General features: G+C 31.8%; 6 protein-coding genes across 9 annotated transcripts; 2 read left to right on the forward strand and 4 right to left on the reverse strand.

The window, feature by feature from the left end:
* Window positions 1-380: 380 nt before the first annotated feature.
* Window positions 381-2,309, reverse strand: LOC124846136 (large ribosomal subunit protein uL1). Its single transcript, XM_047323351.2, has 6 exons — window positions 2,260-2,309; window positions 2,107-2,166; window positions 1,672-1,891; window positions 1,093-1,258; window positions 694-899; window positions 381-576 (listed from the first exon to the last, which is right to left on the reverse strand). Exons 2-6 carry the CDS (start codon window positions 2,109-2,111, stop codon window positions 523-525), a joined length of 651 nt encoding a protein of 216 aa, XP_047179307.1. The 5' UTR covers window positions 2,112-2,166; window positions 2,260-2,309; the 3' UTR covers window positions 381-522.
* A 2,741-nt stretch (window positions 2,310-5,050) lies between these two features.
* Window positions 5,051-5,659, reverse strand: LOC124846138 (protein BIC1-like). The gene has a single exon (XM_047323353.2). The coding sequence runs from the start codon at window positions 5,569-5,571 to the stop codon at window positions 5,200-5,202; it is 372 nt and encodes a 123-aa protein (XP_047179309.1). The 5' UTR covers window positions 5,572-5,659; the 3' UTR covers window positions 5,051-5,199.
* A 4,362-nt stretch (window positions 5,660-10,021) lies between these two features.
* On the reverse strand, window positions 10,022-12,328 carry LOC124846133 (myb-related protein 2-like). The gene is made up of 7 exons (XM_047323348.2): window positions 12,183-12,328; window positions 11,886-12,101; window positions 11,720-11,796; window positions 11,585-11,642; window positions 11,419-11,503; window positions 11,266-11,335; window positions 10,022-11,074 (listed from the first exon to the last, which is right to left on the reverse strand). The coding sequence occupies exons 2-7, from the start codon at window positions 12,094-12,096 to the stop codon at window positions 10,313-10,315; spliced, it is 1,263 nt and encodes a 420-aa protein (XP_047179304.1). The 5' UTR covers window positions 12,097-12,101; window positions 12,183-12,328; the 3' UTR covers window positions 10,022-10,312.
* An 8,379-nt stretch (window positions 12,329-20,707) lies between these two features.
* Window positions 20,708-24,228, forward strand: LOC124846132 (uncharacterized). Its single transcript, XM_088092317.1, has 6 exons — window positions 20,708-20,970; window positions 21,045-21,095; window positions 21,189-21,240; window positions 22,117-22,175; window positions 23,414-23,459; window positions 23,864-24,228. Exons 1-6 carry the CDS (start codon window positions 20,872-20,874, stop codon window positions 23,977-23,979), a joined length of 423 nt encoding a protein of 140 aa, XP_087948443.1. The 5' UTR covers window positions 20,708-20,871; the 3' UTR covers window positions 23,980-24,228.
* An 11,019-nt stretch (window positions 24,229-35,247) lies between these two features.
* Window positions 35,248-42,476, forward strand: LOC124832376 (transcription factor TGA9). 2 transcript variants are annotated; one of them, XM_047306567.2, is made up of 13 exons: window positions 35,248-35,626; window positions 35,728-35,878; window positions 36,038-36,126; window positions 36,512-36,588; window positions 36,806-37,033; window positions 38,039-38,083; window positions 38,182-38,241; window positions 38,369-38,446; window positions 38,531-38,576; window positions 39,257-39,531; window positions 40,018-40,239; window positions 41,711-41,853; window positions 42,059-42,476. In XM_047306567.2, exons 2-13 carry the CDS (start codon window positions 35,766-35,768, stop codon window positions 42,144-42,146), a joined length of 1,464 nt encoding a protein of 487 aa, XP_047162523.1. In that variant the 5' UTR covers window positions 35,248-35,626; window positions 35,728-35,765; the 3' UTR covers window positions 42,147-42,476. The 2 variants fall into 2 exon arrangements, with proteins under 2 accessions (XP_047162523.1, XP_087948772.1); XM_088092646.1 differs by having other exon boundaries at window positions 35,734-35,878.
* Window positions 42,477-48,606: 6,130 nt separating this feature from the next.
* DPBF2 (Basic-leucine zipper (bZIP) transcription factor family protein) lies at window positions 48,607-50,972 on the reverse strand. 3 transcript variants are annotated; one of them, XM_047306570.2, is made up of 5 exons: window positions 50,832-50,972; window positions 49,616-50,439; window positions 49,319-49,390; window positions 49,177-49,225; window positions 48,607-48,948 (listed from the first exon to the last, which is right to left on the reverse strand). In XM_047306570.2, exons 2-5 carry the CDS (start codon window positions 50,420-50,422, stop codon window positions 48,905-48,907), a joined length of 972 nt encoding a protein of 323 aa, XP_047162526.1. In that variant the 5' UTR covers window positions 50,423-50,439; window positions 50,832-50,972; the 3' UTR covers window positions 48,607-48,904. The 3 variants fall into 3 exon arrangements, with proteins under 3 accessions (XP_047162526.1, XP_087948553.1, XP_087948554.1); XM_088092427.1 differs by having other exon boundaries at window positions 49,196-49,225; window positions 50,832-50,971; XM_088092428.1 differs by having other exon boundaries at window positions 49,196-49,225; window positions 49,616-50,403; window positions 50,832-50,961.
* Window positions 50,973-59,113: the final 8,141 nt, after the last annotated feature.

The following is a 59,113-nucleotide window of genomic DNA, read 5'->3' on the forward strand; positions in this document are numbered from 1 at the left end:
AGCTAAATCAGGCATCAAATCAGAAATTACTGCTAAAGCATTTAAAACTCGTTTAGGTACACTAAGAGGACCAACTTCACCCACAACGACATCCTGATGTAAAAACCCAAATTAAGATCGTAACAAAATAGATCCATTACTAAATCTATGTAGATACATAGATATCCAAAATAGCATTCAATTGGGTTTAAAACTTATTCTTACCTTCAAAACTATATCTAAAAGCTGATTCAAACCTTAACCAGGCAGCTGCTGCCAGTTATATATAATCATAGGATATGTGCATCAACGGGCCATTCCACATGTTGTATAAATAAAAAACGGGTACCTTAAAATTAGCACCCCGCTTAAATTATCCGATGTTGCAAAGCACAAAGCACTGGAAACACACGTCAATAACACAAAATACTAACCAAAAAATACTCATCCAACAAAACTGTAGAACAATGAAAAATTCTGTCCAACCTATCACGACAATATATTAAGTGCGATCAGAAATTCACTGAATTTAAGAAAAAAAACTTAAAACACACGGTATGATTTCCCCATGGTACTCTTCAGGTACAAGCACCTAACCTGAAATCAAGAACAGATAACATTCAGACGATTGAAAGGTGAGACCAAGTATGCTAGAAAGTAAGATAAAAGTCAACAATGAATCAGTTTTACTCCATTTAAGAGTGCACTACTTACATTCTGCCAGTTCTTTTTCAACAATGACACGAGGAAGTTGACGCTCAGTTGTACATTTTGGAAGATTTGTTTTTCCTCCATGCTAACATTCCCCACGGCTACTCCCATGCAGAGCACCTTCTTAAGCTGGAATTTGACCATAGCCTTAGTCTCATTAACCTTTGACTCGAGAGATTCTTGGTGAGTCACAAGTGTGGGGAACTTCCCTGCAAAGCCGGGCAAAAAATCGTAATCAGCTAAAGCAAGTAAATGAAAATATAACAATAAGCTAAAAAGCAAACCAACATAGAGCAAAGCACAATGTGACCAGAGATTAACAAATAAGAAGCAATTTCTAAAATAAAATGGTTACTAACATAAGCAAATCAACAAGGACTCTAACAAAAGAACAAAACTTGCCAGCCTTGTTGAGACCAGGTCCCAAGAGACGAGGAATCTGCTTGATAACGGCTTCAGAGGCCAAAAACGCATGATACTTTTTAGCTAGCTTTTTTACTAATTTCTTGTTTTTGTTGAGCTTCTTCAAGGCTTCAACATCCATGTAGTCCAACCCTATCTTCTCTGCCTGAATATTTCAATAATAGACATTAACAAAACAGACCACGGGGCAGAAAAATTGAATTACAACTATTGCAAAAAGCACCATAAGAGCAAATATAACAAAATTCCCTCTTCAATTTCGGCGACTAAGTTGCAAAATAGGTATCGTTTAAAGGTAATTCAAGAAGAGCGGTCAATACGGAGAATAATTCTAAAAACTAGAGCCCAAATAATAGAAAGGAAACAACGGTTTGCAAAGCAATAAAATAAGCAGCACAATCAATGTTTAAATAAACATACAGCAAAGGTACAACTAATGTAAAATATGTAATTTTACAATGAAGACAGGATTGAATCTCCGAACTTGCCACAGTATAAAGTATTGCATCTAATTGAAAATCTCACAAAAAGTGTTTCTAGATTACAACAACTAGTTACCTCCTCAACGTGTTGGGCATCTCCAAGCATGCAAATCTTCATCTTGGGGCGAGGAATATGAGGCAATTTAACAGAGCCACTGAAACGCTTGTCCTTCTGGGGATCATAGTTTTTCAGTCCAATTTGGAGTTCAATAGTCTCCACAAAATTCCGGTTCTTCTCTTTGGAATCACCCATGATTCCAGTGATAGCTTCCCTTAGAGCATCACTCTGAAGCTTACTGCACAGCCAACATCCAAAACAAATTAGAGACCACAAAGCACAGGTTATTCAAACGCCCGAAATTCACCAAACGATACCAATTAACAGTATCACCGCACACAGTACGCATAAGTTATCGATGAAAAACGACCAGAGACATTACATTACAAATAACACGGGTGAACGACCAAAGAATTATGAACATTGACAATTAGAAGACACGAGAATGAATACCTCATTGTGAAACTTGGTCTTTTTTCCAACTCAACGGCTAGGCTGCTACAGATGTCAGAGCTGCGAAAAAATTGCAGAGATGAAGAAAGTGAGAATTGGAATCAGTGAAGAAAGCAGAAGAAAATGTAATAGTCTTCTGAATAGAGAAAGTACCGGAGGCGAAACCCTAGCTAGGGTTTGGAGCGTTCAGAGAAATAAGTATATAGCAGCAGCCATTGACGGATATGGATTGGGCTAGGCCTAATCTATAAAACATTGAAATGGGCTTTGCATTTCCACTATTGTATTTTGGTGGTTTCTTTCTCCACCTAATTGTTTTCTTACTGCACTCCCACTTTTGATGCAGTTCCCATTTTACCCTTACAAAATATATATTAAATAAATAAATAATTATTATATGTGTGATATGGGGTGTATGAAATTGGGGACACACTAGATTCTGAAATACAGGACTCCATCAGATTACGAAATTGGGTAATAAATACAAAGAATTGATATAATCAAATTTCAAAAAAATTTGATAAAAAAATTAATACTTAATCAAATTTTTTAAATTAAGTAAAAATAAAATTATACTTAATCATATTTTAAAATTTGGTGAAAAAAAAATTAAACACTTAACCAGATTTCAAATGAAAAAAATTCACATATAACCATATTTTGAAATTATGTAAACAAAAAAATTAAAAATAAGATAATGTTACGTTAATAACTAAAAGTTTTTAATAATAACTGCATGTCAAAATTTATTGGTTCATTTTAAATATTTTTTAAAAAATATTTTAAATCCACCAATGAAAAGCTGTCACTTAGACAATTATCAAAATGTTGTAATGGAAAGTTGTTAAAAAAAGTTTTCCAAAAAAATATAATTGTATTTCAAAATTGAGCAATAATATTTCTATTTTAAAATTAAAAACAACACAATCTTATGTTTTTTCTGAAAACTCAACGTCTTTCCTTCTTTATGTCATTAATATTTATCTATATATTTATTTACACTGTCAATACATGTATAAATTTTGTTCGTTTTGTTTTGAAATATGACTCTCTTCTTCATCATACCACAACTAGGGATGAGTCGTCCACATGCACGGTGAGATGGAGATGTGAAGGAAGAAAAGAAAAGAACTTGGAGAGAGAAAATGTAACCACTATGGTGATCCTTGTTGCATGCATGAAGCTGGTTGAATATGCACGCATGGTATTTTTCTTCTTAAAATGGATTTCAAAATTGGAAAAACAAATATCATTCGATTACTATATTTGAATGCATGTTTTTCTTTAACTCAACCACCCGCTCTTTAGGTTTAGTAAGGAAGGAGGGAAGGAGGAAGTTTATTGAAAAATACAAAAATAAAACGTAAGCTTAATTATAAGAAATTGACAACACTCTTAACCAAAAATTTTAAAACAATGACTTAATGAATCTTCATATTTATATGATGTTTTCTTATTTCTACTCAATATGGAGACTTAGACTCATCCTTAAATTTCCAACACATCCCGCCCCAAACCTCTATAAAACATACACCCAAAAATGATATATAATCAATTATTTAATATACACCTAAAAAAAGGGGTAGCCTTTATGCCTCGGTTCTGAACCGAGGTAGTATGTGGGGGTCTTTTGCCTCGGTTGGTTTCGAACCGAGGTGGTGGATGGTTATTTTTTTCAGAAAATGCGGACGTTTGCCTTTCAAAATAATTTTTTTCTTTTTTATCTGCGACAACAGAGGCAGCGACAAAACAGCGTGACGAACGATCGAAGGCGGCGATGAACGGCCGAAGGTGGCAATGAACGATCAAAGGCGGCGACAAACGGTCGAAGACGGTGATGAACAGTCAGTGGCTACGACGAATGGCCAATGGCGACAACAAACAATGTAGTTCGCGCGAGAGAAGTAGTAGCAGCAACTTGGAACAATATGTTAAAAAATCTTATCATGGCGGCCAGTGGTAGAGGTAGGCGGCGACAAATGGTGGAGGTAGCGACGACACGACGGTAAGCTATTCGCACGAGATGAGAAGCACCAATTGGCATGTGAGTCTGAGGTTGAGTTTGACTGGTGCAAGTTGAGGATGATGGTGGTGAGAAGCTTGTGAAAGGGGAAAATGAAACGGGAGAGTGAAAGGGGAGAATGAAAGGTCTAAATTTTAAAAATCGAAGAAGTTATTACCTCGGTTAAGTAGATAACCGAGGCAATAAAACTCTACTACCTCGGTTCTAAAGACAACCGAGGCGTAAACCTTTCAGAAAAATTCAAAATAAAATTATAAATGGAAAAATTTAAAGATATTTCTAACTATAGACATCGGTTCGCGGTTAAACTGAGATATAAAGGCCTTATGACATCGATTCAAATGGATCCGAGGCAGTAGAGGTTGACAAAATGGATTTGAAACGTTTAAATACATAGGTTATCAGTTTTTGGCACGACATACTGTCTCGGTTCTGCACAGAACCGAGACAGTAGACCTATTTTGAAAAAGTTGACAGGTGAAAAGTCTAATTTATAAAGGGAAAGCAGGATTTTTTTGCCTCGGTTGATAAAAGAACCGAGATAGTATAGCCTTTAGGCATCGGTTCCAATTGAACTTTATATTTAGATTTTCTGTATGTTGTTCTCTATTTATAAACTTGTTTTCTATGTACAGTTGATTAAATCTCTTTCGTAGTCTTTATTAATCATGGAATTATTTTTTTATGAACGATTTAAGGTTTTTATCTTTGCTTTTGAGAAAATTTTCATGTTAAAATATTACTGCTTTGTTTATAATATTTGTTTATAATATTGGTGATTTATTATTGTTGTTCTATAAGATAATTACTCATAGATTATTATTAAGTTAAAGAAAATTATATTTGTTGCATAAACATGCATATAAAGAAAAACTAAAATACAGATTTGGTAGTATTTGTGATGGTTAAGAGATTATAATGTGAAGAAAATCGTTGAACTAACGAGATGAAGAAAGAATATCATAATGAGATCCAAGCATATGTGAATCTCAAAAACATATAATTCTAGTCATAACACGGAATATTAAGAACAACTAGTAGCCAGTGAAAAGGAAACATCAGAAACTACTTCAGGTCCTTAATCTTGGCGACTTTGCTTTGCATGCATTAGCAATAAGGGCATCACGAGCAGACACAATCAAGCTATGAGGAGCAAGGAACGCATTAAACATAGTATAGTCGACCCAGTCGTTCAGCTTTTGCTCTTGGCCCCAATCTTCTGGTATATTAACTTTCTCCATCATCATCACCTCTTCCCGGAGTCTCTTCAGCTTCTCACGCCCCGTTTCTTCTACATCAACCCTATGCCCTTCCTCTTGCTCCTTCACCTTATCATCTTCAGTGCTGTTCTTGATCATCTCATTTGGTTCAAGGGAAGATGAAGTAGATCTTTGAAAAGTGTCGAGTGCAGGCATGTTGTGGGACAAATCGTTTCCTTCCATTGACGAAGAGTGGTTGCAGCTGTTGAGAAACTAAGAGGGTTTATGAAATAAGTGAAAAGAGAGAGAAAGGAAGGGTATAGTGAGCAATGAATGGCATTGAGTGGGGGTTTTATAGTACACGTCACGTAGAGGTTTTTGTATGGCGTGTGATGGTTGTGTTAGTAGTTTCTGATTGTGTGGTTTTGTCATAATGTACGTAGCTAAGAAATGAAAGAAAGAATTGCAGATTTTTAGGCTTGGTGGAGAGTGGTTTATTGCAAAGAGTTATTGTGAGGTGGGCATGCATCGTGAAAAGTATGGAGATTGGGGTGCTTTAATTTGCGTTGTCGTAGTTTTTATTGGAATTGATTTGTTGAAAGAGAGATGTGGACATGGATGAGAAGATGCCAACCACCCAGATATTTTTGGGTTCTTTCACGGGGTTGGCATTAAGTCCTCCTCAAAATTAATATTAGACCATTTACCATGTACGTATCTTGCGTGGATTTCGAGTCTAACTTGTCTCCATGCTGCTGTTCTTTATGCTATGGAAGATGCACCACGTTTTTCAATCTCCATTTCCACATTTGTCACCTTTATATGACTTGGCCCATCCACTTCCAAACTTCTTCATTCTTCCTTTCATATTTGTCTTCTTCACAGCAAAATTATTTATATATCAATTACATCTATGAGAGATTGATAATAAATCAAAATTCTATTCTTGTCTAATTAAAAAAAAAACAATGACTAGAAATAAATTAATTTAGAATATATACAAGTGTAACAAGTTTTATAAAATCGAGTTATACTTAAAATTTATTGGATCATTTAATATCTAGTCTCAAACATAAGATGCATATACCTCTGAGCGAGGGAGTAGACTAATTTTAAGTATATATATAATGCAAATCTCATCTTAAAATTTGGTTTTGTAAAATTGAATTAGACTTAAAATTCATTTTTTAATACAAAAATAATACTTTGATACACATGTTTATATTTTACATTCAGATGACACGGTGGGTTTCACTTTTTTAATATTTATTAAAGATAAAAGGGTAATTTTAGAAAAAAATAGCATGTCAATTAAATGTTTTCGTCACGTCACGTGTCAATGTATATCAGTGTCCTTCTTAATATTGTTTACAACTTTTGTTATGTATAAGTTAGAGATCATGTGTTTTTGTGTTTGTCTTTTTAAATTGTATACATGGGTGAAAAATATATTAACTAGAATTAGACTTAATTAAACTTAGTTAATATGAATTAGTAGCATATATAAAACTTTTCTTAATAACTTGTATCCAAAAAAGAATTTATTAAAACAGATGAAACCTGACCTAGATGTATACAATGAAAATACATACAAAAGAGACCGACAGATGGAAGGCAACCATAGAACAAACTAAACTCTATTGTTGTCTGTAGGTGAAAGAAATTAAGTTCATCCATGACTTTAAGACATTTTTAACACATAGTACTTTTGACATCCACAAAATACACCTATTTGTTTGATATTTATTATTTTATCTTTCATTTTTTTTTCTTTAGTAAATAATAAAGTTCACTTCTTTTAATAGCTATTTACATAATATTTACATAATAATAATAAAAAATTGCTTTTCTTCGTAGAAACTACTTTTACTGTTTCATTTTTGTCTGCCAGATTTCTCTTTTACAAAACAATGATGCATCACACTTTCATCTTGATAAAAAAAATACACCCACAGTGTCGGTCAACACACTTGTTCATATATTTAACAATAGTTAAACCAGACTTTGTTAAATGCAAATTATAATATAAAAAATATGTAGTTAAAAAAATGCTGACCATGTGTTTCAAGTGTTAAATACGCAAAAAAATGGAAATAATAAAGTATTGAACTGCATTTCTTTAATATAATTTTTTAGGTTAAAATTTCCTGTTTTTTATTGTTCAAAAGGTAATTTGTCATATAAACTAAAAATACAAATGTCATTCATTCTAAAAATTTGATATCAATTTGGTTATTCGGTCACAAAAATAGAGGTATTAAATTAATGATAGACTCAAGACAAATTTAATTTTTGATAAAATATTTTTGATCAAGTTTTACTTACCTCCTTAGCAAGTTGTTCATAGAATAAAAGATAAATAATTCATGAATTAGAACAATATTTAGCTGTCCATATTACAAAAGAAAAGTCTATACTATCAAATAGTAGATTAATCAATTTCAAATTAATCAATAGTATTATGATTGAAGTTTGAGTCACAGTTCTCCAACATGAATAATTGAGCAAATACTACTCTCTAGGAATATATATATATATATATATATATATAATGGAAGGACGAAATTGTTGCCAAAATTGCTAACAGCTAATTAACGTGTCAATATTTTATATTGTATATATCCTCAATTAAATGTAATCGAGTTTCGTGTGTATGGAATTCTTTTTTTCAATAATAGCATTCATTGCAAACAAATACTTCCAGGAAGTTTCTTCCACCTTATTAAATTTTTTTCTCCCACCTCATCAAAAACTTTCAGAAAATGCTTTCCATAAAAGAAAAGGATGTTTGACTTCCAAAAGAAATCGAAATAGTTTATTGTGTTTTGAAAAATAAATTTCAGATATGATGGGGTGTAAGAAGAAAATAGTGGGTGGAAGAAGTAATTGACTTAATTATTTAAGCTCTTTTCTACACTTTTCACTGCCGACAGCTTCTTCCTGCATTTTTATAATTTCATTTGTATTATCATAAATTTTTGTATTTGTAATTCAAAATATATATTTTTTACTTAAAATTTTATATTTCAAAATATAAAATAAAAAATACATTTTTTATTATATAATTTAAAATAGAAGTATATTCTAAAATATATAATTCATATACAATTCATAATATAATTTTTATATTTTAAATTGTGTATTTTAAAATACAAAAATTTGTATTTTAAATTATATATTTCAAAATATAAAATGAAAAATACGTTCCAGATGATACCATCTAAAATATAAAATTTACATACCAATTCATAATACAATAATTTATGAGACAGGCTGAACTTATGGAGCTACACGAAGAAGTTGTCTCCACTACATTCGCGTATTCTCTTCCATTTTTGCCCTCAGCTCACTAAATGGGCTTCAACAAAAACAAATAAATTGTAATAAAAAATATTACTATGGGAAGTTTTGAGATACCAGGAGTAATTAAAAATTAATTTTGGATCATGTGAATTACCATTCTAAAATTATTTTGAATAATTCAGAAGCTTTTAAATATATTTGGGAAAATGTAAGAATTTTAAAAGTTTATTTTTGTGTTATATTGTGTTAATCTTTTGGCAAGTATTTGCAAATAAGAGTAAGTTTAGAATATAAAAGTTCAGAGTATCGCAAGGGAATTAAGTTCGTTATCTACTTGAAATTCTTTACCAAAATCAATTTATAAATGATAATGATTGAATTCATAATTACTGAAATAAATTGTAACAAGAAGAACTTGAAACTTGAAATATTATGGCTAAAAATTCAAAAGAATCTTTGTTGGAATAGGGTTTAATAAATCATATGAAGATAAAACTTTATTCAATATTTCATTATTTCATTCAAACATTCAGATCAAGACATATTAGTCCTAATCCCTTAGCAACTAGTTCTAAATTAATATATCAAATTTGTTAATCCCTTAGTCAATTTAACATACAATCTGCATTAAGTGTGATGCTAAGAATGACAATTTTTTTTGTTTATCCCTAGATTCGAAACCATTTAGGTGTTCTATCTATGTCCACGTTAAAAGTTACTTTCTAGTAAGTGGAGATATTCAAATAACATTATATTTTCATACAATGATAGTAAATTCAAGAAAGAGCATATAAAGTAAAATTACATCACAATGAGTTCATTACATCTAATTCCAACAAAAGAAAAACCTAGCTACTCTTAGTCATCTTGAAAGTACGCATTTGAAGCAATCCATTGCCACAATTGTTGGAAGTCTCACATCGACTAGAAATAAGATCAAATTATAATATATATAAGTGATATGCAAACCTCACCTTACAAGCCGATTTTGTATGGTTGAGTTAGGCTTAAAAACCACTCTCTAATATGATATCAGAGTCATGGTTAGAGCTTATCCTAACATATTTCTTTTCTTGGGCATTTCTATTCTCGTATAATTTATTACACAACTTTTCTACTTCTAATTATAACTTTTTCTATGAGGAAAAATATTATTTCATCAATAAATACGAATTTGAGCTGATTAATAAGTCTGAAAAACAGAGAACATGTATTTTTTCATCCTTATCACACTGCAACAACAGAGAGGTTTCTCGAAATATTAAGGCGGCTCAGTGTTAGACTTGATTGTTTCTTGTATGAACAATTCAGAATCTTAAATATGCATATGTGATTATTAGAGTAAAAATTTGATTTTTAATTCGAAAAGAAGTTGGTCTCGAGAATAATGCATGTTACAAACTTCTTTGAATGATGTTGAATTTTGAATAAAGTAGAACAAAACCGAATGTTGCTGGAACTATCTCCTTCCTAATGATTGTTTACAAATTTGATCACTGGTCTTCTTGTGGCAACTTATTTCAATTGGCTAAAAATTACTTATCTATGGTATTGTAGGGTAGGATTGAACGGAAGAACAGCTGATATTGAATTGCAGTAACAACTAGCAACACACTGTTCCTACTATTTTCCTTTTATGCTGATCAAATTTTGAAGAATCATAACTGTTTTTTCTATCTTCTCAGCTCCAACTGAATCTATTCAAGTCCAGTTGTTTACAAGTGGTTGCAGCTTCATTGTCTCCATGGTTGTTTAAGTCCAATCTTGCTGCTACAAAGTAAGAAGCTGGCATCCTATAATCTTGAGAAACTTTTTCATCCACTGGTTTCATTGTTTCTGTCTTGATTCTGTTCCGGTGCTGGAACTCACCTTCCGATTGGTTTTCTGTGATTAGCCTTTCAGGATACATGCTGCTTCTGTTTTCTGTTTCTCTTTCAAGTCCAATGGACATGGATAAGTTGCCAGGACCGGTTTCAGCGGCATAGTTTCTTCTTTCTTCATTCCTGCTCAATGGGGCAAGGAAGGTGTTCTTTTTTCCATCATCACACCACTTGAGTTCACAGTTCCTAAGGTTGTTGGGAGCTTCTGTGGCTTCCTTTTGTTCCATGAACATATGGCTGTTGAAGTGTCTAAAGCCATTTTGAATCTCTTGCTCCTTCTGTGATCTGTCACAGGATGTGAGGCAACTGTCCACTGAGCAATCGTTTGGCTGGTTGGTGTGTGTTTGCTGAGGGCAAAATCCTTGCAATTCCTTCAGCTCTGAGAATGCTGAGTTAAGGCACTGAGATGAGACTTTTGACACCAGCTCTGACAGTTGAACTTTGGCAGTTTCAAGTCCAACTATTCCCAAATTTTGTCTGCCAAGAGTCTCCTGAGCTTTCTCCAACACAGACTGAAGGTATTTTCCTTGGGCCTCAATCCTAAGCTGCAAGTGTCTTTGTACCTGAAATGGTTCAGGATACTTTGATAAGATTTTTAAGGTAGTTATTGTAAAAGTTAATAAATTTAAGATATACAACAGTTTGCATTTGGATGACAAATTAAAACACATCATACATTAGTGCATAGACTGATTTGTTTGTATAATTATGGAATGGAAAATGCATGCTTAGTAAGTTGCCACTTAGATTTCACCTCAAGTTGTTCATTGAGCCTTCTCTGCACCTCAATCTGCATCTGCAGCGCCTCGCTTATATGCAAATCTCTGCATAAAGAGCATAGAAAATTACCATCACTTCCACAAACAAGATTACATGAAGCATGTGAAAAATGTTCAGTTTTTCTTACTTGTTAGCCTGCGGTCCAAGGCTTAATTTGTTCATGTGAGTTCCACTGGTTTCAGAAAGTCTCTCCCCAGTTGCTGCACTTGTTGCTGATAAGGTAGTTTTAACCATCAATAACAGCTCTATGGCTCGTTAATAGATCAGAAAAATGGAAGAGATTAGTATCTTACTCATTTTGTGTGTCACGGTGTTGCTTTGTCCATGCAGATTCTTGCTCAATCTATACTTCTGATGACAAAAGGAAAACAATATCAGTAATTGCACCAGTGTATAATTGATATAAAGTAATTTTGGTCAGCACGTACCTGAAGATGGCTCTTCAAATGATATAAGGTAAGCCCTGGAATCCCCATGAGTTTCATTACTGTTTTTGGAGTTGCTTCTGCAATAGACATATTGTAATTGCATTAGTGAACTTAAATTCTATGATCCTCAAGATTTGATGATCCACAAGGTGACGTGTGTACTCACTGTCAGCTCCACCTAACTGATTGACTGCTTCTATAAATCTGGCATGAAGATCTGCTGTCCATTTTAATCTTGGCTTAGCATCAGTTGAAAGCACAAGTCCAGAATCTCCAGAACCATTTCCTGTTTGAAGGAACATGTGCCTCTCAGAAGGGATTGGCATTCTGGAAGAAGAATGAATGTTTTTTCCTTGGTGTTGGTGATGATGGTACATTCCACCTGCAAAAGCCACTTATAAGCACCCTATAACATATAAAAACTAACTTAATTTCTAAAGCTGAACACAAGTTATGTAGTTACCTTGATGACTTGTTTATTCTCTTGATCACTTTCAAGATTAATTGTTACAAGCCCTGGAACTAACAAATAAGATAATTTCTGAATGCTTGTTGTGCTTGTCTTGTTTCTCCTATACACACTTCTCTTCAGTGGAAATCATGCTGAAACTGGTATTTATATGAGAGCTGGAGGGGAGCTGGTAATCCAATGGAATCTTGGATAGAACCAATAGAAAACCCAACTTAATCCTTGTGCGGTGACCTGAAAATTAGATATTATTCTTTCTTACTTTTGTTCACCAGTGGACCCCATTTTCTAGTTCCATTTTACATTCTCAGATAGTACTTTCCATTTGAGTTCCACAGCAGTAATAAAACTTCGGAAATAGTCTACTTTTATTTCCATGCACAACCTTTTTTCCACACACATCATGGGTTTCCTGTGCAGGAATTGCATATAGATCAAAACATTTTTAACATTTAGATATGTAAAAAAAGTTATGTGCAAATATCAATTTCTAAACTGCATTAGGTTCCAGAATTGATCCTTCAAATTTTAACCCAATATGCATTTTTATTCGTTTGCCAGGTAAAAGTGGGAATCATATGCTCACATTTGAAGGAGTATTTCCTTTTTTTTCTGACTTGGTTCTGGAGAATCTGATATCCCTCTCGACTTGGAACAGCCATTATTTTTGTTTTAGAGGAAGATTCTTAGAACTTAGAAGCCTAAATTTGTTGTTTCAAACCTTGATCTTGCTGCCATTTTACAAGTCCTTTCTTAATGTACATACATAGTTCTTTATTAGCATGATATATGAGGTTGGGCAAGGTTTATCTTTGGCAAAGTTTTGAGAGAGAGGTTATATATGAAGAACTGCAGCTGAAGGATTCCATTGACTAGAGCACCATGGCATGCAAAGGAAGGTTAAAAAAAATTGTGGAAGATGCTTCTCATGGAACTGTTTGGAGGTAAGGAATAGAATAAGAATACGTTCTGTTTTGTCTCCTTCAATAAGTTTGGTACTTATTCAGCCTGCACCGTTTAAAATATAAGGAAGATGGACCCTGAACTTTTCATTCTTTCTTTGGCACAAAACCTCTGGCCCCATCCTCTGGAATCCTAAGTAGGCGGGACCTAATAAAAAGGGAAAGATAGAAGAATTGTACTTGCTTTTATACTTGCATTTGGTTAAACACAGTACTACTGCATAGGACCACTTCCCTTGCCCTTGACTTGTACCATGGTTAATGTAGCTGATTCTTGTGTAAGTATAGGTACATTTGTCATTCCTTATGTTACCACACTCACTTTTTACTTTTTTCCTCTATAAACTTGTTCTTATCCATGGCCAACTTTCCTTTCATTAAATGGCATATACCATGTTAACCCACTACCAAAATAATTACAAAATGTATTAGAATCCGATTCAGTTTTAATTAAAGCCACGCTTTCCTCAGGCAATGCATGTGTCAAGTGCATGCAAATCTCCATTATTCAATTGGAAAAGAAACAAGTTAGCTTAGTGTTGCACACTGTGCTGTAAGGGTAAGTGGTGTAGTACTCTCATTAAAATTCCACGAATAACGATTATATTATTAACAGCTAATACAGAATAAATTACACTCTAATATATATATATATATATATATATATATATATATGTGTGTGTGTGTGTGAAACTCACTTGTATATTTTTAAAGTCTAACACAACCTTATAAAACTGACTTGCAATATGAGGTTTGGATCCACTTATACAATATGAAATCTTCTTATCTCTAGTCAAGATGTAATCTTCAACTTATGTCTTCAAAATGTAGAATCTCCAACACACCTCTTACAAAAACATATATATTTAGTATGAGACTAGAGATTAATAAGAGGTTCGATAGCTGGTGACACAATAGTTAGTGGTGGTTCAACAAATAATAAATTTTACTTAGAATAGGTTCTAACTCATTATTATAATATTATATTAAAAAATAAACTTGGAGTATAACTCAATCTTACAAAACTGGTTTATAAAGTGAAGTTTGCACTCACTTATATACTATGAAATCGTCTCATTTCAAGTCGACGTGAGATCTTCAAGAATACGTGTGTGTATATATATGTATGTATGTATATATATGTATGTATATGTATATGTATATATATGTATGTATATGTATATATATGTAAATACGAAAACCAGACAGCTGGTGATCACACAAATGTGAGAGTAGAGGGTCATTTGCAAAGTATCTGATTTGGTGATATCCAGTTATCAGGTGTTGCATGTAAGATGAACATTTTATGGAGAACTTATAGAAACAATGAAATAAATAGGCTAAACCGCAAAGATTCCTTGAACAGTATCTTGATATCACTTCTCCTTGTTCTTGTTCTTGATTCTGATTTTTGAGAATATTTAATGCTGCCAGGAGAATCCCGAGAGACTTTGGACAAAGTTAAAGCTGAGTTCCTAAGTAGTTTTCTTGCATGTGGATTGGAATAATATGAGAAGAGGATTGATTTGGTACCTTTTCCTTCTTGATATCGAATTTGCTCCTTAGATGGACTTCCTATAACCACTTGGCAAGAGCATTATTTATTTGAAGTTGTTCTTGAGCACCACAACAACACTTAAAAACTCATCAGAAATAAACAAAAAACACACTCATATTTAACAACTCTTCACGGTCTACTTTTTCTTAGTATAGAATGTATCCCATCGCCAAAATACGGGAGATGTTTAATATTATACTCTCAGGTGACAGTGAAAAGAACATAAGCATAGAAAAAATCAAAATGAAGATGTTATTGGCAGAGAATAAAGGAAACTAACCTTTACGTTCACCTTTTTTAGTGTTGCTTATATCTACCAATTCGTATATAGTTCTTCATAGCTTGATTAATTTTATATCATTGTTGACCATGCAATTGGAAGTTCTGTACGTAGGAGTCAATGATGACTGGTTTTTCTTTATGCAATGAGAGTTAACCATGTATAATTTGTTGGTACAACTCTCTTTGACTGTTTGAGTTTGTGTTTATATAATCACAGAAAGCAGCAAAGCCTTCAAAACCAAATCCATTTATGGCATAACTTTGTTTTTGCAGCTTTGATATCATGCTCATTCTTGTGTGGAACTGTTTTTCCGCTAATGATATTCATCTTTACTTGATGCTGCCAAACTGTCCTTGCTACTTTCAAGTCTTTCGAATCTTTAAAGAGTATGTGCTTGTACAGAACCGAGGAGTACTTATCTCTTTCTATTAGTATCCCATTGGCTTTATCTTGCAATATGGAGATGCCCCAACTGTGACATGGGACAATAACTTTTATTCTTGGTTCATATATCCATGATGTTTTTATACGTTACATTATGTCGAAAGTCTAACGTTTACTAAATATAAATCAATTTACAGTATATACGTGAGTCTATTCTTTCATCTGTTATCAAACCATAAAAGATCACTTATTAATTTAATCTAACGCTTCATATGTATATATTTTGATTTTGTTAAAAATTTCACTTTAACTAAAAATAAGATGAATTTACAACATTAAGCATAACATTCAAGCATAGGAAAGACAGAAGTTGTGGACTAATAAATAGTCAATATCATGAGCAAAACCAAAACCATTTATTAGAGAGTGGTTTGGTTGAGCACACATGATGGCATTGGTTGAATGAAAAGCGAGAAATGACCACGGAATGCTATTCCCAGCGGGGAAAAGGGAGAGAAAAAAAAAATAAAGAAGGGAAAAGGAAAGTTCAAAGATACTTCAGAATGAGAATATGAGAATCTTAATTTAGATTAAAGCCCTTATATTATATTCTCAAGTAAAGAATTATGTTATTCTTCTTCTCCAGAAGCCACAAAAAATGGATTCTCACATCCCTACCTATCTTTTTACTAATTGTAATCAGATGCTTTTCAGCAGCATACATTGTGACAACCAACACCTTAATGTTCATATCAATTATGGGAATTGCTATGTTTAGATGTTTTTTCAAAATTTGAGGTTGCCTTTCACTTTTCTTCTAAGAAATGACCTTGTTGGTTGACATTGGGCTGTTTCCCTGCTAATTAATTGGTGTTCCCCACTTGGATAATTCTAGAACCTTTTCCACTTTTTTTTTTTCACTTTATAACGTGATGGGATTGTCCTGGTTTCAATTCAGATCATCAGCTTTATAATCAGATGATACTTGGTTTGATCATGTAAATAGCTATCTGTGATTATTGTAATATATGATTAAATTAGATTTGACATGACAACAAATTTAACAGAGGAGATTGAATGTCATGTTAGGAAGATTTATACCAGTGAGAGTGAATATGATTCTGCATAAAAGGATATGTTAAAGAATGACAACCATTGCCAGCCCTAGACTAACTGAATTAAATAGCAAAATGATAAACAAAGAAAATAAGATGAAGGTAATGTAATGCATTGTGTCATGAAAATAAAATATAAAACAAATATATTTGAATTATAAACATTATGTTGGGAATTAGTGGGTCGTTTTTAGTTAATTTTTTTTACCTTATTAGACGAAAGTAAATATTTATCTTCCACCAAAAAAAAATTTATTAGTCAACAGAAAAATGTTCAAATGTTTTATATGTATGTTTTTTAAATAAAGGTCAGTCACAAATAATTCTTTAACATAATCTGATGATGTAATCATTTTTCAGCATAATTGAAGATTCCATTTCGTTTATCCCTTCACGAGCTTGATCGAGACGGGGAACCTCAAATTTGTTTAGCAAACTCAACAAATATCGAAAATTGATTATGAAGTATTGATTTATCTTTTAAGGGAAACAGCCTCGATTACGAGTAACATCCTATAAGAAAATTACTCCGAATATGTAAAATCTCGGAGACACTTCATCATGAATAAAAATGAAAGAAAGTTAATTAACGAGTAATACGATAGGTCCAACTAAGCTCACTAAAATTAATAAGTTGTTATATTATTTTATGAAATTTGATTTCAAATTTAATTCAATTTTATTGGTAAGATATTGTTTGTTTTGGATCAAACCTTCATGGATTAAAATGTCTCTTATCAATGGAGGTATCTTATGTGTATATAAACTCATGTCCATCTTTTATTTTATTTGCTTTGGGTTAACGATTTAAAATGACATTTGCAAAAAGAATTAAATTGAATACAAATTACGATCTTTATGACAAAAAGAGATCATTTTAAATAAAGTTGATAAAAATTGGAACCAATCATATATATATATAACAATGAGGTATAAATGTGGTTATGACAACTAGTTTATTGTTTGTTATAAAAATAATAATAATTGATTGAAGCAAATAATATTAGGAATATAGTATAATTACTAAATACAAATAAAATTATGATTATTCAATTATATATATATTTTGTATGTACCGATTGTTATAACATAGTCAATTATCCAAACATGGAGGAAATCAATTGATAATAATCAAGACAAATAACCACCATTATAGAGTCCTCTTTGTCTAAGATATTATAATGAGGCCCAATGACATACAGGCCCACTTTCCTAAGGCCCGTGAGGGATAAAAATCTCGAGAGAAAGACTTATTCCAGAAGTTTGTCTTGGCTAGCAAGAGAGAGAGAGAAAAATCACGTGGTCCACTGCAAGCTCATATAACTCTAGAAGAAGGAGAAGAAGAGAGATGACAGATCTGCACACATACTTCATCAAAGGTAAGAAAAAATTTAAACTCGTATCATTTTCAGTACTAGTGACAGTGTCTTCATTGTGATCAGATCTTTGCTATGTATCTTCATTTTCCAAAAAAATTCGAGCTTCATCACAATTTTAAAAATCATTAGGCAAAACACTTTCAATCTCTTTCTCAGTATGGCTGGTCTCATTTCTCTGTGCTTAAAAATATTTTCCTAGTACTAATATCAAGTATAATATATCCTTTAACACCATTTTTACAACCTAAGAAAACACATTTTCTAGTTCTAGAATCAAGTTCATGTCTGTTGTGCTCTAAAGTTGAAGCAAAACATAGACAACCTAAGAAATTAAGTTTTTTCTTACCTTTGATGAAGTATGTGTGCATATCTGTCATCTCTCTTCTTCTCCTTCTTCTAGATCCATAGTTGGATGTCGCTCCTGAAGCCACACTTTCTTTCTTCTCTGAGCTTGTAGTGGACCACGTGATTTCTCTCTCTCTCTCTGGCCAAGACAGACTTTTGGAAGAAGTCTTTCTCTCGAGATTTTTAGGACCTTAGGAAAGTGGGCCTCTACGTTATTGGACCTCATTATAATATAAGAATGGGTGTTGCTCCCTCCATCACCACACCTTTCTCCCTCCACCTCCCCAATTTTTTTTAATTCCAATTATATCCTCAAATTAAATTATTTTACTTATACTATTTTAATTTATTTCAAACCTAGTTCTCCTACTTTACTCCCTGCACTCAATCTTTCCATCTCTCAATTCCGTTTAACAATTTGTCTTCAATTTTACTCTACAACTCCATTTGTTTTCTTCGTTTCACTTCTCCTCATATGATTCTTTCTTCTTCATTTTCCTTACATTATTAAAATACATTAAAAATATATTCAAAAATAATAAATCAAAAGATTTAAATTAAATTATTAAAATATTTCTAAAATAAAGAATAAACTAATAAAACAAACCCTAAAATTAAAAACGTAGGCGACATCCTTCAACCATCCGTTGAAGGATTTTGACATCTGTTGAAGGATGTCACCTCTGTTTAAAGGTTACGTTTTTTATTTTAGGGTTTTATTTGAAGGTTTATTCGAATACGCACCTTGAGGAAGTAACACACGCACTGCACCACTCCACACATTGCACCATGAGAGCGACACTGCACCACGAGAGGGAGACTGCTTGATAATTCTTTCCACCACCATCAACCTTTACAACTTGTAGTATCTCACACCAACAAAAGAAAAAGAGGAAGAAATATAATGTTAAAATAAAAGAAAAATATTTTTACTCATATACGAAGGACTGGAATAAGTTATTAGTGGAATAGGTTGTGAATGGGTAAAATTAAAAAATAACCCTAAAAAAAAATTTTACTTAGGGGCAAAATAGTAAATGGGAGGTGGAGGGAGAAAGGTGTGGTGGTGGAGGGAACAACACCCTATAAGAATTGGAGGATGTCTATGTTGGATAAGTATGACAAATCTACCGTCCAGACAAGAACATCTATATTTTCATGAACCAAATGTTGAATAAAAACATATTGAAGTGAAAAAAAATAAAAACATAATCAATTAAAAATTCAGAAACTACTTCAAAAAAATTCCTAAAAAACATCATATAAACACATTTGTGAAAAGTCAATTATCAGAAAGAAATTGTTATTAATAACTAGTTATCTATTCATGTTAATAGACTATCATTTATTAGTGATACATATCTATATTAAATTAAATAATATTTATTTAATTGAATATTGTTTTGAGATGTGTGGATGTTAAAGTTATCGAAATTGCGTTATGTTAGGTAATCAAAAGTTTGTGATGGAATTTAATGAATCATATATAAATTATTGTTCAAGTAATGACCAAGCAACAAGTAATGATTAGATGAATTCCTCAATGTCGCTTAAGAGACAAAGTATATGTGGAACGCTATGACTTTAGGTTTGAATAAAAAACGACAAAGGCAAAAGTCTCATCTTTGAGACATTTATAACAACTGGTCATTTAGGTGCTAAAGTGTAGCAATGGTGCGTGACAGCTCTGTAATTTGATGAATTACACAAACAAATATTCTCACAAGAGAATTCATTCAAATACTCAATCATGCATTATACATTTAATTTAGTCGTGATGAATTGGTAAAATGCATGTATTATATATATATATATATATATATATATATATATATATATATATATTATGATTGCATAATTTTCTATGATTTTTTTTATTAATTTATATATGTTGACATGTATTTGTACTACATTGTATTGTATTGAAAACGTTATACTTAGCTTAATTATTTTTATTTGTAAATTGATTATTTTAATTTTTGAAATTGATAGTTATCTGTTGTAAATCAAAACAAGTCTTTAGATTTTATTTTATTACGAATACAGTAAAAAATTATACAAAGATAAATACAATTACAAATTGATACAATAAACATTAAAGTTAGTTAATATTTTACTACCTTAAAAACCTCTAATTTTTTTATTGGATGATGGATTCCCTTAATTAAGATGTTGAAAATTATATTAATTAAATATATAACTATTTTTTATTATAAAAATGTGTAATTAAACTCTATTTCCGTTGTCCTGTCAAAGATAGATAATATTAAAAGAATTGTTGTTATACACGTCTTTAACTTCCAAATATCCTTTTGTTTTAACAAAGATATGATATGAAGATATTGAGAAGATATAATATATTTCTTTTCGAAAAGAAAAAATGTTATAAATTGTTATTATTACTATTATCATAAATCCTAACTAAATAATAAAATTAAAAGATTTCTTTTTTCAAATTTTTCCTTTTCACTTTATAAATAATATCTGTTATCTCTTCTAGCCCTGTTTACCTTTTTCGTTCTATTCTCTGCTTCGAATTTTTGCAGTCGATTTGTATAGTTTGTTTCTTTGCACAACCAAGACCACGTGTGCGTTCCTGGACTAGTAGTAGTACGAATCAGAGAGAGGGTTCTTCTGTGCTGATTAGGTTAAGCTGTATGCAGCACAGTGATAATAACATGGAAACCTCCAAACTCAGTAACAGTACTCAAAATATTCGATGCCATCACTGCGCAGGACCCCTTTCAAACCGCATGGTATATTTCTTCCCAATAATTGTTATTATTCTTTTATCTCTTTCTCTCTTACCAATTTCATTCCTTTGATTCAGGAAACCAGTCTCTGGACCGTTTCGCCTCTCATCAGGGATAGCTTCTCTATGGTGAATTATTCTCACCCATTTAGTTTATTTCTTCGATATCTATGTGGGTGTGCGAAATTTCTGATCTTTGTTTTTGGGGTTGAACATTTTCAGATTGGTTCTGCCGTTGGCGGCACGGCGAGTGCATTTTATGGATTCAATCTTGGTATACACTCTTGCTTCTCATTTTTTGGTTATTTTTTAAAAAAGCTTGCTAAGATTCTCTGAAATTAAAGGGGTAGTGCATGGTGATCAGTTGCAGACTGTTATTTGGAAATAGGAACACTATGTATGTATAGAAGTGCTTTGTCCATCATGTCTGTATTGCTTCTAAGATGTGTTGTACAGAAACTTGAGTTATGTAAACATTGTGGGAACGATTAAGTATCTGTTTGTATTGAAGTTAGGTTTAATGTAACTGAAATTTAACACCACACTTCCTTGTACTTTTTCACATTGGAAAGTGGTATGTTAAATATCCATTTAACTGGTGTTGAATGTGTTTCCATACACAGCTGAAGTTTGAGTGGTTTGCAAACTTTATTTGTGGTAACTGTTTACCTTCCAAACTGAAGAATGTTAATTTTTCATAGGTTTAATTAATCATTTGTTCCTACATAACTTTTTGTATTTGTTCCTATATCTAAAAGCTCTATATTTTAGTCTTATACAAGCATTTGTTTTTGTTTTAACCCTTGTTAGCTTTCTGACAGTATAAAATTGTCTCAAAATGTGGTATAAAGACTAAAATTTAAGAGAAGAATCGCCGTGTGTAGGTACTGAAACATAGAATTTTAGATATAGGGACTAAAACGAAAACTTGGCACAAATGTTAGGATCAAATGGTTAATGAAACCTTTTTAATATTTAGAAACTAAACTATTTTGTTTTTTACTTAGCATGAAACTCTATACGTATATATTTTTGCTTACTTTCTTAGATGATTGCAACATTACACTGAATCTTTTGTCCGTGAAGACTGCTTGTTTTATGTATTTAACATATTCAGATTTCCGAAGTAATTTTTTGTTGTCCAATGCAGTTATGCCAATTGTCCAGAGAAGAATAAAAGGACCCATGTGGTTGCATTTTTTCATTGGTGTAAGTTCATTGTTTATATATATATATATATATATATATATATATATATATATATATATATATATATATATATATATATCTGTTGCTTTTAGTTTTTGTTCGTTGTTTTTTTTGCTAATTTTTTGCTTTTCATAACACTAGTTCATGGTTTTTCCTCGTATTCAATGCTTAGGAGATGTAAATCTTTGAATAGTTAACTCTGAGTATAACTTCAGCTCGTCATATTATGTTCTTTTAAATAGTTATGAACTTTGACATTTCCTTTCTTCTTTAATAAGAAATCAGGGAAAGATTATTAACCAAGAGACTGCACTTCTTTCTTGTTAACCTTCTAATAAACTGACGCTGTACTGTAGTTGGCAAAGTTATGTAAATTCTTAAATGTACAAAGTTAAGCCATTTGTCCCCTAACTAATCCTCGCTAGCTATTGAAATTATTATATATCTGTGACATCATGAGACAGTTAACTGATACTATAACCCTGTAACTTTCATACACTGGTAAAGGTACAGCCCTCGTGACCCAGACTCCTTTGCTTTCTCTGATGATCTGAACACATTTTGTCATTTTAAATAGAAGTGAGATGACTTATATCATTTTATTATCTGCAAAAGAATCATAAAGTATAAATAGAACTTAAAACAGGAGATTCACTGATTATTAGTTAATTCTGGTTGTGTTTTCTACTTACAGAATTCTTTGATAGCTAAGTTTTGAACCAGATAGATAGTTTATTTTCAGTAAACAAAAGGGGAAACAATATTGTTGGGAAGAGTTGTGGGAGGGTTTGGCTTTTGTTATGTTCTTGAAGCGGCTTCTAAAAGTCACCTTTCTCCATCCACTTTGAACTCTTTTTTATGAAAAATTTTGTTCACAATTTCTAAAACTGCTGGTGTTGTTTGTCTGCACCATCTTGGATCATCATTGTTTTCCATTTTGTATCAGTCTTGTTTTGGTGCATACATCATTGGTTGGTTTCCAGGTAAACAAGATTAGTATTTTTCTATTACCTGTAAATTCAGCTGGACCCATTCTTCTCCGTCTAATTGTGTAATTTGTGCCATTGGGGGCATTCATAGTATATTTTGCAATATCATCGGGAAAGAATTAAGCTTCTTAGATGATGAAGCATCTTAGAGTTTTTCACTAATAAGTTGTACGTTTGAATACTGTGTTCCTTCTTAATGCAGTCAAAACATTTTTACCATCTTATTGACATAACTTCTCTGTAATTCAGGCACCCCCTGTGATAGTTTTCTCTTCAGCATGCGCAGGACTGACAGGTGAGTTCTGAATTTGATGTTTTTTGCTGGCATGTGTATAATACTCCTTCTGTGTTCTGTTTTCTGAATTCGTAACTCTGTAGGGAAAGTTTTGGGAAAACAAAAAACACCTACAAGACTTAGTTGTGTTGAGAACTAAAAAACTTTTATGACAACACCTACTTAAAATGTTTTCTGTTTCTATGGAGTGCTAGCCATTCTATTTGTACATTTGAATAGTCTAGATTCTTGATTGAAACCGTGAACTTATTATTTTTTATTGCGTTAATTATTGAAGAATCATAACCTGTTTTTATCATGTTATCATCTGACAATTCAATTCAAGTATTGGAAGTCTTCATTTATAGCAGGACAAAGGGTGAAGTTTGTTTCATGCTGATAAAAGTTTCATTGACATAATGCAGGTGGTGCTATTCCTGCTGCGGCACAACTTCTTTCCTCCTCTTATCATGCAGCATACTCATCTCCTACCGTACCTCCGCCATCAGAGAATGAAAATATTCAAAAGTCAATAAAATGAGATAATTTGTTAGGCCTTGGAGGGTTTATGAGAGGAGAAGGGTGAGGAATAATACCTAACTGTTATCTAACAGAATAACAGTTAAGAGGGCGGGAACAGGGTCTATATAAGGACCCTGTATTTGTTTCTGAAAGTTAGTTAGTGACTTGTATGTAGTTGACCGGTCTAAGGACCAGGTGAAGGAGGTTAAGCTCCTGGGAACATTGTATTCTTGATTTGTTGGTGTGAATGCAATTCCATTCTTTCTCATTCTATTTTGCTCCGTGTTGGTGTAAGTAAGTGAGAGTTAGAGAGCTCGTTAGGGATTTCATCTTGAATACCTAACAAAGTGGTCCGACCTGCCGGATCAGATCGGAGGAAAGCGCGAGTGATGGAGGGAAGAATGGTCAAGGTTGAGGGGAAGATGGAGCACCTGGAGTTGGCGGTCGACGGTTTGAAGGCAGAGACGGCAGCGAATCGCCAAGAATCGATCGCGATGCGCAAAGATATTCAAGAATTGTTACGGTTGATGGGGAAACGTAACAGCCAAGGGGAATCAGGCTCGGATGAAAGTCAGGATTCAGTGAACCATAATGGAGGGAACCGGCGCGAGAACGAAGGAGGGGGAAGAGAGGGAGAGCGATCAGACAACGGCTTTAATTGGAGACGACGGGTGGAGTTACCCATATTCGAAGGACCTGATCCTCTGTATTGGATTAACAGAGCGGAGAAGTTCTTTGAGATTCAGAAGGTAGCGGAAGCGGAGAAAGTCGAATTGGCTCATATCAGCATGGAGGGAAGCGCGACTTACTGGTTCAAGTTCTGGAAAGACAAGGCAACTGATCGAACCTGGGAGGGGTTGAAGGAAGCATTGCTGATCCGATTCGAGAGTCGCCACCGTGGGGGAATTTACGAAAGAATAGCGGCGATTAGGCAGACCACTACCGTGGAGGAGTACGTGAAAGAATTCGAAGCATTGGCGGGGCAGACAAAGGAATTTTCCGATAACCAATTGTTAGGTTATTTCATTGCGGGGTTACGTGAGGAGCTGCGGTGTCAGATGAGACCACATGATCCCCGCGATTTGATGACGGCGATGAAGATTGCGCGGGACGTAGAGGAAGCTCTTCGCGGCCTAGGGTTGATGGGATGGACGGCAGCGAAGACTACCCCCGCGTGGGGACGATCGTCAGGAGGAGGAGCGGTGGTGACGAGGACGGAGCAACCAAGGGGTAGCATGGTTCGAGCGACACCGATAGAGAGTGTGGGATCGGTGAAGCGCGACACGGCGCCAGGGAGTGAACCCGTGAGGAGCGGAGGTTACGGCGGCGGGGACAGTCGGAATCGGAGCTCAAGAAATTTGCCGTATCCTGAGTACTTGAAGCGCCGGGAGGAGGGTAGATGTTTTCGCTGTGGGGGGCCCTTTAGTCCCGGGCACCAATGTCCTGAGAAGAACTTGAGGGTGGTGCTGTTGGCCGAGGACGAAGAAGGAGATGAAGGAGAGACAGGGGCGGAGACAGAACCGCCATGCATGGAGTTGTCGGCTTTCTCAGCCGGAGGGCTGACTCAACCAAAAACCTTGAAGCTGCAGGGGAGAGTGGGAGAGAGAAAGGTGCTGATACTAGTGGACAGTGGCGCGAGCCACAACTTCGTTAGTCAAGAATTGGTAAGGGAGCTGAAACTCGAGCAGGAAGACACATCCCCATATCACGTCAGTTTGGGGGATGGTCAACGAAAGAAGACGCGGGGGTGTTGTCCGAGAGTGGTGGTTTGCATGGGGGACGTCGAGATCATGGAGAGATTTTATTTGTTCGAACTGGGGGGCGTAGACATGATTCTCGGAGTGGAGTGGTTGGCTAAGTTGGGTGAGATCACGGTAGACTGGGGAAAATCCACCATGTCGTTCTGGCAAGGGGAGCAGAAACGCACCATAACCGGAGACCTGAGGTTGGAGAGGAGGGTGATAGAACCCGAACAACTGCTGAAACTTAGCGAGGTAGAGTCGTGTGCGTTGGTTTGGAGTCTGGAGGGCAAAGAGGCAAGTTGGGAGACTGAGGAAGAAAGTGAGTTGACGAGAGAACAAAAGGAGGATATGAAGAAACTTTTGGAACAGTATGCGGGGGTATTCCAGGAATTTCCAGGACTGCCACCTAATAAAATGGCGAAACATCAAATTGTTTTAAAAGAAGGGGCCGATCCTGTAAATGTGCACCCTTATCGTTACCCACATGTCATGAAATCGGAGATCGAGCGACAGGTGGCGGAGATGTTACATGCAGGGGTTATCCAACCCAGTATAAGTCCATTCTCCAGTCCGGTGATCCTCGTTAAGAAGAAGGACGGAAGTTGGAGATTTTGCATCGACTACCGGGCTCTCAACAGGGTGACTGTTCCAAACAAGTTTCCCATCCCGGTGATTGAAGAGCTTCTGGATGAACTAGGGGGAGCGACGTATTTTTCGAAAATGGACCTCAAATCCGGGTACCATCAAATAAGGATGGAAGAAGAGGATGTTCCGAAAACAGCGTTCAGAACGCACTTGGGCCACTACGAATTCCTGGTGATGCCCTTCGGCCTCACAAATGCTCCGGCCACCTTCCAAAGTGCCATGAACGAGCTGTTCCGACCCTACCTGCGGAAGTTCGTTCTCGTCTTTTTTGACGATATACTCGTGTACAGTCCGACTTGGACTGAGCATATGCAGCAGGTGAATCTCGTGATGGGGCGACTACAGGAACAGCAATGGGTTGTCAACCGAAAGAAGAGTGAGTTTGGAAGAACATCGATAAGATATTTGGGCCATGTAATAACAGGGGGAGGTGTCGAAATGGACAAGGAGAAAGTGGAGGCGGTTCTAGCCTGGGAAGAACCGAGAACGATAAAAGCGCTGAGGGGATTTTTGGGACTCACCGGGTATTACCGGAGATTCGTCCGAGATTACGGCAAGATAGCGCGACCATTAACGGAGATGCTAAAAAGGGGGAGCTTTGTCTGGACTGAAGCTGCTAGAGGAGCAATGGGTCGATTAAAGGAGGCGGTGACGACGGCCCCAGTGCTTGCGCTACCAGATTTCACACGACAGTTTCAAGTGGAGTGTGACGCCTCGGGGGTGGGTATCGGGGCTGTATTGACACAGAGAAAAAGACCCATAGCTTACTTTAGTAAGGCGTTGTCGGAGGGGACGTTGGGGAAGTCGATCTACGAGAAGGAGCTCATGGCGGTGGCGTTGGCGGTTCAGCACTGGCGGCCCTATCTGATGGGTCAGAAATTCGTAGTGCACACTGATCAGAAAAGCTTGCGGTTTTTGCTGGAACAGAGAATAACCACCCCAGCTCAACAACACTGGATAGCCAAGCTACTGGGCTACGATTTCGAAATCGTTTACAAGACGGGGCAAACTAATAAGGTGGCTGACGCTTTATCTAGAAAGGAAAGAGATGAATCGGAGGAGGAAACCGAGGAGGGTATTCCAGGAAGGGAGAAGGAGCTGAATATGGTAGTAAGACCATACTGGAAAGACTTCCAGGAAGTGGTAAAGGAAGTTGATGAGGATGAAGAGCTTAGAAAAATTATAACCGCCCTAAACCAAGATCCTGACAAACATCCAGCATTCACGATGGAGAATGGGAGGCTGCATTACAAGGGGAGACTGGTTCTCTCAGCCAAGTCAAGTTGGATTCCGAAGCTGCTGGTTGAGCATCATACTACACCGACGGGAGGTCATTCGGGAGTATACCGCACCTACCGCCGGATCGCACAGTCCTTGTACTGGATCGGAATGAAGAAGGCTGTAACAGAATTTGTAACTCAGTGCCTGGTATGTCAGCAACACAAATATTTAGCAGCCTCTCCCCAAGGATTGTTGCAACCCCTACCAATACCCCAGGCTGTGTGGGAAGATATCAGCATGGATTTCATAGTAAGGTTGCCGAAATCCAAGGGGTACGACGCGATACTTGTAGTTGTGGATCGTCTGAGCAAGTACGCACATTTCATTCCTCTCAAACATCCTTATACCGCAAAGACAGTGGCTGAAGCGTTTGTAAAGGAGATTGTGAAGTTGCACGGGATACCCAAAACTATAGTCAGTGACCGAGACCCACTCTTTCTCAGTTTGTTTTGGAGGGAATTATTCAAGTTACAGGGTACTCAGCTTCAGATGAGCACCTCCTACCATCCAGAGACTGATGGACAAACGGAAGTGCTCAACAGAATTTTAGAAGGGTATCTCAGATGTTTTTGCTCTGAACAGCCTAAAAGCTGGAACATGATTCTCCCTTGGGCCGAATACTGGTATAATACCAGCTATCAGGGAGCAGCGAAGAGTACCCCTTTTGAAGTTGTCTATGGAAGATCACCCCCTACTTTGACCAGGTTTGTACCGGGAGAAACGATGGTAGAAGCTGTAGCCCAGGAATTGCAGACGCGTGATGAGGCACTGCAGCAACTTCGTTTCCATTTGGCAAGGGCTCAGGATGCGATGGTCAAACAAGCTAACCGAGGGAGGAAGCCAGTTACGATTAAGGTGGATGACTGGGTATTTCTCAAAATCAGACCGCACCGACAAGTTACGATGCCTGTGAGGTTGCACCCGAAATTAGCAGCTAGGTATTATGGACCGTTTAAGGTGATTCAGCAGATAGGGGAAGTAGCATTCAAGTTGCAGTTACCTGAGAACGCAAGGATTCATCCAGTTTTCCATGCGTCCCAGTTGAAGTTAGCTATTGGAACGAAGCAGGTAGAGAAGGAGCTGCCAAAAGATCTGCAGGAAAGTGGCCCAACCTGTTTGCCTAGCAGAGTGTTAGATAGAAGGGTCCAGCAGCAAGGAGGGGACCAAAGAGAGCAATTACTCATTGAATGGCAAAACAATGGGGAGGAAAGCGCCACTTGGGAAGATCGGGTGATGATGCAAGAACAGTTCCCAGAATTCAACCTTGGGGACAAGGTTGATTTTCAAGGGGGGAGTAATGTTAGGCCTTGGAGGGTTTATGAGAGGAGAAGGGTGAGGAATAATACCTAACTGTTATCTAACAGAATAACAGTTAAGAGGGCGGGAACAGGGTCTATATAAGGACCCTGTATTTGTTTCTGAAAGTTAGTTAGTGACTTGTATGTAGTTGACCGGTCTAAGGACCAGGTGAAGGAGGTTAAGCTCCTGGGAACATTGTATTCTTGATTTGTTGGTGTGAATGCAATTCCATTCTTTCTCATTCTATTTTGCTCCGTGTTGGTGTAAGTAAGTGAGAGTTAGAGAGCTCGTTAGGGATTTCATCTTGAATACCTAACATAATTGCTTTCATCATAATGTGTGTGCTGATGAGAGTTTTGTTTTTTTACCTGTGTAAATACTGCTCCATGATTTCTGTGATTTCTTTTTATCTTACAACACATAGGTAGTGTTTCATAATGTAATTTCAGTTCATATGAACCAGTTGCTTAGATTAGAGAGATATACCGGGAATTCACTTTGGTAATAACTTAATTAGAGGGAAGTATATAATGTAATCACGCCGTTGTCTTACATTTCCATTCGAGTACCATAAGATTTTCATAAAGACTTTTCTAGAAAAAATAAATAAAAATTAAGATTAGTTTATATTTTTTTTTGTAAAAGTTTTTATTTTTTATTTTTTTACTTGTATATAACTAATTTTAAAAATCAGTGTTACATGTTTCATTGAAGTCGATGGGAACAGAGTCAACTTAAGTTGTAGGAATTGGATATTTAAATTTTAGTAGTAGTGTTTGACTAATATGTACACAAATTTTAATATTGCGTTCGCTGTTAAAACAATTTATGAGAAAAATAAAGAATGTAATATCATCTTTAATTGTTTGCAATAAAATAGAAAACGAGAATAACTTATTATAATTATCACGTGATATTATCATCTGCTTTATGTTTTAAGTTTTAGAAAATAATTTTAGGATATACTTTTTTTTAAAATGATTATATTTAATCATTTACAAACAATAATAAATTTTTTTCTAAATATTTATAGTTTTTGTACTTTTTGAAAGACAAACTTGGGTGTTATACATCATATGAATGTAGCATTACTTTTCTATTAACCTGCATTAAATTATAAAGTTAATATTAGGCAAATTATATAAACTAAATTTAAATATTGATAAAAAATAAACTAAATAATAATGAGTTCGTATTTTTTGTAATTTGGAGAGAATGCGAATGGGTTGATTTTACAATGGGGTATTTTGGGAATATGAGAAAGAGGAATTGGTACTATTTAAACAGAGAACAAACCCTAAACAGAGCTCAACACTACTTGATCTTATCTGAGCAGTGGAAGCCACTGCACGGGGATGCATTTCCGATTCTTTCACTTGCGGTTGTGACGGTGACGGCGGAGCCTCCGTTCTTGGCGGCTCTGCCCCCCGATCCGCCTCCACGAAAGATTGAATGCATTTCGCAGTTGGAACCTTGCAATGAAGACTGCCCGCGGTCGGAGCCCCCTCTCTGCACTGCTTAGCATTGCTTTGGGGCTGTGATGGTCGCGCGGGCTCTCCAAAATCATTATTCCCCACTATATTTTTTTACCGTCTCTTTTATTTGTCGGTGTTTTTTGTTTTGATGTTTTGTGCATTTCTACTGTTTGTTTACGCTTATTTTTTCATATAACGATGCTTTATTTCACCGATTGAATTAAATTAAACCAATTTACTCTAATTATAGATGTATAACCTTTATAGTCCGAACTCTGATTCATTGAGATGCAATTTCTTTGCTAATTAATCGGTTTTTCATTTTTCTTTGCCGTCGGAGAGTGTAGGACGGGAATGCAGACGAGTACAGAAGGGAGACAGAGTAATGCGACGTTTCGTTTCGCAATCGTAAGCAAAGATTTTCTTGAGACGTGTTTTGAAGTTCACAAATCTTGTTATATTTGTTTCTGCATTATACTCACGAAACTAGTTTGTAATTAAATTTCGTTTTGTATATTTGAGTATAACCTGCACAATTTCACTTACCGGTGTATATATAAACATTTGAAATTCTTATTTGGTCACTTTTTTTTATTTTATTATAGTCTCCTGTGTGCATGAATATGTATGTTATCAATTTGTAACCCTTCCAATTAAATGTTCTTGATGCTTATCAATTGGAGTCACACCTGGCGTGCTAGATAAGGTGATCAACTGGAACTTAGTCTGGCAAACCTAACGCAAATAACAGACTTAATAATTTTTAAATTTTCAGGAAATTGAGTAACATCTATAGTTTCAATATTTCATCATTTCATGATATAAACCACCTTTCTTCGTATCAAATCTGATATTACGACGTATTTAATTTCATTTACAACTGGATGAAACTGTCTCTATAGTTGCAGATTGTCACAGTATTCAAAATAATATAAATGGAACTGTTAGGCTTGCCAATATACATATGGGCTTGATGGTTCATGGCTCAATCTGTTGAACTCTCGGGAATTACGCAGGTTAATTAGCCATTTTAGTTTTGTTTTATTTTATATTTTTGTTAAGTAATTAATTAGTATTGGAATGTTCATAAAACTTTCATGTAAAAATATTTTTTAATAGTTTATTGTATATTGGATGTTTGATATATTGATTTCTTTTTATTATTCTAAGAGAGGTGAATGACGTGGGTGGGAATTTCTTTTAGATCTATACTTTCGGTATCTATTCATTATTATTTTTATTAATCTTGGATATTACAGTTTTGATCAATTTTAAAATTTTATATATATATATATATATATATATATATATATATATATATATATATATATATATATATATATATATATATATATATATCGTGTCAATACATACTCATTCATTTTAAAGCGAATCAACATAGATTGGGTTAAAATATTGAGCTTTATGAGTTTTGACCTCTATGAATTAGGATGGAAACACAGTATGTGTTTTTAAGGGGTGTTTAACTTTTTTTTTTATTTTTTTTATTAAATATATTGTTTTGTTAAAAGAAAATTTTAATTTAATTTGATAAGAATGTAATTATAGTATCGACTCCACGATTGTAAGTCCTTACCACTTTAAAAGGGCAATGGTACCAAACAATGTCATCACTTGATTTAAGTTTTTAAAGTCTTGGAACCTATAATTCTTCTGTATTTGCCTACAAAAGATTAATTACGATAGGTTATGTAAAAAGATGATTTCATTTTATCGTGACAAGCCAACTACTATAACGGCTAGAGGGTTATTAGTTACTGATCTTGTCAAAAATTGGTCATCTGTCAATTTTGACGCTTAGTTAAAAAGATTAAGACATTGATGATATTTTTAACTCATTTTAAACGTCACTCATAATGGCACAAACGAAAAAAATTATTTGGCCACAAAAAAAAAAAAACGCACACCTACCACTTCTTTACTCGCTAGCATAGCACCGTGAATAAAGTTACTGAAGAAATATTGGTTGTTTATAATAGTCCTCTGATTTCGTTAAACATAAATGCCATGCTCACGTAACTATATGCATAATACCTTGTATTGATGTAGTTATCATTTATCCTTTTATCTTTCATTTTCATCTTATAAATTTGCCACAACTTGTAAATTTATGTTGTATAAGGTGTGATAGTTAACCATTAGCGGACACACGCAAATGAGAGTAATGAGCCAGAAGCTTATTTATGGACAATAATTTGGATTCCCAGCTGAAATAAACATTTTAAGAATGAAAAAACAGTAATGGGCCTTCGATTCAGCATTTTGGACTGACCAATTGTAGGCTAAAGCTTCCTGCACCCTATCAAATTTCACCCCTCACCCCATCGAAACATTCCGGAAAATGTTTTGCGTAAAAGGAGGGGTGATTGATTTTTAATTTTTTTCCCATAAGTGTTTATTGTATTCTGAAAACTAAATTCCTAAAGTGATAGGAAAAGTGATAACGTGTAAGAAGAAAATTATAGGATGCAGTGATTGTCATAATAGTATTCTATTTAGAGATAAAAGGTAATATAATGCAATAAAAAATATATTAAGTATGAAGATGTCATATCATTACTAATGAGCTTATGTGAGAAAAGAAATAGAAGAGATAAACCAAGTCAAAAAGATTATGAATACGTTTCATACATATTAGACACGAGGATGAATGAAGTTATAAAGGCTTACATTGTTTTCAAAGTCCACAAATTGGAACAAAGTATTTTAATTTTGACAGTTAAGATAGCAATTTGAAAATTGTTGTTATCTTCTGATAATAAGATATTAATTAGTTAATGAAATTCATAACTAATAACATACTTGTATAACAAACAAGCTTAAATGATTTAACCTCAGTTGCATACTTACATTACCATATAGAAAATTATACAATTAATAACCAACTAAATCAATTTAGATCCTTTTAAGCCACTTAGATTTTCCACTAAATGTGTTCTAGGAATCCAAAGCCAAAAGATGTCATTGCCTTTTTAATATAAAAAATCAACTGTCACCATTTAACTCATCAGTAATCTAAATGACTAATTGGACTAATAAACTAAAATTGCATCATTAACACTATCTTTTATGCATCTTTCCATGTTTGAGTAAGTGCATTTTGCAGATACCATTAATGATAAAGTACAGTTCTCAATAAAAATTTCTATTCTTGACCTATGGGTCCATTGCTAATCATTGACACCCTTGATTTTTCTTGGCATATATGGTGGATTATTAGTCCCCTGTCAACTCGTACATAAGTTTGTTCTGCCAATGATCATTCACCTATAAAGAATGAAAGGCAATGGTAGACATGTTCAAAGTTGGTATCGATGCAGATTTAGACTGAGACTGTAACCCAAAAATACTATAAACAAAATATTACCAAAAGCAACTTTCAGTTGCAATTTGCTTAGCCGACAAACCATGACTCAACACAATAGTTGAAACATAATCAACAAAAGAATAATTAAATTTTATGATTTGATCCAGACCAATCACCTTTCTTGACAGGAGAGCTCAAAAAATTACGGCTCAAGGTAATGAAAGACTCTTGCAATATCTATTATCTAAAATCTTCCCAATCTAATGACAGATTTGTGTGGGAAGAAAGGTTTGTATGCTTTGAAATACCTAACCAGGAGAGTTTATATTTTGGGGCAAACCACTTTTTTAAGACCAATCATTGACAATTTGGCATCATAAAAGAATAATTGGTAGGAGACATATTATCTGCAAAAGGTGTTAGATGAACACAATTTAAAAATATTGCTCTTACCTCTTTTATGATATATATTATAGATCATGGGTCCATTACCTAAAAGTCTCCTTCATCTCTCTCTTTCTGTCTGTCCTTTCTTTATCTCCATATATATATATATATATATATATATATATATATATATACATATTTATGTGTTCAATAATGTTGGTCTCAAACTTTTTACGATATAGAATTAGAATCTGTGGAAATAATCCTCTTTTGCCTTGCTATGTACCTTTTAGTTTATATCAGCAGTCTATGTCATAACCTCTCTCTATCTCTAGGGTAGTTAGAATTTTGAAAGATTAGCAGTTAAACTTACCATACAAGGTCTGAGAGTTAGGAAGGATGGTCAAATACAAATTAGGTTGGAGTGATGGGTTTAATGTTGTACTGATTAACAAATTATGATGAAATCAAGGTGTTAGTAATTTGAGATTACCCTTTGCACAATTTTGTTCTGGAAACAGATTTCTATAACTATAAGTAGAAAAGAATCTTAACGTGGCATGGTTTAGGTGATGACAGGGAATGGATGTTGACCCCTCAACAAAGGGGATAACACCAAACAAATCCATGACAGAACTTGGATTAAATACACAAAGTGGTTAAGGTTGTGGACTATTATTCTAATGTTTTGGTTGAATTGGTATGAGCACAGTATTCTTGTTCATTTTAATTGTAGGACTAAAATAAGTGACTCCAACAGTTAAAAAGAAAGTAAAAACACACCTTTGGCTTTTAATTTTGGCCCCCCATGCATGAGTTAAAAAGAAAGTGAAAAGAAAGTGAAAACTTGATCTCATGCATGAGTTCAATGAATTTGCTGTGTTGAACTTGGTCTAATACTCTGAATTCGATGAATTTATCGTGTGCTCATATCTCGGATGAAAAAAATACATGAGTCCTTATTTGTTTTAAGTACATTGAGACAGAATTGAACCAATAAGAAAACACAGTCGGTTAGAAGAGAGAGAGAGGGAGTGGAGTAGGAGTCAGTGATCTAGTGGGTTCCTGCAGCAGACCCCACCTTTTCAAGTTTATTACTTTTTTTTTGGTTTTATTCAAATTTTCTGGTTGAGCCACCTTTGAAGCCCCACAAGTCCAAACTCTAAAGAGAGCATGAGACAAGTTTGCTTGGACAACATATTGGGTACCACAGAATGAGTTTCTCAATCTCAAATGTTTTCAACCAGGGACAGCCATAAAGCAAGCCAAACAGACTAATCAATCAGGTTTCTTCATTGAGAAGGAGAAAAGAAAGAGATAGAGACACCCCATGAAAGATAAAAAGTTGCAAAGAGGATCATATCTGAGAAAAAGACTGGACCCTCTTGTGCCAACTTACAACACATAGATTAGATATTATTTTGACAAGAAAGCCTTGATCTTTCCATGCTCTACCACCTTCTCAATTTACACTCTTTTTTATCCAAAACATACACATACAGAGCTAAGGTAAACACTAAACACAGCACATGACACCATATGTATTCATGTCAGAGCAACACCGCCTTTCTTTTCATGTAAATTCAATTTTAATCACGACAATGTTTCAGCTTCAGAGGAAGATGACAATGATCTGAGAAAAGTTTGCATGGCGAGCCACAGAATAGGAGAACTCGGTTTGTCTGAGTCGGGACCTTCAAGTCACCACATCCCTTATGGAGTGCTTCATGGAATAAACACTAATCCAGTATCAAGCTTAATGTATTCTTCAATAATATCACCATCCTTTGAGTTTTCAGGCATAGCTGAATTCTTAAGGAATAATATATTTATGGTGATTCATTGTTCAATTCATTTTACAGATATGATTGGTTTGTTTGATTTGAAAGTTTTTTTGTTCTGTTTTGTTTTGTTTCTTAGCAATCAAGGATCTGCTTTTGATTTTGGGGAGCTGGAGGAAGCAATTGTTCTGCATGGAGTCAAGGGTAGAAATGATGATGACAAAGCATGTATGTTTCCGTTTTCATCAGTTGTGCTTTTTCTCTGACGTTTGATAAGCATAACCAACTCTTTCCAAAAGCATGGAGAAAAAAGAGGTGGTGGAGGGGTGAAGGATAAGAAGTTTGAATATGTCTAAAGAATGCGCAGTGGGGGGTTACCATTTCCGATACAATAATGATTCTGAGACAATAGACTTGGATGGCGTGGGGTTACAATCTTAGAAACTGACCTCTTTGCATGATTTACTGACTCCATAACTGATGAAAAGTTGGATTAGGTTCCTCTGCCTTTTTTTGTTGTTATAATTGAAAGTCCTCTGGTCTTTATTTTGGTAATCTTCAACCCCTTCGGTTTGGTGATCCTCTTGAGATTTTGCTTTTGTGATTCTTGCAGCTTTATTCACAGCCAGACCTGCAGCTACACTGGAAATGTTCCCTTCATGGCCAATGAGATTCCAACAAACCCCAAGAGTACCAGTCTCCTACTTCTCCATCTTTGACCATTTATTTAAACATGCTTAATTACTTGTGCTTACAAGTTCAAGAAATCTCAATATTTTATATTCCTTTTATTGTGAAAATGATATTCTCCAAATCCTCAGCCTTGTGATTTGATATTATTTCTTCTAGACCGTCTCTGATATCAAATATCTGAATCAAAAGAAATTTGGTGGCTTTCCACATACAGGGTGGTTCAAAGTCAGGAGGGGAAAGCACTGATTCAGGTCTTTCCAGCAAAACTGAGCCCCCCTTCGAGGCAGAATCTCCCATGAGTAAAAAGGCATCTTCTTCAGATCACCAGGCTTTTGATCAGCAGCATCTGCAGCACAGGCAGCAGCTTCAACAGGATATGGCAAGTGATGCCGCAAGAACAGCCTCTTCACAGAATCAATCAGCAGCCAAATCACAAGAAAAGGTCTCTCTCATTCAGGGTCTCTTTTCTTTTTTGTCTCAAACTTAATTTTGTTGAAAATACCATCATTTACTAAATATGATCACTTTTATCTGAATCTTAATTCACCGTGCTATAAAGTAGTCTTTCCAGGAGACTAAACTCCAGTTGGTCTCTCCATAGGGTCTACACCTCAACAAAGGTCATTAAACCACTGTTTTTCACTGTTAATCTCTCAGTTCTCTCTTTCCATATCCCCAAAACTCGGGGAAAGTTGGCCTTTTAAATGCTATTTTTACTGTTTTGATCTGTCCCTCCTCTTCCTCTCTCTCCCTCTCTCTCTTGTATCTTCACAGAGAAGGCACAGATCCCAACAGCTTTCAGAAAATCAAAAGAACACAGAGTTTTCCTGATTCCTGAACGATTTTCTGATGAATGTCTGACATGAAATATGATAGAGATATACTGAGAAGGATGTGGACAAAGTACGAACAAAAAACAAATTGAGAATCTTTTCAGTACTTATCAACGTTTCTCATTAAAGTGACCCCCTCACTTGGCTCAATATAGAGAAAACTCGGGTTCTTATCCATAGTCAAATTTGGAGTTCGAAATCTAAACCAAAGTTTACACCAAAACAATGGATGGTAACGATGCTTTTTGCTACCCATATCATATTGATGATTGCATGACTCTAGAGAAATGGCCCAAGGGGCCTCAGGATTCAGAAATGCTTCCCAGAGTGAGCACTCTAATATGTCATGTTTTGTTTTGGATTAAGAGTTTAGCACTTTCTTTTTGCTAAAACTCAGATAGATGGGATGAAGTTGAGTAATATGTAACAGTTTCTTCTTTTTCTACCTCGTTTATTTGGTTACTAATATGATCACATTTTCTGGCTTGTAGTCCTGAGTTCTACACTGTGTTGAGCATATTAACATTTCTCTGCATCTCACCATTTTCATTTCTTCCCCTTCTGAAATCATCAATGTCTTTTAAATAATCTTTTTTGGATCCTTTCTCTTGCAGAGAAAGGGAACTGGTTCAACATCAGAGAAACCACTTGATGCAAAGGTTAGTAACTACTTTGCTCAAGTCTTTCTTTTTCTCACTATTTTTTCATTATGAGGCTTTACATAGAATCTAATGTAAGATTTTGTTGTTGTCCTCAGACACTAAGACGTTTAGCTCAAAACAGAGAGGCTGCAAGGAAAAGCCGTCTCAGGAAAAAGGTGTGTCCTTCAAATTGTGCACAAACTCAGTTAGTTGTTGAGAAATGAACATATATAATATCTCAGAAAGTGGCAACTGCAAAAGAGATACATAGTTTACTGCATTTTTCTTCTGCGTATGGAACAGGCTTATGTGCAGCAACTAGAATCAAGTAGATTAAAGCTTACCCAGATAGAACAAGAACTCCAAAGAGCACGCTCTCAGGTTCTCTAGTAATGTATTACAATTTTATTTTGTATGTAACTTTTTCTACTTTTAATGATTATTATTTGAGTTGTTAATTTGTAGGGCTTGTTCGTGGATTGTGGTGGTGTTGGAAGCAATGTAAGCTCTGGTGAGTTTTCTCTTGTTGATTTGAAATGAAGTGCCATTTTCTAATCCTCCAAACTGAGAAAGATAAAAAGGCCTATTGAAATATCTGCATTTGACCAGAATCTGTGGCTAGATAATTCGTGTTTGAATAATAAAATCAAAAGCCAATGTTTGAATTTGATAAACATATTCTATGTCTAGACATACGACCTTTTCATAACATATTATATAAACTATAAAAGCCACTTTATGCGCTTCGGCTTTTCAGAGAAGAGAATTATTCCATTCTGATACTGCTCTTTTCGACTTAAGGTAAAATAATACGGTTTTAGAGTAAAAAGCTTATAACAGACAATATAATAGTTTTAAATCATTATAAATAGAATCACACTTTCTAATGAAAAGGAAATGCACTACATAATATGATTAATCAATTTATCTATGCAAGGAAATAAAATAGTGCTGAGTGTTTCATTAGTGGTCACATTCAACTGGTCACCAAATCAACCAACATTTTAACAGTAAAAAATATAGTACCACTATTAACAAGTAACATATGTATAAAATATAAAGTAATAATCAGATTTGAACCACCACCACATATATATTATATTGCAATTTAATATGTATACTGATATAATCAATCACAGCAATTATTGATTAAGTAATGATAAATAACAATAATATGGTTTTGTTATGCAGCGGGAGCCGCAATGTTTGACATGGAATATGGAAGATGGTTAGAAGAAGACCACAGGCTAATGGGGGAGCTTCGGAACGGGTTGCAAGTACCCTTATCAGAGAGTGATATGAGAGTGATGGTGGATGGATATCTCTCCCACTATGATGAGATTTTCAGGCTCAAGGGTGTGGCTGCTAAATCAGATGTGTTCCACCTTATCAATGGCATGTGGACTTCCCAAGCTGAACGTTGCTTCCTCTGGATTGGTGGTTTTAGACCCTCTGATCTCATCACGGTGAGTACACTATACATCCACTGCATAAAGAAAAAAATCAGTATTAAAACAATATTCATATCAGTGATGACAAAATGCAAAGCTTGTGGAATCCATATATTGCTTAATGTAGTAAAGATAATTAATGGTATAGACAAGGAACATGCTAATTTATTTGGTCACTCCAAGTCTCAAGGGTGAGTCGTTTTCTTTTGATTTTGGAAATTGAGAATATCAGTTTTTTGGAGAACGAGATAAACAACTTTTTCGGTAACAGCATTGCTTTACTGTTATTAGTAATTTGTCCCATGTCAGTGGTTGTGGCAGTGAATAACTGTTCCAATGTCGTAGGGAAATTTGCAGCCAACAATTACTAATCTTACTAATTACCATTACCATGACTCATCAAATATTATAATTCTTAATTTGTTAAACACTGTAATGTATCCAAGACCGACACATAGGATAATACTGTATTGTTGTTATTATTGTTGTTGTTTTGGTCAGATGCTGATACAACAATTGGAGCCACTAGCTGAGCAACAGATAATGGGGATGTATGGCCTGAGACATTCCTCACAGCAAGCAGAAGAAGCACTCTCTCAGGGCCTTGAACAGTTGCAGCAATCTCTGGTGGACACCATTGCTGGAGGCCCGGTTGTTGATGGTGTGCAACAAATGGTCGTTGCCATGAGCAAACTAGCCAATCTTGAAGGATTTGTTCGTCAGGTAAAACAAACTTTAAATTGCATACACATTTTAATCAGTAGTAACACAGAAGACAGTAAAGAAATGTATTAGAAAATGAGTTACAAGTTTTCTTTTTTAACAGATTTGGTTTGTCAAGTTTCTCTTTTTTCTTCTTGGGTGAATTCAGTATTTTTTCAAGTACAAAAATTTGTTGGGGGGTGGAGATAAAGCCTCATGGGGACCTGACATATGTGTGACATTCAGGTTCTGTTTAACTAATGATTTTCTGTGGTTTTTGTCAAAATTTGATTAATTTTTATGGTTTAGATGCCTATTGGCTAATAAACTTGCTAGTTGAAAATGGAAACCATGTTAATTGCACTTGGGCAATGGCATCTTTTACCTTCTTTTGACTTTTGGAAAAGATTTCTAGGATAGTTATGACACTTTATTACGCTTTTAACTGTTTCTACATAAATAAAGAAATGAGTCCATGATTAGTTAGCAACGGTTGAAATGCTACTTTCTTTCTAGTCCATATATTTCTTTTGCTTATTTTAGGCCTCACATTTGTGCTCTTTATCATAGCTAATATTCTTTTGATCATCACTTTATTTGTTTGAACTTGAGAATAATTAATTCCTCCCCGATTTCCATCTATTTTCTGCATGTGTTGCTTTCATTTATATGATTTTTTTGCTTAATTATATATATATATATATATATATATATATATATATATATATATATATATATATATATATACACACACACACACACACACAGATAACTGGCTATATTACTTAAATTATCTTAACTTCTCGGTCATCACGTCTCTCTAAGTATTTTGTTTCTTGCCAATTGTTTTCGTTTTCTTGTGAGTTAGAACCTTCTTTTTATCAAAATATTGGGTTTATATGCATCTGATGTAGTTTTTCCATTTTAAATGTCTCAGTCAGAAGTTGGTTTTAGAAAGCGATGGCTACATTGAAAAAGAAAACTTGATAGAATTATCATCATTACCGTTTTAAAAGGACAATGTCACTGTGATTTCTAATTTATTAAATTGCAGGGTTGTAGCAGAAAACAAATTATACTACTTTATTCAATGATTAGTGACTGTCAATGAAATTTATTGATTAACCAAACTCACCAATTTGCACCCCTTTCTTTGACTCTAGCCAACATTTCATAATGTTTTCATTTGAATTTAACTAGGTATATATATATATATATACACACACACACACACACATAGAATACCACTCCCCATTATTCTTAACAAAGTATTTGCAGTTTTTAGAGAAACAAGCACTTTCTCTTGCTAGAGACCAATACTAGTAATGGTTTTATTGGTGAGAAACTTAGTGCTGTTGTAACTTGCAGAGTAAAACTGAATGTAATCTCATATAATAATGACTTTCAATTATTTCTAATTTAGAAACATATTAATTCTTAATTTCTTGATTATTAACTCCATAAAGGGTTGATGTTTATTTATGAATTGAAGGCTGATAATTTGAGGCAACAAACACTTCATCAGTTATGTCGATTACTCACAGTTCGTCAAGCAGCACGATGCTTCATTGTCATTGGAGAATACTATGGACGTCTTCGAGCCCTTAGTTCTCTCTGGGCATCAAGACCACGAGAGTAAGCTATTCACAATTCTCTTACAATGAAACACAACCTTTTAATTAATTTCACCGAGTAGAATGATGTTGTTTTTCTTTAATGTTTTTATGTCTCTGATACTTCTTTTTTAATTGCTTTTGTCATTTTATTTATTTATTTATTAAGTTTATATATATCTCTTACACATACTTCGTAACAATTTTCTCTTGGAATACTGAAACAGGACCTTGATCGGTGATGATAACTCATGCCAAACAACAACAGAAATGCAAGTGGTCCAACATTCTCAGAATCATTTCTCGAGTTTCTGAGAGATGTAATTAAAATCCATTAGCACGAAAATTAAGAAGCTTGTTATATGTGGTTGGGCTGCTTTTATGTCTTAAAAAAAATGTTTATTTATTTTTCTTTTCAATCTTCCACGCTCCCTAGTGTTTCTATGATTGTAAATGTAAAAATTTAGCTTCTATGTGCATGCAAGATGAGAAAGCTCCTACTTTAGCTGAAAGGGAAATAGAAAAAAAAATTGCAGTTTATGAGAATGTGCATGTTGGCATGTGTATTTTTACATATGCCATTGATATATGTAGATCAAATATCCATAATATATTATAACTCTATATATGCCTGGTTAGGTATTACTTGTTTTTGTAACACTAATATATCTATATATAAATACCTAACATAGCTTGATTAATGAGTTTAGAAAATATATAATTGAAGTGGAGAGAAATGAGAGAAAGAAAGAAGAGGTGTTGAGTTGCATTTATGTTGGTAGTGGTTGTGGTTGGAAGTGGAGTGTTGAGTGGAAAATGAAAAGGTAAAAAAAGGTATGAGTAAAGAGGATGTTATCTTATTAAGGTGGTTCATTGTAGAATTTGGTATCTAAAAAGGAAAAGGGTTGTTTTTATGTTCTTTATGTGGTTGCAAATGGGAGAAGGATTGCTTTATTTTGATTGGTATGAAGTGGTTGCAATTTTAGGTTTAGTTTATCAATGCAAAAGAGAGAAAAAGAAAGAAAGAGGAGGGAAAAAAATGAAGAGGGTTGTTTTTGTTTTTTTGCTTCTGATCATAGGGATAGAATATAGAGGAGAAGATTTGGATTTTATGAAAAATGTAAAAGCATGGTCTGAGTGTGATAGAGAGAATTGCATGTAACTTACACTCTATTATGAGTCCCCTTCACTATCAGACAGCAGATATACTAATATCATTATTTATTTTAAACAGGTGTATTCATTGTTTCAATAACTTCCTCTTCTAAAAGATATAAATGTCAGATTTATCACAATGCACTACAGCACACACTGTAAAACTATAAGAACCAGACAAATTCAATATCACCATCAATATATTATTTTATTATTATATTATTATTTAATTATAAGTTAAGTTTTTCTTAAAAGGTTTAACTGACATGTGAAATTGTTTCCTAGGATTTTAACTGGTAAAAAACATCACTTACCTAAAATTTTAATGGATTTAATTAAAACTTTAGTGATTTTATAGGTGATTAATAATATACATAATATATTTAACTTTAATGGCAATAGTAATTACAGATTTATGTATGATAATAAAGTAACAGGAAGGTAATGTTAATGTCAGCTTAAACTTTAGATTTTCATTGTTAATGATAAAGAAAAACACAACATTGATTGCTCTACTTCCTCAATACATAAATACTTTAATTTATAACTGTTTATTAAAAATAAATATAGTTAAAATATAAATGCAGTAGGTAGTAAGATAAGTTTTCAATCTGTTATTAATTTATAGTTTAAATGTAGTTTTATCATAATAATAAAAAGTTTTATATATATATATATATATATATATATATATATATATATATATATATATATATATATATATATAAAATAAAGTAATTATGTAATATTTTTCGAGCTTTAAAAGATTAGGTTCATTTCACATCACTCATGGAGAGCTTTATATAATTGTCACTTTCATTACTCTTCTCGAAAACTTGTCCAATAAAATTCACTTTTAGTACATACAGAGTTATCATTTATTACTTTTCATCAAAGTATAAGAATTTATTTATTTATATTTCTAAATAAACACATATTAACAAGTCACAAGAAAAATAAGAATAAAATATGTAAGCTTCTTTTTCTTTTAAATCTACTTACTCATATTTTTCTCTCACCTAAGAGTCACTCATTTAATATGTATATTTGTGAGATTCACGGTCATCCTTAAAATTCTAAAGATTTTAGATGATACTTTTAATAACAAAAATCTCTTGTATATAATGAAAATCACACATAATAAATCTTATATCTTTTAATAAAATCTAGGTTTAATAGGTTCGGAGGTCTCTATATTTGTGGGTTCGTTTCAATTGGGTCCTCCAATTTTGAAAGTGATCAATTTGGTCCCTAATTTGACAAAATTGAGTCAATAATATCCTTTCCGTTAAATGCAATGGACGACATTAACGTTTTAAACATGTGGTATGTTGAAGCATCCTTCAAATAAAACTGTGCAACCTGCAAATAAAAGGATGCCTCAACATGCTACATGTTTAAAAAGTTAACGCCGTCCATTACATTTAACGGAAAGGGTATTATTGACTCAATTTTGTTAAATTAGGGACCAAATTGATCACTTTCAAAATTGGAGGACCCAATTGAAACGAACCCACAAATATAAGGACTTCCGAACCTATTAAACCTAAAATCTATTTAAAAAATAACCATCATATATAAAATTTTCATTAAATTTATATTATAATAATCATATTATATAATTTCTAAATAAATAAATTTCTTAAATAATTAATAAATAATAAATCTTTCTAAATAATAGAAATAATAATAAATCACATTAAATATATATTTTTTAATTATTATAATTAGAGTCTTACCAATTCTACTTTCATTCAAATATACAATACAATTCACTACATATAAGTGTGAATAAGAACTTTTACTTGCATATATGTATCCTAAAAAAATAAAGTTTTATTTTCACTTTAATATGACATATTTTTAATTGAACATGTGATAGATGTTATTATTATTGTTAAAATATTTTTACGAAATTTATTTTTTATATTAATTTTAATGCTATTTTTAAAATTTTAACATATATATACAATTTTCATATAATTGCTTAAATGAGTAACAAAAATATCAAATAATTTATAATAATACCTATGTAATAAATTTTAAAATTCTTAAAACTATATTAAATATTAACTATAAATAATAGAATATTATACTTTATTGTAATTTTTTATTCCTTACTTTTCCTTTAAATTTAGTGTCTAAATGTTTAATTATATGTAATTTAATTTAATATTCTATTTTGAAACATTTACTTAATTTTTGGACTAAAATATTTGTAAAATAAATCAAAAGGTAAATATAAAGTAAATACATGTTTTCCCTGTGATGGGAGTACTTTGTTTTTGTCAAAATATTAAATTATAGCTTATAATAAACTTATAAAAAAAATTCATGAATAACAACTAAAAGAAAAAAACTAATTAGTCACCCCACAAATAAAAATTATAAAGATGATCACTGTCTTGTAAGGTGTGAAAAAAGAAATTAAATAAATTCCATAAAAATAAACATAATTTTTTTATTATTTGACAATATTAGATTGATTAAAAATATATTAGAATTAAAAATCATTTTCATCATAGAGAATGATCAATAAATATAATTTGACAATTATGATTCAATTTTTTTTAATAGAAATCACTTATTCAAAGTATATATTTAACACCACACAAAAAAACGATTAAAATAAGATTAATTCATTATCAGTAATAATAATAAAACTATTATTAAGTGTATCAATTATACATAATATATTAGTTTTTCATGATAAATATTATTTTTTATATTTTAATATTTTAACGTTATCTTGTAGATCTTTCTGTTATTTCAAAGATCAGATTCTTCATTAAAAAAATTGTACATTATTTGTTCAGGATAGTACTTGCCACAATTTCTCTTAAATACAAAATATTCTTATTATTCAAGCACAATCCTGCTTTACTCTTAGTATATAAGTACAAGTGGAAGTGATTTATAAACATAATACACTCACATATTTTCTTTTCTTTTCAACAGTTTTAATAAAAAAAACTACCTTTCCTTTTATTTTTATCCTTATAAGAAAATAAGCTAATTATATTTTTTTAATATATCTATTTTTTTAATTTTCTGTTTAAATTTAGTAAGAATAAAATTTAAGAGAATAAATTATATTAATACATGGAGGGAAAAAAACTTGTGTTAATGTACCCCTTAGTTAAGCAAGATTTTATTTACTTGAAGAATTGAATTTAAAGAAAAGGTTAAAGAAACAGAGTTTATGGGACACCAAAATTATTTCTTTCTAATCAATCTTGATTACTATTTAATCAGTTTTAAAGTATAAAACAAGATTTTAAGGATAAACACCTATCTCCAACTAGACAAAACCCTTTTTCTAACATTTTGTAATACTAAACACTCCTTGTTCAGGATACAAAGCTATTCCAATAAGCTATATATATACAGAGAACCTGAGCTCTGCTCTGTTTCTGTCATATATATAAATAAATAAATATATTAATCTCTGCAATTAGTTTATCCCAATCTAATTATCTAGATTAATTTAGTTACATGGGTTTCTTTCAACTGTAATTGAAACTCCTAAACCATAAGTTACATTTATTTATTTTTAATTTATAATGAACCATTAATTCAAAATGAAGTGATTGAATAAAAAATAAAGATAAGGTTAGAAAGAAAGTGAGATGATTTTTTTTATCATATATTATAGTTAAATATTACTTAATAGTTAAATGTTTAAAAGTTGCATAAATTTATTGTTTATTCTTTTATATTTTTATGGTCAAAATTCATTTCTGTAATCTCTCTCCCTCTCTTGGAGTAAAAGTATTACTTGATACTCTCCTTAGAAATATATAAGTTATAAATTAAATAACATATAAAAAAAGAATTACACCATACGTAAAATTTGTACGTGCATGCATGCTGATATCTACGCGTGAATTGGGGCTGTGGGCGCATATCGCACATGCATATTCGATAAAAACAATGACATGCATATTCGAATAAAAACAAATAACGGTTAACGTAGACGAACCGAACTCATGCACCGTTCATGCAGAAGAGTTCTAAGTAAAGTTGAATATACTTTTTTTCACTCAATTAACAATTTAATTTATTATTCAGACAAATTTCAGTTATTTAAAGTTTAACTATTTCCCAAATCCATCCTTTACCATTGATATCTATTAATTAATTAATTAACTAATCATCATAGAAAGAATAAATGATTGCTCAAAAGTTTAAGTATACAAAATATATTAGACTGCTGAGTGAAATTAGTAAGTAATAATAGTGTAGAATTTATTTTAAAGCATAGACAATAAAAGAACAAATTTATTCACATTTAATTCCTAAACAATGATACATAGTGTGAATTGAAAAATAAAAATAATAACAGGAAACTATACTCTAAAACTAAACAAAAAAAATTGTCTAATGTTATGTCATATGCCAGATAAAAATTGTCTATGTTATGTAATATCTAACTTTTGAACAGTGATATAATCGAATATTGATCAAAAACTATAATTATTTAATGATAAAATGAACATTATATAATCCAAAATTAAATCATAAAACAAAATTTATAATGTTGCATCACACTAAATAAAAACAATGTCTAATGCTATGTCATCTAACTACGAAAAATCCAAAACTAAATAAAAAAAAATTGTCTAATGTTATATTACATACCAAATCAAAAAACAAAAATGTCTAATGTTAGGTCACATCTAACTTCTGAATAGTAATACACCATCCAAAACTAAATCAAAAAATAAAATTATTTAATAACTTCTGAATAGTGACACACAATCAAATAATGAATCAGAAAACAAAATATGTAATAACTTCTGAAAAGTGACCCACAGTCCAATACTAAATCAGAAAATAAAATTATGTAATAACTTCTTAACACTGACACACAATCTAAGACTAAATCAGAAAGCAAAATTATGTAGTAACTTCGGAATAATGACACACAATCCAAGGATAAAGAAGAAAACAAAATTATATAATAAAACTTCTTATCAGTGACACACAATCTAAAACTGAATCAGAAAACAAAATTATGTAATAACTTCGGAATAGTGACACACAATCCAAGATAAAAAAATAAAATTATGTAATAACTTCTGAATAGTGACACACAATCCAAGACTGAATCAGAAATCAAAAAACAAAATTATGTAATAACTTTTGAACAGTGACACATAATCCAAGATTGAATCAGAAAACAAAATTATGTAATAACTTTTGAACAATGACACATAATCCAAGATTGAATCAGAAAACAAAATTATATAATAACTTCTGAATAGTGACACACAATCCAAGACTAAATTACAAAACAAAATTATACAATAACTTCTAAACAATGACACACAGTCCAAGAATAAATTAGAAAACAAAATTATATAATGACACGTTGCATCTAACTTCTTAATAATGATAAAGTTAAACCGTCTGACACACATTTTATTATTACAATATATTATTTTTTTTAAGAAAATTGAATCATTTCTATGGTATTGAAAATGAGAATTTGCAATTGTGCTTTTACAATTTTATAGCCCTTTAATACATCATTTATTATATTCCATAGTCTCATTTTAATGATAAAGAAATTACTAGAACAATTTAAACTTGCAAAAATATCAAAAGGCTACACAAATTTTGCAAAATAAACCACACTTAATATAATATAAAGTACTCGCAAACACTTCTATTACAAACCAGGAAATTAAAATTGAAACAACAGGTACATATTTCAAAGAAACAAAAACAACATAATAATGATAATATTCATTACTCTTATTTTCTTATACTCTTGATAAACGGTTCAGGTGCATCTTAGATAACACATACACTTTATTCCTTTTCTCACAATGTGCATGTTCATCTTCTAATGCCTGCCGTTGAAGCTTCTTCACCAGGATGCACTCAGAGGCCTGTTCAATTTCCTCTTTTTCTCATTCCTCTTTTGAACCGTTGTTGGGGCCTTTCTCTGAGTTAACTGCATCAAAATATTATCATTATATACAGAGATTATAATTCAGTAAACCTGCAATATGTATTCAGAAAATAGACTAAACTCAAAAACTGTTATTCAATTACAAGCTTATCAGATATTGCAACTTTTTAAAATTTACAATAATTATCTTAAAAATCATATTAATAATGATTTAGAATGATTGTTAAAAGTGCTTGAGACCATTAACTTAGAATATATAACAGTAATTACATTTGAGGCAATCACTTACTACTTCTAGCCTCTTGCGTTCATCTTCAGCCTGTTGCAGATGTGAATGAATGTTAAACAGCAAAAAACATAAATAATTAAGAAAGGAAAAAAAATAAGAACCCTCAATTTCAATATTGCCTACCAGCATATTCTTAAGGTTCTCATTCTCATTTTTCAGATTATTCAGCTCTGCTTCAAGCTCCACAGTATATGCCTGCATCAGAAGATTTTAACATATAAGTGAAAGGACCTCGAATGCATCAGAAGATTTTGCATGCTAACTAGCAAACCATATCTAAAAAGACATGGTCAGAATGAACAAAAAACTGTTTATGGAAGATGAGAAATGTACCATACTCTTTATGTTAGGTGATTAATAACTAGAAAAAATATGAATCTGATGTATATAACAAAGAGAATGTTATGATGAAAACAAAACCTGTCTTCTTGCACGAGATCGTGCTGCTGATTCTCGATTCTTCAGCATTCTGCGCTGCCTTCTCTCTATTACCACTTCGGGAGGACCTTGAATGATCCTTTTCTTACCCTTGCCACTTGATTCTGCTACGTTTTGACAATTATTCTCCACAGCAACATTTGTAGTAGTGAAATTCCTCACAATAAAGTGGTTATTCTGTGGCAGCATTTGATGCGGTTCAAATCTACCACAGGGCATATTAGGTCCAGTAGTTCCAATTAATATATAGCTTGTATTAAATGGAATATTGGTTGGAATGTTAGCGAAATGATTCTGAGGTAATATAGTGGTGAACAGTGTTGATTCAGTAACAACCCCAGCTTTTATCAGGAAATCCTCCAAAGTCATTTCTCCAAATGTGGGATCCTTTTGGAGTGTTTCATCACTGGCAAGGCTGTTATTATCTTCATTTTGTTGTGGTTGGCTTTTCTGGATCTGAGACCAAACTTCATCCGTAGTTTTCTTGCAAATTGGGGGAGGGACAGAGAATGAGGCTGGCTGAGGAATGGTGGGTTCTGGTGCAACGCTGTTGTTGTTTGCAGCTTCATCATAGACGGGTAGAGGAGGGTTAAGTTGGAATTCATCTGTGTTCCAAATGCTGGCTATGAATTCATCCACCATGCTTATGGACCCTACGCTCTTTCCGTTCTTGTCACTGCCCTCCTCGTCAACGGGGAGTGAGACTTCTGAACTCTGCTGGTTCAGTTGATAGAATGATGCTTCCGTGTCTTGCAGTGGCACCTCTTGCTCTGATTGTTGGAAATTCATGAGTGCAGATGAAAGGGCTATAAGAAACAGTTCTTGCCTCAGAAATCACCAGTAAAAAAAATATGACAGAAAACATCAAATGCATTAAAAAATTGTCTGTTGTGGATGGATTATCAGATTTAAACTCTTGGAAAATTGAAATGCATCAATAGCTAACTTGAAAACAGCAAATCTGGGTGAATCTTTAACTAACCCTAAGATCCCCAAAAGATAAATAAAGAAAAATCTCATCCTTTATCAGAAAACTCAGATTATGAAATTGATATGCTGAACTGGGACTGTACCAGTTGCATGCAACATGCAATGATGCATCTGGGTATGATCGAAATGATAGAAGTAGATTAAGGGCAAGAATAGAAGCAAAATGATGTGATGCAGAAGGAAGAGGAAAAATTGAAGCAAAGTGTACCTGAATAGAAAGAGAAAGGGAGAGACTGAATTGTGAGAATAGAGAAGAATGTGGGGAGTAAATATAGGCGAGAAATAAAGAAGGAAGAAGAGCAAGGTGAAAGAGAGGAAGGGAAGGAATGGTTTCACTGCGTAGAGACAAGGCTTTAACTGCCATTGGTATCATTTTAAAACAACATTTGTTTCACTCAGTTTCTGGCATTACTTTATCATTGACACGTTCTGTGACATCAACCGTTTTCACCTTACCATAAGTTCTTTTTTTCATTTTAAAGCATCTACCTCTTCGATGTTTCTTGTCCTGTTTCTTGTTCGGTGCATAATGATAATACTATAATTATTTATTGTTTATTAATTAATGAAATAATGTTATTTCAACAATATTTTTCAACAAAAATTAAAACTATTATTTCTACAGAGAGAAAATTATTTGATGAGGTTTCACTTTTTCAATTGGTTAGCAGGGAATAGTAAATTAAAATCCGGGGAAAGTCATGGCACCAACCCTTTTTTCGTTTTCATACAATTTGGTTCGAGTTTAAATATAATTAATTTTTCTGGTTGATTATGATTTTATTTTAATTTTTACAAAAAAATTGTCTTTCTAAAATACGAAATCTTATTTTTGTTCTTTTAGGAAATCAATAAATTTTAATTCCAATTTCTAGAGATTTTGTTTTTTAATTTTAATTCTAGTATTCATTTGAAGAAGTATAAATAAATTAATTTTAGTTTTTTTTTTAAGTGTCACGAACTAAGATTGTAGTGCAAATTACGGTACTAGTGGGAGTTATTTAAAAGTATGATGTTAACCATTTATTCCTTCATAAAACTAATTATTGCTATGTAATATTAATAATAAAAAATAATTAATTTTCATTTTTGAAGAATAAGAATACTCACTTTTTTTTTTACAAAATCAATGCAAATTTGATGGATAGTGTTGCAGAAAGATATGTGGCATTGATCTTTGAGATAATTATGTGATGGGATCTTTCATTACTACAATTACTGTAATTATAATAGTTACCTATTTATGAAATCATAATTGTTAAATGTGATCATTACAAACAGTTTCTTTTATAAATATTACATTTTATCTTACAAATTAAAAAATATTCAAAATTAATATCTCTTATCAAGTTACTTTGCATAATATAAAGTACCATCATACAATCATAATAATTTTAAAAAATGTATATACTTAATGTTTTTTAATTTTTTTATTTACTTACTTATTTGATTTAGATTATTTTTCTATTCATATATCAATCATTAAATAATATTACTATAAAAATGGAAAGAAAGGGGAAAGTCAGATGAAAAACAAAGCAATTTAAAAAAAACAATAAAGAAAAAAATGAGAAGAAAAATACATATTTTCATTATTTAAGAAATATATTTAACAAGCACTACTTTTGTTCAAAAAGTAGTCATGTATTCCAGTTCATAAAATGAGATCAATTCATAAACTTTATTTAAATAATGTTGGAAAATGTTTTATTAAATAACATTACTTGAAGAAATTTAATATTAATTACAAAGTCAAAATGTTATAAATTCTTAACTTATTTTTGTATTACATTTCTTTTTTAATTTTATATAACTTAACCCTATCGAATTATATAATAAAAATTCCTGCTTACTGAAAAAAAAAATTAATCAATGACACATATTTACTACAAAGATTTTATGTCTAACATTATCAAATAATTTGGAATGTTAGAAATGGTAGGGATGGAGATCGACAAGTAAAAAATTTAAAATTATGTATCTCATAAAACTAATTTAAATAGATTAATTTATTTAATGAAGGTAAAACATGTTAATAGTTTAGTTAAAAATATTATTTTAATTTTGTAAAAAAGGTTGCTGCAACTTGGACCATCAGTGGCTTTTCAATTTTTATTTTTCTTCTTACTAAATAAGTTTGTTTCTTTAGAAAAATAATAATAATTGAAAGGAGAAGAAAAACTCAAAACAAACTCTGATTACTTTCCTGCTAACAACGACTAGCACAGAGTCGAATTTGTGGTCACACTCCACTGCTTCACTCATCTCTATGAACTCTTATGTTTTTTAGTGCCTCACATATTACCTCCACCACAACAATCAATCTTTATTCCAATCTTCGAATCTACTTTTCACACCTTCCTTATTACACTTTTACATTGTAACTCTTTCAAATTTTAATTACAAAATTCAATCTTCATAATATCACAAACTCTAATATTCTTCTACATAAACTTTGTCTTTTCTCTCATGTTATGTCTTTTCTTTTAAAAAAATCATATACATTTTCTAATAACATTTTAACATAATACATATAATTCTTATTGATTTATTATTGTAGAAACATACTATAAACTGAATGAAAAAATAACAAATATTTTAACACATCATTTTCCCTAGAAGAACTTTGTTAATAAGAACAATAAAGATATTTTAACACATTTTTTTGAAAATATTTAGTTAACAAGAAGATTTATTTGTTATTGTGTTGAGATACTTTAAATTGTTAACATTAAATTGAAGAGTATAAATTTTGATGATGTCTCAAAATCAAGTCTTAAGTGCTTTTATTGTAGGAAGATCTTTGTGAACACTTATTTTTATATTAAACTTTTTGTATTTTAGTATATTGATGTATAGGATGTAGTTTATTTTTGATTTTGTGTATTGTTTGCCTTACGGTGCGTTAAAAATTATTTTGAATTAGAAAACCTTATTTTATACTCAAGATAATCGATTACCACTTGTGATAATCGATTATGACTTGCCATAATTGATTATCACGAGCAATGAGAATTTTTAACCTAAGTTTTTTACCGTTGTGCATTCAATGATGCATAATTGATTACCATATTATAGGATAATCGAATATTACATGTTAAACCGCTGACAACGAATTTTTGGAGATTATTACATGTTAAATAGCTGACAATGGATTTTTGGAGGTATCCTTGAGTGAGATCTCTATAAATTAGATTGAGACTCTCATACTAAAATACAAATAATACAAAATAAGTGTATTTTCAAAAGTCTTATTTGCAATGTGCACTGATAAATGTTCTAGGGTTTGCAGAACCCTTGTGTTGTGGCTTTGAGAACTTGGCATGTTGGCATAGAGCGAAAACTTTTACTAGGAGTGTGATGGAGTGTTGTTGTTGTTGCTGAGTTGAAGGTTTGTCATCTTTTATGAAAATTCAAAGTGGTCATGCTTCGTGAAGCATTCGGAAGAGGTGCTCATCTCTTGTGTGGATTACAGGGGAAGTGAGTTTCATCTCTTGGGGTAACAAGAGAGGTGTTCTAACCTTAAACGATTTTGTTTTCTTTTGATTGTAACATTTTGTTGGTTTGTATTAGTGAAGCATTAATTCTCGGTTGGATGTAGGATCTCTATTATCTAAACCAATATAAAAATTATATGTGCAATTTTCTCTCTTCCTTACTCTTTAATTTTCTCTCTTCCTTCCTCTTGGTTTGTTGAACGCGTTAACCATTCTACTGCACCGCTCTTACAAAAATGACATGTGTATTATGTAAAAATCTATGTTAACATATCATTGCTTTAATAAAAATACGTCTAGAAAGGAATTAACTATATATATGGTCTTTGAGTTTATTTTGTTAAGGATAATTTAAGGTTGTTTTATTGTCTCTTAAATTTTGTTGCAATCTGAGTTAGATTTGTGAGCAGTAGAACAAATCGAATTTAAATGTTTATTTTTTGGTTGGCTTTTATAGTATTAGTGGGAGGGATTTTGTAGTTATACTTTTTTTTTTGTTAATGGCATGTGATTGTTTCTATTCATGAAAAATCAGATTTATAAGATGATATAAAATCCTAATTTTATGCTCACCTTGTACTAAAATTGCCTAGGAAACCTTTTATCAAGTTAAAATACATATACATCATCTAATAGCATTTCAACTCCTAATCTTAAGCTTAATTATTTTTTTCACTTAATAAACACATTATAAGACTTGTAATATTAGGATTATATTTTCCTTTTATATACTTTTAAGTGTAAGAAAACTAAATCACATAAATAACTTGAGCATGAATAAAATATTACATAATATTTTAGCAATTAATTGAAATGATAATTTTCTTTTGTTAGAGTTCTTCTTTACTTGATTTGATCTTATAAAAAGTTTTTCAACTTTTGTGGTGATCTCAATAATTATTAATTGTATTGTTCCTAATTACATATGCCTTTTTACATTATTAATGTTTGTTCTTATTCAATCATTCTTGATATTTGTTTCATTTGATAGAAAATATCTTTTATAAATAGAACATATAATGAAACTTAGTATTTAGTATTGAAGTTTGACTCAGGATGTGAAAGTAAGTTTGTTTATTAAGTATTTAAACAATTAACAACATATAAGAAAATATAAGTTCATATAGAGGTGATAGAACACTCTAACCTGTTTTGATCTGATCCACCACAACAAAATGAGCTAAAATTTGTGACCTGCTTCGCTATATAAAGGGTTGATAGATTGACCTACAATTATTTTTTTTTTCATTTTTTAAAATTTTTATTTTAAGAATTGAAATTTTTATTCACAACTTGATATTTGTTTCATTTGATAGAAAATATTTTTTGTAAACAAAACATCTAAAAAAACTTATTATTTAGTAATAAAGTTTGTCTCATACTGTGAAAGTAAGTTTGCTTATTAAGTATTCAAAGAATTGACAATATTTAACAAAATATAAGTTCATATAGGAGTGGTAGGATAGTCTGATTCGTTTTGATCTGACCCACCACAACAAAATGGACTACAATTTGTGACCCGTTTCGCTATTCAAAGGATTGATGGACTGACCTGCAATTTTTTATATATTTTTTATTTTTTAAAATTTTTATTTATAAGAATTGAAAATTTTATTCATAATTTGATATTTGTTTCATTTGATATAAAATATCTTTTGTAAACATAACATCTAATGAAATTTAGTATTTAATAATGAAGTTTGACTTATATTGTGAAAGTAAGTTTGCTTATTAAGTATTCAAAGAATTGACAATATTTAATAAAATATAAGTTCATATAGGGGTGTTAAGACAGTTTGACCTGTTTTAATCTGATCCATCACTACAAAATGACATAGAATTTGTGACCCGTTGCACTATACAAACCCGTTTTGATATGATCCACCACAATAAAATGGCTAGAATTTGTGATCTGCTTCGCTGTACAAATGATTGATGGACTGACCTGCAATTTTTTATATAATTTTTTTTTAAATTGAAATTTTTATTCATATTGATATTGGTTTCATTTGATAAAAGATAACTTTTGTAAGCATAGCATCTAATGAAACTTAGTATTTAATAATAAATTTTGACTCATATTGTTAAAGTAAGTTTGTTTGTTAAATATTTAAATAATTGACAATATTTAACAACATATAAGTTCATATAAGGGTAATAAAACAATCTCACCCATTTTGATCTTATCTACCACAACAAAATGGACTAAACTTTGTAACTCACTTTGCTATACAAAGAATATATATATATATATATATATATATATATATATATATATATATATATATATATATATATATATATATATATATATATATATATATATATTAAATTTTTTACATATATAATTATTAAAAATATATTTAATCATATAAAAACTTTTTAAATTTGTAATAGATTAATTAATATTTTTAATTAAATAAATTAAAATAATTATTACATTTACGCATCAAATTTTTATATTATAATTAATAATTGAAACTGTAAATTTAAGTTATAATACTATTTTTAAAGTATATAATATAAAAAGAATAAAAATTAATTTTTAATTTAAAAAAATAGTTCGCTTATCTCGTTTATTGTGACAGATTTGGAAATCGGATCAAAACAAATGAATGAATTGAAAATTTAAACAATGTCCCACTTTACCAACTCTATATTCATACTACTAAAGAATGCACACAGAGTGTTTCATCCTGCACCTCCAACATTTCATTCTGCACCTCCAAAAATTCCATTTTTAACCTTCTGACATATGCACCTCCAACTTTTCAAAAAATTTTATTTTTTAATAAATATATTTTTATTTTCTTCTCTCTTATTAAAGACATTTAATAAATACATTTTTATTTTTTTCTCTTTCTTATTAAAGTTTCTCTACATCATTTTAATAATAATCTAATTTAATTTAAAATTTATATATTATTTAATATAATTTTATATTTTAATAATTATTAAAATATGATTTATATCATAATAATAGTTATATTAAATATATAAAAATCAAATAACTAAAATAAAAGTAATAATGATAAAAATAAAAAATAAAATAATAATAACAATAATATAAAATTTGCTTTAATATATTCAAATATATTAAATTATATTAAAATATTACAATAAATTAAAGAGTTATTAAATTTTAAATAAAAACAAAATTTTTAAAAACTTATTTATTGGATAGTTTTTTATTTAAAATATAATATATATTTTTATAATAGTTTTATTAAAATTACTAAAAATAATAATAATAATAATAATAATAATAATAATATTTAAAATCACATTTAATATATTTAAATATGTTAAATTATATTAAATTATAAAATTAAATTAAATAAATATTAAAATTAAATAAAAAACAAAATTTTGAAAACTTCTTAATCGGATACCCATATCCGATTCATACGTTATCGGATTTCTATATCAGATTAACAAATTTTAAATTTATTTCCTATTTAAACTTTAATAATTATTTAATTAAATTAACATTTTAATATAATATAATATATTTAAATATCTTTTATGTGATTTTCAATACTATTTTTATTTTCATTATTATTAACTTTATTTTAGTTTACTTTTTTAATAAAATTAATATAAAATATAAATAATATTTTAATAATATTAAATTAGAAAAATATAATAAATAATATTATTATTTTTAATTAAATTAAATATTTAGTAAATTTTAAAAAAAAAACTATTAACATATTTTACGGTATCCAATAAATAAGTTTTTAAAAATTTTGTTTTTATTCAAAATTTAATAACTGTTTAGTTTATTGTAATATTTTAATATAATTTAATATATTTGAATATATTAAAGCAAATTTTATATTATTGTTATTATTATTTTATTTTTTATTTTTATCATTGTTACTTTTATTTTAGTTATTTGATTTTTATATATTTAATATAACTATTATTATGATATAAATCATATTTTAATAATTATTAAAATATAAAATTATATTAAATAATATTTAAATTTTAAATTAAATTAGATTATTATTAAAATGGTGCAGAGGAACTTTAATAAGAAAGAGAAACAAATAAAAATGTATTTATTAAAGTGTCTTTAATAAGAGAGAGAAGAAAATAAAAATATATTTATTAAAAAATAAAATTTTTTGAAAAGTTGGAGGTGATTTTTGGAGGTGCAGGATGAGATGTTGGAGGTGTAGGATGAAACACTCATGCACACATAATTATTTTCCTAAAAGCCATTCCAACCCAAGCCCATATGAGTTTTGTATCAAAAAACTTGATTCGATGAACTTTTTTCCTGCACCCCATGTTTTCTTTATGCATCTTCATAAGCAAAATGGAAAGATAAAATTAATGTGTAAAATCTTCATTTTGGACGGTATAAACTAGAATGTTTAAATTCTGGAACTATAATTTTAGCTGGAGTATAATTGGAATTTTAAAAGTATAGAGTTGCAGGAAGAAATTTCGTTGATTCAATTTAAATCATATTTTTTCTGGTCCAGTCCATTTTATGGGCTTTTGATTTTTAACACCTCTATATATGAGTACATTTTAAATACTATTAATTTCATAGTGAAGTCCAATAAATAAAAATGTGGCGTCTAAGTGAACGATTTTAAAATTAAAATTTTCTAATATTTCTTTCTTATTGGCATTTCACATTCCTGTCAAATTATGACTTCCTAAACTTCAAATAATTTCATTGAAATTTTTTTAACAGTTGAAACCCATTCATTATGAAATGAAAAGAAATTGGTTTAATTCTAAAAGTTAAAATTAAAAATTTGGTTTTTAAACATGCAAATCTTTCCCTGCTCTCAAGAAATAACGATAGTCCCAAAAAAAGGGAAAACAAAATTTAAGATATCAGTGAAGATGAATGAAAATACCGGAAGGGGTAAAAATTCTTGAAATTGCTAATTTGATAAACTAGATCTGAAGGAAATAATTTTCACACATGACGAGAAGGTAATAAAGAGATTGAATTTGTTAGTATAAT

This window comes from Vigna umbellata, chromosome 6, assembly GCF_029865625.1.
Source record: "Vigna umbellata cultivar VRB3 chromosome 6, Vumbellata_1.0, whole genome shotgun sequence".
Taxonomy (NCBI): domain Eukaryota; kingdom Viridiplantae; phylum Streptophyta; class Magnoliopsida; order Fabales; family Fabaceae; genus Vigna; species Vigna umbellata.

Excerpts from the sequence above, each read along its gene's own strand:
- LOC124846136 (XM_047323351.2), bottom strand. Across the intron at positions 1,259-1,671 it reads ATGCCCAACACGTTGAGGAG|GCAGAGAAGATAGGGTTGGA; the intron begins GTAACTAGTTGT and ends TGAAATATTCAG. Across the intron at positions 900-1,092 it reads ACCTGGTCTCAACAAGGCTG|GGAAGTTCCCCACACTTGTG; the intron begins GCAAGTTTTGTT and ends CCGGCTTTGCAG.
- LOC124846138 (XM_047323353.2), bottom strand. The coding sequence starts at position 5,571 with ATGGAAGGAAACGATTTGTCCCACAACATGCCTGCACTCGACACTTTT.
- LOC124846133 (XM_047323348.2), bottom strand. The coding sequence starts at position 12,096 with ATGTACCATCATCACCAACACCAAGGAAAAAACATTCATTCTTCTTCC. Across the intron at positions 11,336-11,418 it reads CTTGGACCGCAGGCTAACAA|AGATTTGCATATAAGCGAGG; the intron begins GTAAGAAAAACT and ends CTCTTTATGCAG. Across the intron at positions 11,075-11,265 it reads GGCTCAATGAACAACTTGAG|GTACAAAGACACTTGCAGCT; the intron begins GTGAAATCTAAG and ends GAACCATTTCAG.
- LOC124846132 (XM_088092317.1), top strand. The coding sequence starts at position 20,872 with ATGCAGCACAGTGATAATAACATGGAAACCTCCAAACTCAGTAACAGT. Across the intron at positions 21,096-21,188 it reads TCAGGGATAGCTTCTCTATG|ATTGGTTCTGCCGTTGGCGG; the intron begins GTGAATTATTCT and ends GAACATTTTCAG. Across the intron at positions 22,176-23,413 it reads GGTTGCATTTTTTCATTGGT|GCACCCCCTGTGATAGTTTT; the intron begins GTAAGTTCATTG and ends TCTGTAATTCAG.
- LOC124832376 (XM_047306567.2), top strand. The coding sequence starts at position 35,766 with ATGGCGAGCCACAGAATAGGAGAACTCGGTTTGTCTGAGTCGGGACCT. Across the intron at positions 37,034-38,038 it reads CAGCCAAATCACAAGAAAAG|AGAAAGGGAACTGGTTCAAC; the intron begins GTCTCTCTCATT and ends TTTCTCTTGCAG. Across the intron at positions 38,242-38,368 it reads AAAGCCGTCTCAGGAAAAAG|GCTTATGTGCAGCAACTAGA; the intron begins GTGTGTCCTTCA and ends CGTATGGAACAG.
- DPBF2 (XM_088092427.1), bottom strand. The coding sequence starts at position 50,422 with ATGAATTTCCAACAATCAGAGCAAGAGGTGCCACTGCAAGACACGGAA. Across the intron at positions 49,391-49,615 it reads GATCTCGTGCAAGAAGACAG|GCATATACTGTGGAGCTTGA; the intron begins GTTTTGTTTTCA and ends CTTCTGATGCAG. Across the intron at positions 49,226-49,318 it reads AGAACCTTAAGAATATGCTG|GCTGAAGATGAACGCAAGAG; the intron begins GTAGGCAATATT and ends CATCTGCAACAG.